Source organism: Megalobrama amblycephala, linkage group LG2 (assembly GCF_018812025.1).
Source record: "Megalobrama amblycephala isolate DHTTF-2021 linkage group LG2, ASM1881202v1, whole genome shotgun sequence".
Classification (NCBI taxonomy): domain Eukaryota; kingdom Metazoa; phylum Chordata; class Actinopteri; order Cypriniformes; family Xenocyprididae; genus Megalobrama; species Megalobrama amblycephala.
Window position 1 is genome coordinate 9,319,895 of NC_063045.1, and position 72,089 is coordinate 9,391,983.

The 72,089-nt window shown below is 36.1% G+C and overlaps 2 protein-coding genes and 1 long non-coding RNA gene across 6 annotated transcripts; 2 read left to right on the forward strand and 1 right to left on the reverse strand.

The window, feature by feature from the left end:
• Positions 1–4,640: 4,640 nt before the first annotated feature.
• On the forward strand, positions 4,641–20,427 carry LOC125263482. The gene is made up of 5 exons (XM_048182478.1): positions 4,641–4,987; positions 11,960–12,277; positions 15,646–16,008; positions 16,099–16,223; positions 18,580–20,427. The coding sequence occupies exons 1-5, from the start codon at positions 4,942–4,944 to the stop codon at positions 18,592–18,594; spliced, it is 867 nt and encodes a 288-aa protein (XP_048038435.1). The 5' UTR covers positions 4,641–4,941; the 3' UTR covers positions 18,595–20,427.
• A 4,490-nt stretch (positions 20,428–24,917) lies between these two features.
• LOC125263484 lies at positions 24,918–30,358 on the reverse strand. The gene is made up of 4 exons (XR_007183821.1): positions 30,301–30,358; positions 30,073–30,180; positions 29,899–29,960; positions 24,918–25,105 (listed from the first exon to the last, which is right to left on the reverse strand). It is a non-coding gene; the product is annotated as an uncharacterized LOC125263484 (long non-coding RNA).
• Positions 30,359–35,129: 4,771 nt separating this feature from the next.
• On the forward strand, positions 35,130–49,088 carry LOC125263476. Of its 4 annotated transcripts, XM_048182471.1 has the most exons (8): positions 35,130–35,217; positions 35,357–35,386; positions 35,671–36,649; positions 40,857–41,177; positions 41,602–41,937; positions 42,198–42,554; positions 42,957–43,085; positions 47,671–49,088. In XM_048182471.1, the coding sequence occupies exons 3-8, from the start codon at positions 36,544–36,546 to the stop codon at positions 47,739–47,741; spliced, it is 1,320 nt and encodes a 439-aa protein (XP_048038428.1). In that variant the 5' UTR covers positions 35,130–35,217; positions 35,357–35,386; positions 35,671–36,543; the 3' UTR covers positions 47,742–49,088. The 4 variants fall into 4 exon arrangements, with proteins under 4 accessions (XP_048038428.1, XP_048038429.1, XP_048038427.1 ...); XM_048182472.1 differs by lacking the exon at positions 35,357–35,386 and having other exon boundaries at positions 35,137–35,217; XM_048182470.1 differs by having other exon boundaries at positions 35,150–35,386.
• Positions 49,089–72,089: the final 23,001 nt, after the last annotated feature.

Sequence of the window (72,089 nt, forward strand, 5' to 3'; positions counted from 1 at the left end):
TGCAAATATTGGGGGCGTACATATTAATGATCCCGACTGTTACGTAACAGTCGGTGTTATGTTGAGATTCGCCTGTTCTTCGGAGGTCTTTTAAACAAATGAGATTTATATGAGGAAACAATGGAGTTTGAGACTCACTGTATGTCATTTCCATGTACTGAACTCTTGTTTATTCAACTATGCCGAGGTAAATTCAATTTTCAATTCGATGGCACCTTTAAAAGAAAGCCTGTAATACTCAAACTAGTTTGTTTGTGAACACGATCCTGAACACTAATTGTTTCTCTGATTTCCAACTCCCTCATTAATTTTCAATGGGTGATCATTTCTGACCAATATAAGCTCAGATCAATGAGGCCTATGATCAATCAGTTTAAAAAATAAACACAAAACCTGTCCTAATTTAAAGAAAACATTGAATCCGATATTTGATGATAAAATAGCATAGCACGAGATTTATAAGCTATTTTTTTTGTAGGCTTTTTTGACCGAGAACACCACAAGTGGGACTTTGTACAAAATAAAAGTGTTTCAAAACAAATTTCCTGGTTAAAGGTGCCCTAGAATTAAAAATTGAATTTATCTTGGCATAGTTAAATAACAAGAGTTCAGTACATGGAAATGACATACAGTGAGTCTCAAACACCATTGTTTCCTCCTTCTTATGTAAATCTCATTTGTTTAAAAGACCTCCAAAGAACAGGCGAATCTCAACATAACACCAACTGTTACGTAACATACAGTATGCATGACGAACACTTTGTAAAGTTCCATTTTGAGGGTTATATTAGCTGTGTAAAGCACGAGCTCCGTGGGCGGAGAGCACGGGATTTAAAGGGGCCGCAACCCTGAATCGGCGCATTTCTAATTATGCCCCAAAATACGCAGTTAAAAAAAATTAATAAAAAAAAAATCTATGCGGTATTTTGAGCTGAAACTTCACAGACACATTCAGGGGACACCTTAGACTTATATTACATCTTGTAAAAAAACGTTCGATGGCATTAAACATTAAAGCATGCTTGTGTGATAAACAGTGCAATTTTTTCATATTTTATGTAAAATTGACAAAATTATCCACAAAAAATGCTTTTTTCACTAAAAACTGAGGTACATACTGTAAGCTCAAATCAAAGAGGCCTATTATTGATGAGTTCCAAAAAGAAATACAAAACCTGTCTCAATTGAAAGAAAGCAAGTTGACAAAAAGAATCCAATATTTGGTGATAATGTAGAATAATGAGAGATTTATAAGCAATTTTTGTAGGCTGGTCATTTTTGAGCACGGGGATGAAATCATGTGCAACCCCAGCTGCAACAGACCAATCTTTCTTACGATTTGCATTTTTATTATAATTTTTTTTTGTTTAATTTGTTGTTATTAGGTACATAGATGAGATTGAAATGATTTTTTGCACATTTTAGCTATTTAAAAACGTTTGAAAGAAAAGTTATCTCTGGCCAGATAACACCCTGTGGGAAACCCCTCTCTTATCTATATGAAAACAGCAGCATTTATAGCGCACTCTATCGGGTAAAAGTACACTATTATTAGAGAGGGGTGATTTCTGCTTTGGACACTAGAGAGCGATGATGTACTTGTGTTTTATTTGCTGAAATATCCAATAGAGCTTATCGTGTGTGATGCTGTAAACACTATGCAATGCACTTAATATTCAATTACTTTTATTTCTCAAAAAGAACACAGCAAAAACCGTAAATGACAGACAGTGACACACTAAATGGTGTGATTAATATTTAACAATGAATGCAAGGTAAATTTCTATGATAAACTAAATGTATAACATTTTAGTTGAGTTTCTAGGTGCTACTGATGAACCACTAAATTTAAACAAAAATTCATACATCATAATAACACCAAAAGTTACGACACATAGAGTGATGATAAAGACATATACTCTCAAAGAATAAATGTGAACAAAACCAAAAGAGTGAGGTATTGTCCTGTATGAGCTCTAACATCAGTTCTAGTAAATTCAATATTTGATCACTGTTTGTTGGGGACGTTTTCATACACAGCATCCTTCTTTGACTTCTGCAAGAAAACACAAACTCAGTCAGGAACCTGCTGATGTGACATTTTTGAAATAATCAGTTTGCAGACCAACCTTTGCAATATTTTGTAAATTCTATATATATATATATATATATATATATATATATATATATATATATATATATATATAAAAAAAATTCAGCACTGGGATCTAAGTTTTAAAGGAGCAGTAAGTGATTTCAGATAAACACTGAACTAAAAATGAACATACATTACACAAGAGTATATGCAAGAGTTAGTTGTTAGTCACCAGCAGCACAGCATCTCCAGACAAACAATGACACTCAACTGTCTCCTCCCCCATCTTAAATGGACACGCATGACACCGCGGAGAGAAAATTACATTTTCACTTAGGGGTGTACTCACTTTTGTGGCCAGCGGTTTAGACATTAATGGCTGTGTGTTGAGTTATTTTGAGGGGACAGCAAATTTACACTGTTATAAAAGCATGAAGTTCAACATGGCACCTCATGGCAAAGAACTCTCTGAGGATCTGAAAAAAGAATTGTTGCTCTACATAAAGATGGTGTAGGCCAGTGGTTCCCAACCTGTGGGCCGCGGCCCACTAGGGGGCCTCAGTAATCCTCCAGGGTGGCCGCGAGATAACTTAAAATTATTTTTTAAATATATTAATAGAATTAATTAATTTTATTATTAATATGTTACATTAGAATATATAAATTAAACAAATTAAAAAATACATTTAAAACAAGGAACCACCTCTCTCGTACATTTTCTGTGATTGTTTCGGATAAGTCCAGGCTGTTTCTCATCGTGCTGCTGTGAAATACAGACTGAACAGTGGCTCAAAATGCAAACTAACTCTTTCAGTTGGAAAAAGAAAACCAGTGTCGCTAAAAAGGTTTTGATGGATGACAACTGTAATGAAGGTAAACACGATTACAGTGGCATACAGCAGTCTTACATTATGCGTGCACAAATCCGAAATTATTGATGCGCAAAAACAAACCGCACATTTGCGCTCTCGACTCACTTTAGATCGCTGAGTTTCCACGCATTTAGAAAGTTTATTTTTTCATTTGTATTTTGGTTTGTTTATTAATTTTGAGTGATTCTGCATTGTATTTAAGTTCAGTCCTTTGGTATCTCCCTGTGGTCTTGTTTGGTATGGCAGGTTGACTGAAGTTACTGTATTTAAGTTACTGTATAATTGAACAAAGTAGCTTTAAATTGGTATTTCAGCAAAGTATGTTTTAAAAAAAGAACACTTAGGGTTTAAATCTAACTTGATTTTCTTCTTTAAAATAATGCTGTTAAAATGTAATAACACTAGAATACAAATGTTTTTGTAAATTAAAAAAAAATGTGGGAGGGGGATGAGGGGTTGGTGGGCCTCGGAGTGTTGATTCAGAGAGGAGGTGGACCTTGGAGTAAAAAAGTCGTTGGGAACCAATGGTGTAGGCTATAAGAAGATTGCCAAGACCCTGAAACTGAGCTGCAGCATGGTGGCCAAGACCATCAGCGGTTTAACAGGACAGGTACGCCGCATGGTCACCAAAGAAGTGAATCACATTGGTTGTGTTAGGGAAATAGAGGTATGAGTGCTGCATGGCAGAGGTGAAGGGGTATCAGCCTCAGTGCCAGAACGCCGCACACTGAAGCCTCTTTTGAAGATGATGCACAAGAAAGCCTGCAAACAGATTGCTGAAGACAAGCAGACTAAGGACACGGATTACTGGAGCCATGTCCTGTGGTCTGATGAGACCAAGATAAAGCGTGTGTGGCGGCAACCAGGTGAGGAGTACAAAGACAAGTGTGTCTTGCCTACAGTCAAGCATGGTGGTGGGAATGTCATGGTCTGGGGCTGCATGAGTGCTGCCAGCATTGGGGAGCTACAGTTCATTGAGAGGACCATGAATAAAATACTTTGGTAACAGTGAATATTGTTAATACATTTTGTATACTGTATACAAAGTTGTATATCATAAACATAATGTCATTTCATCTCTGTATTTTTCCAATTAAAGCAACCGCACTCTCCCAATAATAATGCTAAAACAAGAAGACAAAGAAGGTCTGCAAAAAGGCAGTAACAGGAGATATCAACAAACGTTTTGGCTCTTCAGGCATCAATTTCATTCACTTTTGAAGGATCTATTCTGGTCCCTTGGAGATCGTTGTGTATCAGCATGGAGTTTCTTGTCATTGTGTACTCTTGCTATTTAATTGCATTATAGACCAGTTTGGACATTGTGTAATCATGGCACCTGTGGAAGAGCATTCATATAATCATTGAGAGTGAATGAAATTGTTACTGATTTTTGCATAAATTCAAAACATAAAAAGGCAGTAATATGAGGCATCAAGTTTGGACATCAGAATGGACATTGTGTAGGCACCAGCATTGTGTAGGCACAATTCACCTGAATAAATGCAGGCATGATACATAAACTATGAACAAGTTCAAGATTAATTAAATTCACAGAAAGAAAACTGGACTGTGAGAATCATTTTATTATGCTACATTGCAAGACATTTAAATGTAGCGCTAATACATTTGGCCTTCTTCGTTTTCCGTTCAACCAGCGGTGTTTCATGACGCATGCGCTGTCAGCAGGGGAAACCATAGACATCATGGGGGAAATACACAAACGGAACAGAATCAGCTGCTTCACCGGTCGTAGGCTACAACCTTAACCTCACTAAAGTTTTTTTGATAAAACACGAATAAATCTCTGGCTAATACTCGAATGTGAAATGTATTGTTTCTGGTATAAGCTATTAAGCTTATTCAAGTTATCTAAGTTATTTGGCGTCGAAACGAACTTTCACTTTCACTTGGGTGTGACGCCGACACGACAACAACTTCATCTGCCTTCATTTTTCAGTAAATAAGGAGAAAATGAAGGTCTTTATTTGGACCACATTGTGTGCATTCTTCGTGTTTGGTAAGACATTCATTTGTTACACTCAGTTATAGAGCAATATTCAGTTACGGTCAAAGCGCCACCTGTTGGCAGCAGGAAGTGTGGCTCTTTGAAATGACTGCCGTAATTCTCCTGTATTCATTCGCCTACATGCATGTCACCCACTGTTCACTGTTTTCCTAAGGCCAGCGGGTCGCGGTGAGCCCGGGTGCGAGGGCCCTTTCATCGCTGCTTGTAGCTTTAATTGCTTATGTTATTAGTGTTACCAATACAATCTTTTCAGAATTTAAAAAATAATTCCCACTAAGCAAAAGTTATGTCCGGCAGACGTCTTTTCACAAAAATAATACATTGAAAAGATGTCCGCTGAGGAGCCAGAATGAAAGTTTTTATGACGTCTTCTGAATGTCTAATGTAGACGTTCGTTAAACCCCATCTGTACAAAAGGATTAAACAAACAGCATTACCAGCTTCACTTATTACTAACCAGACTGAATTTCTGTCACACGTCTACAGAAGCTCTTATTGAGAATTAACAGAGGTTTAGATGTTGATGTTTGTTTCATTTGAAGTCACCATTATGGTGGTTAGAGTGTGTGACTTGGGTAAAGTTGGTTTTATATTCGCACATTCGGACTTCTGATAAATTCAGACTTTCCAATAAATGTGCAATAAATTAATGTTTGCGAATTTTAAGCAGCGACATGATATTGACAACCAACGATTGTCAACTTACAACATTTTTCACAGTCGATCAAAATAGGCAAGTATTGTTTTAATGGCATATTTACTTGTGAATGTCCACTGAATGTCCAATGTAGTGTGATTAACAAGGCTATTGAATACGATGTCCGATGTGCGAATATAAAACCAACTTTACCCAAGTGTTAGTGTGTGCTGGTCCTCGTTCTTCTTCTGTTCGATTTTCTTTGGCTGTTATAATGGTGTGTTTGTAAAACATGTTTGCTGTGGTAAAAAAGCCAAGATGAAGCAGGATCAGGGGCCTGTACCATGAAGTTGTATTATCTGGCTAGCCAGGTAAGTTTCAGATTAATTTTCACCAATCCTGGGTTTTAGGTACCATGAAAGTGACTTGGCTTTTAGCGGTGTTCATCACCATGGTAATTTACGCTCCACGGCTAACCTGCTCTGGGGCAGGTTATGTTCTGGGTCAGAGATCTCAAACCGAAATTGGGCCAATCAGATGTGAGCAAACTGACACTGACACATCCAACGTAATAAAGTCACACCCCCAGTTTCTCTTCCTCCAAATTAAAGGTCACTATATAGTAAAAACAAATATTTAACAATGAAATAGTCTGGCTTTAATGATAATTACTTGATTTTATGATTTATATATGATTTATATAATAATTCAATGATATTATTATTAATCCATTACACAAGCGATTTCAGTTTAACAGTTATTATTAAGCATTTAGTTTTAATGAATATTAATATATACAGATCATAATATAAATAAGCTGTAAATAAACTTTAAAAATGACCACATGTGACCTTACATGTCTCTGTATATATTATCAACTAAATAAACTAACTTCACAAGTTTCACTTGGACTTATAGAGCAAGATAATTTCTTTTATTTTTTTTTATCAGTGTAAATGAGTTTAAATTCTTAATTTTCTTCAATCTATTAACCTTCAGCAAAAGAGTTTTGAATCGCACTGGCTCTCTCGCGAGAAGTGAATAATTGTTTCTCTCTGTTGCAAGGCATGTGATTGGCTGTTCACCACTGATGTCACTCATTCATGTGCACGCGCTCCACAAACTCAGGATCAAAGCCTGAGTTGACAGAGAAAGTTGATGATCAGCATCATGGTACCAACAAAGCCGGATTGGAGTGGTTTGGTTTTGTCAACTCGAAACTAATCCTATAACCCTGAGTTTGTTCAACTATCATCATGGTACAGGCCCCTGGTGTTATCAGCTCCTTTGTTGTTGATAGCAAAATCGTCACAAAATGAGCATCTAACTTTCTGTTTTTAATTTATAAAAATGATTGAACAATAAAAAAAAAAAAAATCGATCACTTATCCTGAAGGTGGGTAAAAACGTGCACAAGATTTGATTGTGTTTATCATGAAGTCACACATAGACATCAATATTTTGGATATGATTCACAATACAAAACTCATCCTTGTTTTGATTGTCACTGTTGTTGTGAATCATAAAATCTTGAAAAATCTTGATGTCTGTGTGTGAACACTCTCCACCTGGGGCCTGTACCATGATGGTAGATGAACAAATTCAGGGTTATAGGATTAGTTTCGAGTTGACAAAACCAAACCACTCGAATCCGGCTGTGTTGGTACCATGATGCTGATCGTCAACTTTCTCTGTCAACTCAGGCTTTGATCCTGAGTCTGTGGAGCACGTGCACATGAATCCGTGACATCAGTGGTGAACAGCCAATCACATGCCTTGCAAAAGAGATAAACTGTGATTCACTTCCCGCGAGAGAGCCAGCGCGATTCAAAACTCCTTTGCTGAAAATGAAGAATTAAAACACATTTACACTAATGGAAAATACTTGTCTGTGAAAGAGGACAAATAAAAGAAATGATCTTTCTCTATCAGTGCAAGTGAAAGTTGTGAAGTTAGTTTATATAGTTGATAATATATAGCGATAGAGACTTAAACATACAAGATCACATGTAGTAATTTTTAAAGAGTATATTTACACCTTATTTAGGCCTATATTACATATGATCTATATATATTAATATTCATTGAAACTAAGTGCTTAATAACAACTGTTACACTAAACTTGCGTGTGTGTAATGGATTAATAAAAATATAGATACTTATACAAATCATATATAAATTATATTATCATTAAAACCAGACAATTTCATCGTTAAATATTTGTTTTTATTATATAATGACCTTTAATTTGGAGGAAGAGAAACTGGGGGAGTGACTTTATTGCGTTGGGTGTGTCAGTGTCACTTAGCTTAAGTCTGATTGGTCCAATTTCAGTTTGAGACCTCTAACCCAGAACATAACCTGCCCCGGAGCAGGTTAGCCGTGGAGTGTAAGTTACTATGGCAATGAACACCGCTAAAAGTCAAGTTACATTAATGGTACCTAAAACCCAGGACTGGCGCAAACTAATCTGAAACTTACCTGGCTAGCCAGCTAATCCGGCTTCATGGTACAGGCCCCTGGTGACTTCAAATGAAACGAACATTAACATCTAAACCTCTGTTAATTCTCAATAAGATCTTCTGTAGATGTGCGACAGAAATAAAGGTTAGTAATAAGTGAAGCTGGTAATGCTGTTTGTGGAGTTGTTTAATCAGATCTTCAGAGATTTAATGTCTTTTACTTGCAGTTGATTTTACCAAATGCTCAGTCATCAGTTATTTGATAAGTAATTATCTCAATAACTTTAACAGTGTTTCAGTGTTTCTTTTAACATTGTGTAGATTGGACTCATATAAACACAGATCAGTGTTCACTGAGGATTTACTGTGCATGTTGTACATTTCAGCATCTATCCAAACATAGTTTTGTACCTGTAAATGTTTTTAATTTTATTTTATTTTATATGCAAACATGAACAAAGTCTGCAATATATATCAGTTTAAATATATATATATATATATATATATATATATATATATATATATATATATATATATATATATATATGAGTATAATTTTTATTTTTTTTATTTTTTTTTAAGTAATTATTCTACAAGTATGTGTATTTTATGTCTGTGTCTAAGGACTTGGGTAAAGTTGGTTTTATATTCGCACATTCGGACATCCGTATTCAATAGCCTTGTTAATCACACTACATTGGACATTCAGTGGACATTCACAAGTAAATATGCCATTAAAACAATACTTGCCTATTTTGATCGACTGTGAAAAAATGTTGTAAGTTGACAATCGTTGGTTTTCAATATCATGTTGCTGCTTAAAATTCGCAAACATTAATTTATTGCACATTTATTGGAAAGTCTGAATTTATCAGAAGTCCGAATGTGCGAATATAAAACTAACTTTACCCAAGTTGTCTAAGGGCAGCACAAGTGTCTCAGTGGGAAGCACTGTCTCCTCACAACAAGGAGGTTTCTGGTTTCTGGTTCGAGTCTCAGATGAGCCAGAAAGTCTTTGTTCAGATCTGGTTTCTCTCACAATCCAAAAATGTGTGAATTACAGATGCTAAGTTGTCTAAAGGTGTGAACATGTGTTTTACTGTCTATGGATGGATCCATGGCTGTTTTTTTTTTTTTCTTGTACAGAGTTTCAACGAACATCTATGTTGGACATTCAGAAGATGTCAAAAAAAGATGTCTTAACTTTTATTCTGGCTCCTCAGTGGACGTCTTTTCAATGTACGAACTTTTGTGACAAAGACATTGAAAAGATATCTTCTGGACATAACTTTGCTTAAGCTCAAGTTAATTCAGTTCAGTTCAGTATCAGGATTGATGGAGCATGTAGATCATCAATCATGAAAGAAAATTTGAAAAAGCTATTATGCAACTTTACTGCTATCACTAAGCTAAATATAAGAATTTAGCTCCAGCCAAGCAAGCCCAATGTTACAGTGGCATTGAAAAATATGTTTTTATGTTGGTTTTACTGTCAAAAGTGATGCTGAAGACATGTTATTGAAATGCAACAACTGCGAAAAATCTCGCAAAGCCTCCTAAAGACTGAGCGTTATTACTGCCCCCTAGAGGAACATGAATGCAGTTGTCTTGACTGAGATTGACATTATAAATTTAAATTAATTTAAATTCATCAGTGTTTTTTGTCAACTTCACAGGTTGTGTCATGTTACTTGGACATAAAAGAACATTTTCAATGCAAGTTTTTCTCTCATTTGTAAATCAGGGTAAATTCTATTGAATTAAATTCAAATCTGATAATAAATTAATTTAAAATACTTACAGTTTTTCATCTTAACTTCAAAGGCTGTGTGTTGTCGCTGGCTCCTAGAAGAACATTTTAAGATTGGCTTTAATCACAGAATTGTAACATAAGGCAAGCTCTTGATATTCAAAGAAAGACATAAGCTCAACTCAACTTCTGTTCTAACTCAACTTTAAATGCTGTGTGTCTGTACTGGTTCCTAGAAGAACATTTTAAGGTTGGTTTCATCCAGGAAACAATTAGCATAACGCGTTATTGAAAGCAACAATTGAGAAAAATCTCACAAGGCTTCCTAAAGACTGAGCAGTATTACTGCCCCCTAGAGGAACATGATGCAGTTGTTCTGACTGAGTTTGATATTCAAACGTTTAATAAATTTATTTTAAAATCATACAGTGTTCAATATCAACATCACAGGTTGTGTCTTGTTACTTGGAGCTAAAAGAACATTTCCATTCTTATATTTATTTTATTTGTTATTCAGGTTAAATGCTATTGAAATAATTCAAGCCTGTTAATAAATTAAAATATAGTTTTGCATCTAAATTCGAAACGGTGTGTGTTGTTGCTAGCTCAACAAAAAGAGGAAAAAAAAGAAAAAAGGTTTTAGTCACAGAATTAGAATTAGAAAAGAAGTTGAGTTGAGCTTATGTCTTTCTTTGAATATCAATAGCTTGCCTTGTGCTACAGTTCTGTGAATGAAACCAAAATAAAAATGTTCTCCTAGGAGCCAGCAACAACACACAGCCTCTATATTAGAAAAAATGGTATTTTATACAAATTTATTATGACATCTGAATCTCAATAACATTGTTTTTGCATCACGTATGATAGTGAAACCAACTGAAAGCAGTTCTTTTAGGACATAGTAATAGATCACACTATTTGAATTTGGGAATGAATATTATGGTTTTTACTCAATGTAAAACTTCTTTTTCTTAATAACATTTACACTGTTTTTACCAGGTGAGACTGTGTGCATATGTTTCAAGTTTTGTGTGCAGTTTGATCGCCTTTTTTCAAGAGTAAAGCATATGGATGGAAAAATTTAGCGTTTTTCCTCTTCATTTGGTACTTTGTAGACGGTCCCTATCTGCTATTTTACATTACAAAATGAATAGGTGTCTAATACAGCAAAGCAGATTAAAGTGTTTTCGAAGCTGAATCTCTGACGAATGTCAAACGTCCAATGCCAAACCAACTTAATATCGGTATTCCAATCAACCAATCAGATTTGAGGGACAAGTTTACCATTTATGTCAAGTTTAGGCTTACAACCTGGGTTAGGTGCTTCGTCAACAGTGTTATTAATCTATCATTTCCCTCTGATTTTAGGGATAAGTTATGGGTAGGGTTAGGTTTAGGGGTTGGGAAAAGGTTAGGACTAAATTTTTGCATAGGAATGTTGTTCCAGGATTAACAAAATATGTTGATCCAGGAACATGACTTACAGCCCCGGCTCTTGTATGATATATGCAGACTACAGACACTAAAGCTAGATGAGTTAAAATGGCGTATGCTATTAATAGAGAATCTCGGTCACTGTTTTAGATGAACATATGAATGATCCTTCTGTTTGCTGTTTTAAATGAGCATTGACATTGATAACTTCCACAATTAAACCTGTATTTTGCAACAACAACCTGTAATTTGAAAATAAAAGCACTAAATCAAACTAAAACATGAAATGGCATTACTTGAGTCCATATGATGGAAAATACCATTAGGTTATTTGCCAGCTCCTTAAAGTGGTGAGTCTATGAAAGCATTTCACAACCAGGTTGTATGTTTGCCAACGTACAATAGATGAATCAGGATGTGGGTTTAGGGTGATCTAGAAGATGTTCAAGATCTTCTGAGAGACACATGAAGCCTATGTTTGATGAGTGAATATGTAAATCAGTGATGTTCTGCTGTTTGTTTGCATGTGTTATATAGCTACATTATTAATCCAGACATATTTTTCTGCTCACAGTCTTGAGGTTTTGTAAAAAATAAAAATCACAGCATCCTGTTGTTTTTTTGTTTTCTGCCAGTCTTCCAGATGTGATTTATAATTAACTTTTTCTTTTTTTCTCCAGGTGTGTTTGGTATTGATACAGATGAAGAGTCAGTGAAGGAGGGAGATTCAGTCACTCTAAACACTGGTGTTAAAGTAACCCAAAAACACAGAATTAGATGGTTTTTTAATGGCAATCGTATTGCTGAAATCATTGGAGGTCAGAGTAGGATCTGTACAGATGATCTGTGTAAAGAGAGATTCAGAGACAGACTGAAGCTGGATCATCAGACTGGATCTCTGACCATCATGAACATCAGAACCACTGACTCTGGAGAATATAAACTACAGATCATCATTGACAGCAGCAGTTTTAAAATCTTCATTGTTAATGTCACTGGTGAGTATACATGGTAGTCTTTGAAAAATTGAGATTTGACTATTTTAAAATATAACTGGCTAAATGCATGCAAAACTCAAGGTATTGGAAAATAGCAATAAATTAATTTTCAGCACTTCAATGTAGTGTTGTTACGATACTGGACTTTCCAACTTCGATACCATTTTCAATACCATGGGGAAAACTGCCATATATTACTGCCATACAGATATTTTTATTATTATCTATTAATTTTTGATAATTTGGGTCATTTTGTTGTAATAGCTTACACAGCACATGGACGGAGGCTTTATTTGAAGCTTTGAACTAAATTTACAAAAAAGAGAAGTAAACAGTCAGTAATAAAATATGAACAAATAAACAAATTGCAAATAGAATAAAGAGACAAATGAAATAAACACGGCTTTAAGTTTTTCAGGTGGGTCTAACAGTAGTATTTAGAGTAAAAAATAGGCCTACTACAGAAATTAGTCAAATGTAAAATAACACTGGATAGTCTTCATTGAAAAAATTAAATACATTAAAAACTTAAGCTACAAGCTACAAAAGTTGTCCAGTCAAGAGCAGCAAGTAATTTTCTCTTTGTCTTTTGTTCTTTGATCAACATGACAGAAAGAAGCAGGTTTATTCGGCTCACCAAGATGTGCATTTTGACATAATTGTGTATTTATTACTGTTTAAATGCAATAAGCCATGAGAAAGGAGTCAATATGGTACTCACAGGCTGTATGAGAGGCGGCTTTATGAAAGTGCCACTCAACATAGATCAGTGGTGTATGCTTTTGGCGTGAGCGCGAAACCTGCGGGAATGACTAAAATTATGCATAATACAAACACTATTTAAAGCTGCTGTCTAACTTTTTTGGTTACAAATGATCCAAAAATTTTTTTGCAAGTACATAACCAGCCTTTTCAAAACTATCTCCTTACCTTAAACAGTAAGCTTGTAATAATGTTTTATAATAAAATTGGTACTGGTAGATTTCTGAGGTAAATTCAGGCAGTTTGTCTTTGCATCATTACGTCGTCACATCTGTTAACATAAAGAACGAGTCCCAGCTAGTAGGCTGTGCATATAGGATGCTGCTGGTAGTGGATCATTTATAGCTTTTTCTCACAGCAGCTGCAATAATTAAACTAATCATTTTGATGGCAGAATTCTGTCATTAATTCCTCACCCTCATGTCGTTCCACACCAGTAAAACCTTTGTTCATCTTCAGAACACAAATTAAGATATTTTTGATTAAAATCTGATGGCTCAGTGAGGCCTGCTTTGACAAGTTAATTTACACTTTTAATTGCCCAGAAAGCTGCTAAAGACACATTTAAAATGTACTTCTTGTGTGCCAAAATAACGACTTTATTCAACAATATCTAGTGATGGGCAATTTCAAAACACTGCTTCATGAAGCTTCGAAGCTTTATGAATCTTTTGTTTTGAATCAGTGGTTCAGACTGGTAGTGTGTATCAAACTGCCAAAGTCACGTGATTTCAGTAAATGCAAAATTTTACTTTTACATGGTGTTTGAACATTAATGTGTGCACAGTGGGCCTCATTTATCGATCTAACATTGAAATGAGCACTGATCCCAGCACAGAAATCATCTTATGACAGGGTTCATGTGTGATTTATCAAACATTTGTATGCTGGCAATCCTATCGTATGAATGATCGTACATTGATAAATGTGGCGGCTGAAAACAATCTTCATTTTAATATCACGGCCCTAAAAATGCACGGTTTAGAAGCCTCGCCCCTAGAGTTTACGACACAGAGAAACATAACCCGGCTAAGAAGAGGAAGTAATCACGAAAGAGAAATTCATTTTACACTAAAAACACCAGTTAACCTCGTAATTGAAAACAGTTACATTCATTTATATGTATATTTAATACCGTTAAATGAAATGAAACGGATCCTTTAAGTGTAACGCTATACACAAGAATAAAAAAGAAGCTATAAAATTATATATTAAACTATAATATTAAACATAAATTAGATCGTCATAGTGGCATTCATTATAAACAAAAGTCAAGCCAAAACGATTTTTTTTTAGGTTAAAGTGAAACTGATTGGCTCACCTCTCTCAGCTGGCAAGAATCCAAATATGTTTCTATATATTACATGTAATATTTTGGCTGCTAAATTATTATTCATTATATAAACAATTAAAGCTTTGTACTTCACTCGTGTTCTAATATCCACGTAAAACAGCATCCTTCAAAAATCCACAAAAATGTGTTTGGTCGGGTACTGGGCACACTGATTTACAGCACACCATTTCATTTGAGCAGTGTAACATTTATGTTTGGTTGACTGCATTTAAATTTGATGATAAATTGCTGAAATATCAAGTTATAAATGCTAGAACTGATGTTGTGTGTGCATGTCTAAGGCACCTGAGCGATCACTTGGATTTTTGCAAAATTTAGAGATAAATGCATCACAAAAACGAGATCACACAGTTTTTTTTTTTCTTTTGTTAGTCTGTTATTTAAATGAAACGTATGTTGTGTAGTCCTATTTATTTTTATTTCTTACTTAATTTTATTCTATATTTCTCTTTTCACAGAAGCACTGCACGTGTGTAATGTGACGATGTGTGAATCCTCATCTTCTGTTGTTTATGTTGCTAGTTGTACATGCAAAGCCAAACCCCTGAAAATTTGTTTTTTTTTTATTTTTATGGGTCACAAACATGCATCTATTCTAATTTAATTTAATTTTAATTTGACATTCTTAACTTATGGGATCGACTAATGAGCTTCGGTTGTTTGTCAGGAAAATAATCTAATTATAGAAAATGCTCTCATTACAATTCTCCAGCAGATTTACTGCATCCAAGCTCAAGCTAACTCAGAAACTTGCGTACACAAGCTGAGACCTGACGTGACCCTAACCCCACAGCTCACGTCCATATTGATAAATGCCAAGTTTTGCATGGAAACAGCCTTACTCACCATTTTCTGTCATACGTTTGTTTCATAAATAAGGCCCAGTGTGTGTTACCAACCACCCTATAATTGTAAAAATCCACCCCCTCCTTTTTTTTTTTTTAATAATCTCCATAAATCAGAAGCAGTGTGTAAAAATGCACTGTTCCATTGTAGGGAAAAGCCCCACCCACTGAACTCGATTAAGCACTGAACTTACAACAGAATTTAGCTTCAGTGTGTACGTGGCCATTAGCAAAAAAAACAAAAAACAAAAACCTATTATTCAAATTGTGAATGGGTCATTTTATAGAAATTGAGGGGCATTATAGTCAGTGAAACTATCTACTCTGTATAATGAAGCCCTGATTTACTTTGTGTCCCAACATTGTTGGATATATTGAGAAGCTATAATTGTAATCATGTGTTTCAGGTGTTGCTGCTGCTCAACGAGATGAACTGAAGACAGTGAAAGAGGGAGAATCTGTCACTTTAGATCCTGGTGCAACGAAAAACCTAAATGATGTGATGACATGGTATTTTAATGATATTCTCATCGCTGAAATCACTGGAGATCAGAGTAAGATCTGTACAGATGTTCAGTGTGATGAGAGATTCAGAGACAGACTGAAGCTGGATCATCAGACTGGATCTCTGACCATCATGAAAACCAGAAACACTGACTCTGGAGAATATAAACTAGAGATCATCAGCAGTCGCATCAGCATCCAGCGTCGTCGTCGTCGCCGCAGCGTCAGCATCACCAGTGTAAAGAGCTTCAGGGTTTCTGTAATTGGTGAGTACCATCACACTTTCCCTTGAGGAATTTTAAAATGCAGTTCAGTGTTCCTAAATCCAGTAATAACGTCTGTCTGTCTGTCTTCAGCTGTTCCAGATTCAGATCTGTCTTCAGGTGCTGTAGCAGCAATAGTTGTTATTGTTCTGCTGGCTGCATCTGCTGCTGGTGTGATTTACTGTCGCCGCAGGATCCATAGAGCAGTACCACAGAATGTGAGTATTACATGCAGCTGATTGCGCAAAGTGAATATTTAAAAGAACTACACTGTAAAAAAAAAAAAAAAAAAAAAAAAAGTCAAACTTGTAAATAAAACAACAAAAGATTATTATATATTTTACATGGGAAAAACTGTTTCAGTCTTTGTACTTAAAATTTCACATTTAATTTCACATTGTTTCTTAGTGATTATTTGTGAAATTTGCTATAAATTTCCAAATTCTTTTCAGAGTATGAATACATTCATATATTATTTTAATGTAATTATATAATTAATAATATAAATCTATTTTTGTATGTAACATGGTGTTATAGCATGTAAATGTACACTGTAAAACATTTTTATTATTATTGTTTTTGTTTTTTTTAATCGTACAAACAAATTCACAGATGAGGCAGTGCCAAAAACAGTAAACAGGGTTCATATGGTCATGAAAAACCTGGAAAAACCTGCAAAAGTTTTGGAAAAATAAACCAGAAAGTACTGAAAAAGTCATGGAAATTTGTTTGTAAATATTTATGTAATAGGATATATGTTTGTGATTAATATTGGTTAAACAAACTTTGAAACTTTGGTTTGAACATACTTTGTTTATTCGATCCACCTGCCTGCGGCATATAACCAATCACAGGCGTTTCTGTCGAGCATGATGGCCAATCAGAAGCGTTCAGATTAGATATCACTGAAAGGAAGAGTTTGGTTCAGTGCGCGCTGTCTGAATTCTGACTGAAACTCGTGAATTTTCCCATAATAATCAACAAAGTGCAGATTGGATGTAAGAGATTCATGTCGCAGTGTCATCAGCTTCAGTGATCTTAGGAGTGTTTGTGAGAGCGCTTAAACTCACGCTACACTCAATTTATGGACAGCTTCACAATCGGTCTCGTCTCTGCTCCCTCTGTAAAAGTTTATTCCAGTTAATATAATTTATTCATCATGCTGGTAAGATCAAATGAAGTCTTCATTTTCTGATGCATAAAAAGCATTTAAATAATTCATAAATGGTTCTAAGATTTTTTATCTTTATAGCCAGAATATGACGTTCAGTTTCCTGAAACACAAAGACACTTTATGTATCTATTATTCGACATTAATCATTTTTATAATATAAAGAGCATTAATTGACAAAAATGACTCTGTAAAGAGTTCCTGTTAATTTGATAATTTGAATAACATTAAACAGTCTGTGTAAAGAAACATTTAGGCTATTTCAGGTGCAGCTTCTGTTCCACCTTTGCAGTGTAAAGATGCTTTTGTTAATGCTAAAATTGTATTTGTAACACACAGTCTATATAGTGTTCTGAGTAATTGGTTAAAGTTAAGTATTTGACAAACGACAACACAGATTTAATTAAAAAAAAAATTGCACTTATAAAATGCTCCTGGAAATCAATTGCAAGGGGCCCATATTAGATACGTTTATGTCTGACCCTGGCATGGGGTAATGTCTGGCAGTTGCAGTTCTTATAGGTGTAAATTGCAGAAAGGAATAAATAAACTCGACTGTTTTTGGGGGAATTTATTTAAATAGGGTTGTTATCTTGTTGATGATTGATGGTTTTACAATGAGATTAATGGTAAATAGGCCTAGGAGGCAAAGCTGTTTTTATCTTCTTAGTTACCAAATTTTATATTCCAAAAGTTTGTCTCTAGCCCCGCAACCTTGTAAAGTTACGGTTAGTGTTACTGCACACTTTAAGATCATTGCCTCCCATTGATGTCTGTTAATCTGTCGCTAGGATCAGACACAGTATTTTATCAGACCGTCTTACTGGTGTGTCAGCGTTTATTTTGTATTAATCTACATAGCTTGTCGTTAATTAAGATATGCTGTGATTTGACATTTGAACATGGATTTTTATTCTTATTTTACATGTATACACAGATGTTTCATGGAACATTAGGTCATGAATATTTGCCTAAAAGTCATGGAAATGTATTGGTAGAAATGTGTATGAACCCTGAATAAAACACAGTTTATACCCTGAATAAATTAAATTACCAATAATATGAAAACAAAAAGTGCAGTAGCTAGTAGGGACATCAGTAACCAATACTCTTATTAATACTTATTTTATCAATACAATATTTCAAGCATTGTAGGTGTGCAGATTGTTTGTAATTATATAGTGTGTGATATATTTAAGGACGAATCACTGTCTGACCATCTTGAGTTTTTAAAATGAAGATAAGGGTTCGGATCATGATTTTTGTTTTTTAAAGCAGATTTTTTTAAAGCGCTTTTGGGGAGTGTTTGAAAATGATGATGCGTGACATCTAGTATTTTGTGTATTCATGAAACATCAGTCCTCTTCATTTCTTTTACCTTCTGTGAATCTGTTTTCTTACAGGATGTTGGTTTGTAGAAGACTCGTCTCCTAAGCAGACTCAAACTATGGATGGACACTGCTAATGGGACGTCTCCTAAACGAACTGACAATAAAACCTCCAGCAACAAGCAGTGACAAGTGACTTTATTATATTTGGTTTCAAATTTATGAAGAGCCTGGCGAAACAAGTAATGGTGACATTGAGCAACAAGATGTTGGCGTGTCCAGTGACTCGGCAGAGTTGAGAACTTTTTTCAAGTGAGCCGTGAGTTTTGGGAGCTAATGCCAATACGAGTGAAGACGATGATGCAGACTTGATTCATCTCCTGTCAGATACATGATTAGTGACTTAGTGCTTGTTTTCACTCCAGCCTAATGTACCACTGGAAATTTACCTCATTGAAGCACAGCTCCTGCACCAGGCAGTGGTGTTCATACGGGATGTGAGTCCGAATGGATACGCCTGATAGCCTGATAGCCAGAGACTTGCTTATTATAGAGAGCCTAAATGCCAAAGATGGCCTTTATATTATACGTTTCATGCACTGATTCCATTTAAATATGATCTTTCTGTCATGCCGGGTTTGATTTTCTTCTTATTTCCTTTTGTTCCTCTGGAATAGTTATAGCAATAGTTTGACCTTAAAAATATCTTTTTCTTACAAACACGCAGCTTTTCACTTCAGAAGACATTGATTGAGACTGGAGCCGTGTTGTGGACTATTGTGATGTTTTTATGAGCTGTTGGACTCATTCTGACAACACACATTCACTGCAGAGGATACACTGCTGAGCCAGTGATGTGATGCACAATTTCTCCAAATTTGTTTCTGTGATGAAACAAACTCATTGTGTGTGAGAGTAAAATGTCAGCTGTATCCCTGCAGTAGAAGAAAGAGTGCTTGATGTTTTCAGCATAGAGAAGGTTTATTACAGCTGCTAAAGTGGACCAGACAGGAAAAGTAATATCTGTCTTTAATCATTATCGGCAGCGTTTACACAGCAAGAACTCATAACACACAGATTTTAACCAGGCTTCCCTTGGGTCAACCAGCATGAACATTTGTGTATTTTCAGCAGGAGTGTTTCTTTTAAAGTTTATGAAACTTCCCTGTCCACACAGATGCTTTGGGTTTTTGTTTGAAACTGTAACGAAAGCACTGAAACACCCAGTGGATAGAAGCAGCAACAAACTGCTGAATTAGCATTCTTGTAATGTTTTCCATACAGACAGGTACCAAATTATAGGAGAAACTACCATAAAGTGAATAAATATTTGTTTAAATGTTTGCTCATCATAAAAGTCCTAAAGGGATAGTTCTCCCAAAAATGAACATTTGATGTTTATCTGCTTACCCCCAGATCGGTTAGAAGAACAAGTGTATCATGGTGTCTGTTTGTGGAAATGTAATTTCCATGTCAGAGATGAAATACTAGTAGCCTAAAATAGTTTTGTGGTTAACTACCAGTTTTCAGTGTTCATTTATGTTTAAATTAATGTGATGTTAAAAAACTGCATGATTTGTGTAATCTTAGAACTGTCACATGGACATTACTTTAATGCATTCTCCTCTGATAACTAAAACTTACTCTTAAACAATAATAAATGTGAGTTGAATTAAAATACCATTTGGCCAAATTCCAACCAAAAAGCCTGTACCAGGAGCCTGTTGAAGAGAAAAAGTGACTTGTACTCCGAGAAGAATATTTTTTAGACTTTTTTTTTTTTTTCATGCATCTTTTTTATTTTTAACTTCATGTTGAGTCATGTAAACTTCTTTTCTAAAGATGATTTTTTTCATAATGGCTAAAATCAGAGGTTTGTCACAAGGATATTTGAGTTAATCAGAAATAAATTAACTAAGCTAACCTTTGTAGAGCGATCATTGTGCCTCTGCATTCTGGATGATTTCATGCACTTTAAACTTTATTTTAGGATTCAACATTTGATATTTACACTGAAAAAAAAATGGTGTAGAAACAAATTTCTTATTGGTAGTAATTACAAAGAAATGGCAAGTAACATGTTTGAATCAAATGTGAAGTTTTGAAGTAAAAAGACTAAAATGTTAGTATATTCCTGTAAAATACACTCCAATTTTGACTCACTTAGAAAATAATTTTTACAATGTACTCAAATTAACCAGCTCAACTTATAATCAGCTGTAATTTTAAAAGCTTTTTATTATATTGAAGGTAAAGGGAAAAACTTGAAAAGTTGAATTTCTGGTTAGGACACGAGATGGCGTTGTAGTATCTAGCATACTGCTTACACACACTTCATGAATAAATGAAATACCACAGGCAATGTATAACAAGGGCACTTTGTGGGATGCTGTCCTGAGAAAAATGGAAAGCAGCCAGTAAACAGTAACAGTTAGTGATGTAAAAGTAATGAAAAAAAAAAAAAAAAAAATGAAAAACTCTTACAATCTTTGATCCCATATTAAATTATGGTTTCGTAATACAAACATTAACTGTAGTAACTATTTTGAGAGACTGTTTTGGCAAAGCTATGGTTACCACATTAACCCCCGGTTTCACAGACAATGCCTCCCAGATTAAATGTGTGTTTGAGCTGTTTTAACTGAACGCAACTTGCACTGAATAAATCTTAAAATATATCAGTGCCATTGTTTTTTCTTAAGAATGGCACATTACATTTATAAAATACTTAATTAAATGCCTTAATTGAAACTAAGGCCTAAACCTGCATGGCTTAATCTAAACCCTGTATGTGAAACCAGGCCTACATTGCTTAATGGTGTATCAGTGCATCATTTTTTGAGTTTATTGACCACTTCAGACTCTGAGATTTCTACTTTTATGTTACTGCCAGTTATTTATTGTTTTATCTTCAACACTTATGGACACTTTTTACTGCCACTTTGGACAGTGATTGTACACATGACATTATTTATGACTCAGGAATCACTTATTTAACACTTATTTAACTTATTAACACTTTATTTTAGTGTCCTTGTTACAGGTTACATGTAGTTACTGTAGTAATAACTATAAATGATGCATTATTACACAACTAACCCCAAACCAATCCCCAATCCTAACTCTAACCCAGTAACAAACACTTAGTTTAGTAGTTAATTATTATTACACAGTTCTTAAATGCATAGTTACATTGTGACAAGTACAACGTAAAATAAAGTAAACTAACTTTACAATAAAGTCCCATTAGCTATAACTGTTAATCAGTTTAACCCATTAGTTAAGCATTAACTAACAATGAGCAAAAGGCTACAATTGTTACAGTATTTATTCATTTCTGTAAAACTGTTTGCTGTTATCATGTTGGCTCAGGTCCATTAAATTTAAGTTTAACATATACAACTTTTGGTATTTTTTGGTATTGGTAAAAGTTGAAATTATCATTAAAATGAATAAATAAAAAGTAGTTAGTTTAAGTTAACTAATGTTGTTAACTGATGTTAAGAAATGGATTGTTATTATTACCATTTTCACTCTCTGAATCTGAGCATAGTTTAGTCATACTCGTCTGTCACACTGAACTAAATTTGACTAAATGTGTAATCTTCTGTGTTTTAACATTGGAAAGGCAACAGTATATTCTGCTGAAAAATATATTTGGTAATGGTCGTTTAATCCCTCAAACTGATGAAAACTAAATTATTAACAGCCATCAAACACTCCCATGATACCATAAATATTACAACCATAAATGAAACATTTGCATTTATTCTTAAAATGACCTCCAGTCACTGACAGACAACAAGAGGACATCTTTATAAAGAAAATGTCTGACGTCAAGAATAATTCTTCTTAGAAATAACTCTTACTATGGAAATAACTTCTGAAACTAGCAGAGCTCATCAGCATAATCACAGTGAGGTCATGGATATATATATATATATATATATATATATATGTAACACAGTTCATAGATGTGGGAAGAAGGAGGCGGGAACCGGCGAACGTTCAACAAAAGTTTAATTCAAAATAAACAAAGAACAAAACGAAAGTAATGCCGGCAGATCCTCGCGGACGTCTGCCGGCCACACAAACATAATAAAACATAAAATAAAGTCCAGGCCTGGTCCTCTCTCGTCCTTCACTGTAGTCGCTCCTCCTTTTATGCTCCCGGAGCTCCTCCATGAGGGACTCAAGGCCGGTGCGCCTCCCAGGTGAAGCTCATTAACACTCGCGCCACCGGCCTCGCGCCGTTCCCTCACGGCTCTCGCCCGCCCTGGTCGCCACAATATATATATATATATATATATGTATATATATATATATATATATATATTGAAATGCAGATGTTCTTGAATATCAACCTCAATATTTCACATATTTCATCTCTTACATTCACACAGTAAGATCTCACAGTATCAACCCACTGAGCAAATTAGGTCCAGAAGACGTCTTTTTGAGGTCTTGTCTCAGGTTGAAAAGACGTCCGCTGAGGGGCCAGAATGAAAGTTTTTATGACGTCTTTTTTGGACGTCTTCTGGACATCCGATATAGACGAACACGCAGAATCACCAAAGGAGAAAAATCACAATTTTTAAGCCACCATCGTGGAGATGAGTGTTTGCTTTAGTTGGGCTCTTGAACCTTGCCTTATTAATATTAGAGTTTGTTTGGGCTGTTAACTGAGTCATAACAGCCAGACAAGTTAAGAGAAATGATCAGGTGGTGTTGGTTATGTTTTCACGTAATCAATATTTGACCTGAATCACTGAACTCATTTAGAGCCCAATCTGTGAGTTAGATTTACGTTATTGATTACAGCAGCACTGTGATTCTACAGCAGAGGATCTGCTTTTACAATATGATTCAAATGATTTCAGAAAAGGGGTGTTGAACAAAAAAAAGAGGTTTTATTTTAGGCACACACAGACATCAAGGATCATCCTGTGAATCTCAACAGTGGTGACCATCAAAAAGCATGTTGCAGTGCATTCTGGGAGCAACCAATCAAAATTCATCTATGGCTCCCATCATGCATTGCTGCATGAATAAATTATGAGCTTAATTGTCTTAGTAATTTCCTTTCCTTTGTCACCGTCATTGAGATTCACAGGCTGATTCTTGATGTCTGTGTGTGCCTAAGACAAAAGATTTTTTTATTGCTCAGAACACCTTATGTGAAATCCTTCAGATTATATTGACAAAGCTGATCTCGTGCTGTAGAATCACAGTTCTGCTGTAATCAATAACGTAAATCTAACTCACAGATTGGGCTCTAAATGAGTTCAGTGATTCAGGTCAAATATTGATTACGTGAAAACATAACCAACACCACCTGATCATTTCTCTTAACTTGTCTGGCTGTTATGACTCAGTTAACAGCCCAAACAAACTCTAATATTAATAAGGCAAGGTTCAAGAGCCCAACTAAAGCAAACACTCATCTCCACGATGGTGGCTTAAAAATTGTGATTTTTCTCCTTTGGTGATTCTGCGTGTTCGTCTATATCGGATGTCCAGAAGACGTCCAAAAAAGACGTCATAAAAACTTTCATTCTGGCCCCTCAGCGGACGTCTTTTCAACCTGAGACAAGACCTCAAAAAGACGTCTTCTGGACCTAATTTGCTCAGTGGGAATGTTTGATTTGTGAGAATCTTATATCTGTCAGATTCAGTATTTCACAGTAAAGCTGTGTTGTTTAGAGCAGAAGTCAGATTGATCAGGCCTCTGATCAATCAGTTTCAAAAATAAATACAAAACCTGTCCTAATTTAAAGAAAACAAGGTGACAAAAACATTGAATTCGATATTTGATGATAAAATAGCATAGCACGAGATTTCTAAGCTATTTTTTTGTAGGCTGGGCAGTTTTGACCATGAACACTACAAGTGTGACTTAATTTGTCTTAAAAAAAAAAGAAAAGCATATCAAAACAAATTTCCTGTTAGATTAAAACACACTACTGTGATAAACAGTGCAATTTTTTCATATTTTATGTAAAATTGACAAAATTATCCACAAATAACACTTTTTGATTTAGAACAGTAGCATTTATAGCGCACTCTATCGGGTAAAAGTAGCACTATTATGAGAGGGGGTGATTTCTGCTTTGGACACCAGAGAGCGATGATGTGCTTGTGATACATGTACTTTGGAAATATCCAGCAGAGCTTATCGTATGTGATGCAATGCACTTAATATTCAATTACTTTTTTTCCTCAAAAAGAATAAAACAAAAACAGTAAATGACAGACAATGACATGACAGCACACTAAATGGTATGATTAATATTTAACAATGAATGCAAGGTAAATTTCCGTATGATAAAAAAAAAAAAAATCAAAAAAAATTTTAAAAACATTTATTTGAGTTTCTGGGTGCTACTGATGGACCCTTAAATGCAAACAAAAATTCATACATCACAATAACACCAAAAGTTACAATACAAAGAGTGAAGACTAAACTGACATACTGTCATAGAATAAATGTGAACAAAACCAAAAGAGTGAGTTATTGTCCTCTAACATCAGTTCCAGTAGATTCAGTATTAGATCACTGTTTTTTGGGGACATTTTCATACACAGCGTCCGTCTTTGATTTCTGCAAGGAAACACAAACTCAATCAGAAACCTGCTGATGTGACAGTTTTAAAATAAAATTAAAATCAATGTTTGCAGACCAACCTTTGTATTATTCTGTAAACTCTTTTTCAGGACTGGGATCTTACTATTAAAGGTGCAGTAAGTGATTTCAGAGAAACACTGTTGATATTTGAAATCAACCAGAACAAACACGCCCCTCCCTTCATTGCTCCACCCCCACAATGCATGAGCATGCAATGCAAGATGGATAGGCTTGTTCGACTTGATGCAGCGCTGCACAGACCGATTGGCGGCTTACTTGAAGCAGTGCATGCCGGTAAGAAATTTTGTCTGACTTGAGACAGCGCAGATGCCATTTGACTCTGACGTATGACTTCAAAGTACCACGAGAGCGATTCGAGATCAGCTGCCCGAGTCAACCAGCGCAGTTTCTCAAGAGCTGCACGAACTCTGATGACGACAGCTGTTCCACGATTGCCAGGATTCACCACATGACAACAATCACGTGTTTATTCTGAAAACTTTAGTTCCACTATATGCTCACAAATCTGTATTTTTATAACAGTTAAAGCTCTGTCATGTTTGTCCAAATAAAACTGATAAAAAATGTAAACCCCTAATGGTATTTGAATAATATATGCTTATTTTGAACTTTATTATTGTAAAAACAGACGCTGTAAGCAGTACATAAAGTATTGAATGAAAATGTCTCTGAAACATCAGTGTATTAGTCAAATATTGCATTCATTTCACTCCAGCTGTGATAAAGTATGCAAATGCAGCGCGAGCGTCACTACGTGTCCAACTTCACATCTCCATTTTCAGCTCCTCCCCACCTGCATGTGACTACTATGGAGTCAAATTAATGCCTTAAAGTTTTGCACAAAAATAAAGTTTTGCAAAACAAAAAAAAAGAATTGAGCAATAAAAAAATGTTTTGCAAACAAAAAATAAAGAATTGCAAAGGAAAAATAAAGTATTGAGCAGAAAAAAATAAGTTTTGCAAATAAAAATAATAAATTGCTAACTAAAATAAAGTAGTGCAAAAATAAAAATATAATCAATTACAAAAATCAATGACAGCTGTAATCCTATTTTATCTTTGCCACATATTTTTCATGCTCAAACCTACTAAATCATTTGCAACGCTCATTTTATTCTGTGTTTCAGTCAAGTGTGCGCTCACGATACCGGTTTTCTTTTGCGCTGCACTTTTCTGTGCGGTTCTCTTTATGGCACTGGTTTGACGTGGGGGTGGAGTCAAGAAACGGGGGCACGCCCCCGCGAAACACGTCATCGGCAGGAGACACAGATCGCAACAGAACAGATCAAGCATAGAGACAGAGCGCATTTATTATAATCTGATTTATTATAATCAGGCTGCCTTCTTGTCTTTTCTGACTCATTACAAAAAACAGAACAATGCCTAAAAGGTGCTGTGTGTCAAGGTGTACAGCTAACAAGCTAAAAAACCCAGAAATAAGTTTTTATAAGCTGTCGACCCCAAAAAACGAATGTTTAAGGACACAAAAGTGGATACAGGCAGTGAGACAGAGCGCAACAGGTCATATTACTATAAGAAATGCATTGGAGGGGGTCGTAATCGGCGACAACATATGCTAAACAAACCAACAAAAACAAACCGTTCATTATTTTTAACCATGTCAAAGAATTATTTCACCTGCCGATTACGTTCCCCTCCAATGCATTTCACGGGGGTGTGCCCCCGTTTCTTGACTCCACCCCCACGTCAAACCAGTGCCATAAAGAGATCCGCACAGAAAAGTGCAGTGCAAAAGAAAACCGGTATCGTGAGCGCACGCTTGCCTGAAACGCAGAATAAAATGAGCGTTGCAAATGATTTAGTAGAAAATATGTGGCAAAGATAAAATAGGATTACAGCTGTCATTGATTTTTGTAATTGATTATATATTTATTTTTGCACTACTTTATTTTATTTTGCAATTTATTATTTTTGTTTGCAAAACTTATTTTTTTCCGCTCAATACTTTATTTTTCCTTTGCAATTCTTTATTTTTATTTGCAAAAATTTTTTTTATTGCTCAATTCTTTTTTGTGTTTTGCAAAACTTTATTTTTGTGCAAAACTTTAAGGCATTAATTTGACTCCATAGACTACTCTCGCCGATCAGCTGCAATCGGGCGCAGCCGATGTCAAACACACCTGATGTCTCTTTATCATAGCTGAACCAAAGCAAAATAATGCTTAGCAAAAAATAAAGCAAAGAATACGAACAAATGACAAGGAAGAACAAAAAATAAACATACATTAAGAATATGCAAGAGTTGGTTGCTAGTCACTAGCAACACAGAAGCTCCAGACAAACAATGACACTCAAAACTGTCCTGTGAAACAAAACAAAACTAACTTTCTTCAAATCTCTCTTCAAATCTCTCCCCTCCCCCACCCTGAGTGGAAACGCCCCTTACTGCCGAATGTCTAACTCTAGATGTGTTCGACATCGGCTGAGGCTGGATGTAACCAATCGGCAAGAGTAGCCGTGTGCAGGCAGGGAGGAGCTGAAAACGGAGACGTAGTGAGGACTAAATTTTTTTATCAGTTTTATTTTGATAAACATGACACAATATTACATCACAACTACATGAAAAGAGCTTTAACCATTATAAAAATACAGATTTGTGAGCATTAGTGGAACTGAAGGCGTGACAATAAACATGAAACACGTGATCGTTGTCATGCGGTGAATCCGGCCAATCATGAAACAGCTGTGTTGTCATCAGCGCTCATGCAGCTCCTCTTGAGAAACTGCACTGGCTGACTCAGGTGGCTGATCTCGATTCGCTCTCGCGGTACTTTGAAGCCATACATCACAGACACATGGCATCGGCACTGTCTCAAGTCCGACAAAATTTCTTACCGGCATCAAGTCAGCCGCCGATCGGACTGCCTTTACACTTCTCCCCCATCATGAGTGCACACGCCCCCTACTGCTGATTGGCTCACTCTCTCTCCTTCCCCATCATGAGTGGACACGCCCCCTACTGCTGATTGGCTCACTCTTCTCTTCCCTACACTGCAAAAAAATGCTGTTCAACAAGCAAAATAATCTGCCACTGGGGTAAGCAAAATAGCTAATCTTAATCTAAACTGAAAACAAGATTATATAACTTATTTTTGGTTTGATATAAGATTATTTTGCTTACCCCACTGGCAGATTATTTTGCTTGTTTTAAGGAAAAACTCACTTAATTTTGACTTATTTTTTCTGAAAACAAGAAAATAATTTTTATTTGTCAAGAAAATGCTTCTTGATTTAAGAACTTTAAGATATTTTAACTATACAAGACAAAAACTCTAAGTAAGAACAGCATTTTTTGCAGTGTATCGTGGACACGCCTCCTACTGCTGATTGGCTCACTCTTCTCTTCCCCATCATGAGTGGACATGCCCCTTACTGCTGATTGGCTACAACTGTGTTGCTCAGTCTGATCCACTTAACAGCGTTTCTCAGAAATCACTTAGCCTACTGCACCTTTAACTACAAACTAATACTAGCAACTTGGAACTGAACATATTTTACATATTTCATTGGTATTGCTCTCCATCATTTTTACTCCAAAATCTGATCTTGTATGCTATTTTTTTTTCTTCAGTACACAAAGATAATGACTTATTCTACTAAGTTGAGCAGACTTTTTTATAATTTAACTTTAATATTATGTCATACATTGGTAATGAAACAATCAGAATTAAATGTTTCACAATGAATAACATCAATGCAGAAGCACAGATGCTAACACCGAGCAGCTAGAGGAAATGACATCATACATCCAATTCATATACATCACAAGACTTTTTAAACAGATGAATGATCAAACAGATGCACAGTTGTGAGGGTTTGAAATAAGACAAAGCTTAATAGATTTCAAACTTTAGTACAGCAGAGAAACAGAAGTAAAATATTTCATACTAATATTTTCTGCTAATTCAGCAGCTGCAGTAATTATGTATTAAGATCTGAAGGTTTGTAACGACAGCCCACGCTTTGAGAATATTGACCATTTACACACCAAAGATATTTGTTGCACCACGTCTATAAAGCAACCAACATCCGCTTTAAAGCGATGAAGCTTCATGTCACTTCAGGACAGTCAAGGCCTGCAGACTTCAGCACAGGTAAAATGGACTTTTCAATGAAAATCTAATGGTATAAAACTGACTTTGTATGGGTTGTTTTAGAATAACAAACCAACTATTTATTGTTGGAACTGTTCACATATGGTGTAATGGTTTTTACATGTATAATGAATATAATTCATAACAATTAATTCATGCATGTATGTTTTCAGGCAGCCAGCAGCATGTCAAAAATAGAATGGTCCACTGTTCATCAACTAAAAACAAATCTTACTTACAGACCATTCTGTCCACTTAAGAGTAAAAGTCCTGCCTTCTAAATAAAAGAGCCAATCACTATCCCTTTAAAGTATAATTTTGCAATTTCACTGTCATTTAAAAAAAAAAGCAATACTTTTATGCACTAATAGATTTTATTTTATGCTAATTAACTTTTTTAGGTCTGCAGAATGAAAATAGGCCCTACTGTATGTTAGAATTTACACTGAGGTCCAAACAGTACATACACTACAATAAATAGGTTAAAATTAGTTTATAAAGTATATTTTTTTTTGAGGCTCTACCTACAGAAGGTAATAATGATAAAATAATGATGTCTTCACTGACCGTCTGCTGCTGCAAACTTCAATCACACTCACTAACTGACTGCAACAACTTCCTGCAACTTCTTACCTTTTTTCGTGTTGTTGGTTTATACAATGTTGAATCAGTTCTGTCTTCATCCTGGTTCTGAACTGCATTGACAGTAATCACAGATGTGTTAAAACAACAGAGCTTGCTGTCTTGAAATCTATATATATTCAAATGCATTAATTAATATTTGTAGGTAATAACTGAATTCCTGACCTGTTTTTCTACATTTCTTGCAGATGCAGCAAATCACAACTACAGCAACAATCAGTAAAGATCCAGCAGGAGTAGAGATCAGCACTATGTAAAAATGTAGACGCTGATCTGTAATGGACAAAATGAGTCTGACCTCAAACAAGACTAAGCTCTCAAAAACAGTTTATTTAAAAAAGTCAAAAACAAAGATCAGGTAAGTAAATGATCACTAATATCACCATATCGTACCTGGATGTATCTGACAGAGGTGAGTGATGTCCAGATGTTGAGTCTGGTTGCTGATGGGATTGTTCAGCACACAGCTGTAGGTGTTTTTATCCTGATATTCCACCTCCAGAGGTAGAGAGAGACTGATGCTGAGATCAGACACACTGATGCTGGACAATAAACTGTTTCCTTTGTACCAGGAGAGAGTCACATGACTCACATTCACAGCTGAACACACCAATGAACAATTTGATGATGATGATGATGATGAAATATTCTCTGAATCATCTCTGGCAATGTTAGGAGTGGGCAGAGGAGCTGGAAAACATGAGAAAATTAACACACACACACACACACACACACACACACATATACATATATGTATGTATGTATATACATATACACTGTATACTGTAAAACTGTATGCATAATGATTACGTATTTCAGTATGTAAATAATAAAGGAACATTCATAGTTACTTCAGTACTGCTCAATCTAAAGCAATTATCACAAAAATTATAAAACTTACTACACAGCAAAATCCCCAGAGTTAAATCAACTCTGCACAGAGTACATTTGGTCCCTCTCTATATAGTGTTAAAGTAACATTGAAGCTGAGTTAAAGTTAATGAGATGATTGAGCAGTAGTGATGAACACCTACTGTTAACAAGCAGGGATCACTGAATGAAAGAGAAACACAAGAACTACAGCTGACTTTAGTCACAGCTTTAGATAAAATCAACTGAAGATAAAAGACATTTAATCTCTGAAGATCTGATTAAACAACTCCACATACAGCATTACCCAGGCATGAAAATCCCTCACCTTTCGGCAAAATTCGCCGTTTTGACACCAAAATAGGTGACCTACGTGAATCGTGTAGATTCGATGAGAAATTTTTTTTTTTTGGGGGGGGGGGTGTATTCATATTCAGTGAGCTGCGAACAGGTGCGCGTGCCAGAAGGGAGCGCGAGATTCGGTGAACTGCGAACAGGTGCACGTGCCAGAAGGGAGCGCGAGTGCATGGAAATATTAACGCAAAGGGCCTTGCATCACCAGTGCAGACCACCATCAGAAGCTGAAAGCACGCCTGGCCTCGGCAATTTACCTAACTGAATTTGGTGAGTGATGGCAGGGCTCGACAATAAGGACTGCCTGACGGCCCGGGGCCAGTGTGAACGACGCTCGGGACAGCACCGGTCACTTGCCCGATTGGGCCAGTGCTGTAAGGTGTGCGTGATATATATTGTCTATAATATCGTAATTGTTGATTTAACGATCTCAAATTATCGAGTATGTCCCTCACTTTACAAAAACCAAACAAAAACACACCCATTAAGTGCACGCATGCACTACTTGACATAGTCGCTAGGTTCTTCCCCCAAATATACTGTAAATGTTAGACCCAGTGACAGGCTGGCATGAAATGGCTTGCATAATACTTAGTAAGGAGGCCATAATAATTTTTGACTCATGGCTGAAGTTAAGTTTCTCCAGCTCTCCCCAGGTTGGCAAAAAAAGCATCTCAAAATGCATCAGATTGATGCTTTAAATATGGAATATTTAAATTTTTCTTACGGGGGAGCATGCCCCCCGACCCCCCTAGAGGGGTAATATCCTTCTCACCGTTTTCATCCCTGACCCGTTTTCATGCCTGATTACCAGCTTCACATATTACTAACCAGACTGACTTTATTTCTGTCACATGTCTACAGAACTTCTTATTGAGAATTAACAGAGGTTTAGATGTTGATGTCTTTTTGGTCAAGGAAAAAAAGAAAAAAGAAAAGAAAAATCACCATAATGGGGATGAGTGTTTGCTTTAGTTGGGCTCTTGACCCATACTTCCTATGTGTGATTTTTCCCTACAACAATGTGTAAGTTGTTGTAAAACCATGAGGTCAGTTCTTCAGAGAGCTGATATTAGCTGCTTTTGTATGATGAGTCATTGTGAGCCTAACCCAATAACATATACATTATATATATATATATATATTTTATTTTTTTTAAACCAGGGACCAGTCTTTTTTTTTTGTGGTAATCAACCTTATTCAACAAATGCCATTGATTAAGCTTGTACAGAATGCAAAATATTCCTTCAGTAAACAATATGCAAACATTTTGACAAATGATCTTTACTCACCATAGACAGAAACACTGAATGTTTTTGATGACAACCATTTTGCTCCGATTATCTTTACTTCATAAACTCCAGCATGTTCAGTTGTGATGTTTGTGATGGTCAGAGATCCAGTTTGATCGTCCAGCTTCAGTCTGTCTCTGAATCTCCCATCAGTATTATTAGATGTGGAGAAGATTTGTTTCTCTCTATTGACGTTAGATATGAGAGACATTTCATATTCAAATTTCCACAGTATGTCGTCGTCTTTATGTATTTCAGTAACATCAGTGCGTAAAGTGACTGAATCTCCCTCCATCACTGACACTGAATTACCAAACACACCTGCAAAATAAACAGAGTTTACACAGATTAGGATTCCTGATGGAAACTTAATGTAAATTGCATTTTGACTAATGAATTTATATTACTTTTTTTGTCATTAATGATCCCTTTTAAGAGATGGGCAGGGTTTCCATTTGTCCGGTAACAATATTCAAAATTAATATTTTTTTAAACATATAATAAAAATAAATAAATAAATGAAAAACCTTTGGATGATTCACTTTCTGAGCCTGACGTTTTTTTGTTTGTTTGTTTTTTTTTAATATAGAATAATTCAAATGATTCTCCATGACTTTTAACATTTTATTACATTTTCATGACTTTTCCAGGGCTGAAATGCCAATAAAAATTCCCTGACAGAGAACTGAATAATACATTTCACAATAATATCTTAGATAATATCTTGGTTTGATTGGATGTGAGACAACAGCAAGTGTAATGGTCTAATCTAAACAGTAGCAGTATTTTGTCACTTTTTTGGGGGAACAGATATTAGGTTTTATAACTTACCCATCAGGCTCCAGCAGCTCAAACAGAACAAAACAAACATGTGAAACATTTTCTTCAGCGGTTCAGTGTCTGAACTAATACAATTGTCGGCTGAAAACACTCAACCTCTGTGAATCCTCCCTCGACAGAGTTTGACCCTTCTAGTGCCACACACACACGTCTGATTCACTACCGATGTAGGGACTCTCCATAAACTGTATATTCTACCCCCTACACTAACCCTACCCCTAAACCTACCCAATCACACAAAACGTTCAGCATTTTTACATTTTCAAAAAAAAACATCATTTAGTATGTTTATTAATCCATTTCCCCCATGGGGACTGCTGCCTGGTCCCCACAATATAGGTTATTTCAGGTTTTACTATATATAATGTACTATAAACCTGTACACACACACACACACACACACACACACACACACACACACACACACAGACACACGCACATGATATGGCTACATATAAATGTTCTTCTGTCACTTATTAAGACTTTAACTGCTCTTAATAGTGGAAAACAATTTTTATAATTTAACACTGATAATGTTTGAAAGGTATAGACTATATTCAATATTTCAATAGATATATATCAATCTCTCTTTGAATTACATGGCAATGTAGAGCTTACTCTTTTAAAAATGGTTTTATAAGTCAACTGAATAATTGTGTTATGTGGAGAAAAAAAAGAAAAAAGAAAACTGTGTACCATCGTACACTACCAGTCTTATTGAGGTGTGATTCTAGCAGCTCATATATTGAGTCATACTGAAACCTGCTGCGGTTGGTTTTCTTCAGAAAGTTGATCTGTTAGATGGACAGACATCTTGTGCAGGAAAGTGGCCATTTGTTTCATCTGTGTTTAGTTTGTAGATGAAGAGCTTCTTCCTGCTGTTATGAACCTCACAGTCTGACTTCCTCTCTAGATAAACCTGCTTTATGGTGAAATAATGTACTGAATCAATCCATCATCAAAACTGATGTTTGAAAAAAGTCACAGGTCAGAGGTCAAACTGAATTCTTACCCATCAATAAGCACTGATGATTGTAAACTACTCAGTTAAACACAACATTAAATAATACACCAGGCATAACATCAATGAACAAAGATGCTTAGTGCACCCAGTCAACAATTTGAACTCAAAGTAATCTTACCATGCAGTCACAATGTGAGCAAGGGAGGTCACAGTGAGCTAAACGTGTATTAACTGTGTGCATATACTAGGTCACCCCAGCTAGAAATGTTATTGTTCTAAGTATATTCTGAGAACATTATTTTATGTTCTTGTAATGTTTTCAGCAGCAAGTTTTATTTTTTGTTACCAGAATGTTCTCACAAAAGGTTGGATAACATTCTTTAAAAACATTCTAAACATGTTTAGTGATAACATTGATAGAACATTATCTCTTAACATTCTTATAAAGATTTAGCAGATGTCAAATTTTGTTTGAAAGTGAAAATCGGGTTAAAGTCAAGCTCCATCGCCAAGAAACAACTTCAAAAACAGCATTAGCAGCTTCAGTTATTACAATCATGACTGACTTTATTGTCATAGGTTTAAAGAAGTTCCTATTGAGATTAAAAGGGTTTAGATGTTAAAGTTTGTTTGAAAGTAATACTTTGGTTTGGTCATCATTATGGAGGTTAGCTTTAGTTATGCTCTTTGGCCTTGACTTTTTAAGGTTTTTCTCTTTCTGCTGTAACTGTTTGTTGAGCAAGAACAGCAAGGAAAATGTGATCAAGTATGTTGTGCTCGAGGTATGTTTGTTGTTAAAGTTTGGTTATTATTATTATAATGGGGCATAATGTACATAAATAATTCTAGTAGGAACTGTTTATGCAGAATATTTTATGGGGCACATATTGGTGACGCACATACTCGATGTGAACAGCGCCATTTTAAGAAACACGTTTTCTGCTGATGGGGTCGGTTGTGCTTTCTCTCGCTCTTCAAATGAGAGTGCTGGTAAGGACATTTCTGTGTAAAAAGTGTAAACAATATCAATAAATAAATATTTAAGTGTAATGTATGACTGTGATGTCATGAAATGTAATGCAATTAATTGCATTTTGAATGTTTTACCGAGATTGGTTTTGCTTACTAGCTTTCTCCATGCTGTATGCAAGGAACTTGGGTAAAGTTGGTTTTATATTCGCACATTCAGACATCTGTATTCAATATCCTTGTTAATCACACTACATTGGAACTGAAGGGAAGAGACGTGTTTAATTTATTTGACTTATCTTATGTTTTGTAACTGTTAATTGAGTAAATTAAGATATTGAGAAGCACATTTGCTGCTGACGGGGTCGTGCTCTCGCTCTTCAAACGATAAAGCTGCTTTTTCCATGCTGTATGGACGAACTGAAGTGGAGAGACGTGTATCCCAACAAAATTAATTGTGCTCTATTTCTGCAGACCTGCTGCTTCAGAATAAAACATCCTGAGACCTCCTCCATCCGCATTGTCTTCATCATTAACAAGAACAAAACATAACCGGAGTAAAACTGCTACATCTACAATACAATTTAGAGTGATCTGCTTTCAGCGTTGACGGTTTCCAAGTTATGCATTTCAGAAATGTATGTGTACAAATGACTAGTCACAACAATGTGTTCATTGGAGTAATACAACAAGCTGTAGCAGAGTGACCTCTTCTGTTCAAAGTTAGGTATTGCATTTAATATTGTTTAAGGCCTTATCTGATGACATCATAAATGTGAGCCTAGTTTCAGTTTCAGCAGAGACAAGAGCATGAGGTCATGGCTATTATTGCTCCTTGAGTTAAGTTGATTTAAAGGCACTTTAGGTATGTAGATATATTGCATAATTTTGTTTAAGTTATTATCTTAATATTCCAAATATTTTCTGTATTTCGTGAATTGCACAGTCTGTTCAATTACAATTGATGCTGCTAATATGTGATAAAGAGCTTTTGTTGTGCTTGTGTAAACATAATATTGACACTTGGAACACTTTATTTTGTATGTATTACTATATAGATTGTCTTGTTTGTGTCTCTGAAAGCTTAATAGGTAAATATTTAAATTCATCCAGTTCTTAACAGTAGCCTTCAACTTTAAAATAATATCCACACTGAGTTGCGAACAAGTAATGCAATATACATTCTAACACCATAAAATAACTTTTATACCGAATTTTACAATTGATCGCGTCTTATTGGCTTTCACTACCTCAATGGGTGCGGTGTCTTCTCTCCCATTGGTTAAGCAAAGGTTACTTTCAGTTTGTTTTGTTTTGTTTTAGTAGGGTCGACGACAGAACACTTTAATGGATTATAATCTACGTTTAAAAAACAACTACATTTTATTTTTAGGGAAGGCAATGGAAATAATTATTATTTTGCCCTCATTGCTTTGGTGTTTACGTGACTGTGGTAAGACTTTTAGACCTGTATGTTTCTCTTCCAGCTCTCATGATAAAGCGGAAGTGCCCTGAGTTTTGTGCTCTTCTCGCTTTATGCTCGACAGAAGTGTGTTTACAGATTGTGTTGGCTGCGTTTATTTGGCATTAACATGCGATTCCCGTGATCTAACCAGGCTGATCGGAGGGCTGTTTCATAAAAGATGCTAAGAAAAGCGAGGATTAAACTCCAAAACCTACTTGAATTAACCTAACAAATGAGTTTGGGCTAAAACGGTTTCATAAAAGGTAATTGAAGTTCACGCAGTCCCGCTAATTCGATCCAGGTTCACCTTGTCAAGATAATTTCGCGTGCACGCTTTTTTTAAGCAGCCCTAGAGGTCGATCATGGATCAAATCGATCCACCATAGGAAACGGCATACATTTTGTGCTATTATATGCGTTTGAGAGATGGTGTTTTCCTCAGTGCATAACTTACTTTTCACAAGTTTATTCTCCATCTGTAAATGTTAGAAAGTAATGCAAATATTTCCATTTTGCGGCTAAACTTCACAGTGAACGAGCGCTGCTGCGCGCATGCGCACTAAACAAACGGGACGCAATAGAAGCGCAATAATTATAAAATATACATTTCGCTAAAATATTTGATGTTGGACATTAAATGTGCCTTATGTACAAGTTTAAACCTACAAGTAAGTGTATTTTTATGATAGTAACTGTAAATGGACTATTGTAATGGAGTTAATGAATATACTTTGGGACAATTACTGAGTTTAGATTCATCTTACCAATTAAAATTTAGTCTGTGCATATTTATATTTATTTCAATTTTTAATTTTGTGATTTTAATTTCTGCTCTTCTAATAACCATAAAGAGTACTACAGCTGCCAAACAAAACCAGAGAGATATGTATTCATATATTTTAAAACAATTAAATATTGGGCACAAAACAATTAGCAGTAAGAAAGGAAAACCTGTAGGTTTTACACACACACACACATACATATATATAATTCAGGTTGATTAGGATTCCCAGTCATTTCAATAGCAATAAGTGTCCCAATCAACATGAATTCACAATATATATATATATAGAGAGAGAGAGACCAGAGTATAGATTAAATATGGGCCTTGGAAAAGGCTAGCAGACTTTATTGTGCTTTGACTACAGTGGGTAGTTTCAGTGTGGACAACAACCATACATGTCACTTCTGCAGGCTGCATCTTACTCTGTCACTCTTTTCATAGCTTTGCTGGCTCTGAAACACTCACTTGGTATTTCTCCTGCTTTTTGTCTAGCAAAAAAATCACTCATCACTTAATGAAAGATTAAAAATTAATGCCTTATTGTTTCAGGGGCCTTGTCACAGGTCTATTGATTTTGAATTTCTGTGTTGCTTTTGCTATATTTTCACACTTAAAACAATGATTTGGTAATCCTCTTGTCCTCTTTTGTGCTAAGAAATAAGTCTCCTGACAGTTCTCTCCCAAGTGCTTCCACTGTTGTCTGCATTAAGTCTGAGAATGATTCAGTGCCTATATAACACTTAATTTTTAAGAAATTACTTCTCTTTAAATGTTTTGGTTCATCATACTTACCTTTTAATAAAAACATATTTAAAAAAATGCCTTAAACTTACACCAATATTTGTTTTTTATTTAGCACTATTTAGTAAATGTGTGCATATTATATATATATATATATATATATACACACACACACATATATATATATATATATATGTTATTAAAGTCAAATAATTGTATGTGAGAGAGTCAGCTGTAATATCATTGCGTTCCTATTGGTCAGTGTTAGAGGAGCTCAGCTTAGCCTGACAGTTAGCCTGCTCCAGACCAGGCTAGTTTCCCAGCATAAGTTGCCAGAGTAACTGAGTTTGAACTCATTTGAGTTTGTTTTATGAAACAGAATTCGCTGACAACAAGTCTGACTAAGTAAAATAAGCCTGGCTTGTTTTCTAATCTTGTTTTATGAAACAGCCCTCGGATCATTAGCCAATCCTCGGCTGTTTACAAACCAATGTTTACCAGGCCTTTATCACGTAAGGAAGACGCTTCAAATAGCGAAAAACAGGGGCACTTAACATATTCACATGGGACTGTGGTGACTTATTTATGTAACGTTACAAAAGGAGACAAATAGGCTACTTAAAGCTGCAGTCGTCATTTTTGGCACAATAGCGGTTAATAAATGGAACTGCAATGCGTTTTGCGGAAGAAAAACTTGGAGAAGGAAGCAACATAATTTCTTAATTATCTTCACCTATCATGTTCCCATATAAACGCAGCACGGTGTCCATCAGCTAATTAGCTGTTCTTACGACAGAAATGTCTTATTATTGCTGTTAACATGGCAAATAAAGATATATTTATTTAAAGATGTTTATGTGTGTGTGAGTGCATTTCTCTGTTCTCAACTATAAAAAAACCTAACCTATTAAACTTATTTAAACATAACCTGACACAAATGTGTGAATTACCCTATAGCCTATGACAGATAAATCAACTTGAATTGCTATGTTTGTTAACTTGAACTCTTCTGCCATCTAGCTTTAAAATGAAAGCATCACAAGTATTTGCTGGGTCACATGACCATAAATTATGAAATTGATTTCTCGAAGTGGCAAATGGCGTCCCCTTCTCGAAGTGAAGATGTGGAGTGCTCTAAAATAAATAAAACTCTGCATTAAAACACGCTATTAGAACAGTGCTATTCTATGATGTTAGTGATATAATTCACATGAACAACTTTCATGAAATCATGAGAAACAGGTGAGTAAAGACTGAGAGTAAATGTGCAATGTTCAGAAATTATTTCTTCAAGAAATGTAATGTGGTTCATCTGTTTATCTCCTGTTCTGGGATGCTGTTATAAATGGCAAAAGTTATTTTATTTGAAAAAGTAACTTGGATATTTTGTGAATAAATTTAAAAGTAATGCCTTACTTTACTAGTTACTTGAAAAAAAGTAATTTGATTATGCATCTCAAGTTACTTGTAATGCGTTACCCCCAACACTGGACATGTTGTGATGTAACAACGTGCCCCACAGATGTTACAGTGTGACCCACCAATGGGGCATGTTGTCACATTTCAGTTCCATTCTTCAGGGTAAATAAAGAAAAAGGTTTACGTTATAATTATGAAGAACACATATTTGTACTAGGCATGTGTAATTAATGTGAAAAAATTATCCTCTGATCCCCATGTGGAAACAGAAGGTCAAAAAGTGACTTGTGGTTGTGCCCCTCTCTCACCCATAATGTTCATTAAAGGGTTAGTTCACCCCAAAATTAAAATTCTGTCATTAGTTACTCACCCTAAGTTATATTTAAAACAGTTCATGTGACTACAGTGGTTCAACCTTAATTATGAAGTGATGAGAATACTTTTTGTGCACCAAAAATAAATAAATAAATAGCAACTTTATTCAACAATATAGTGATGGGCGATTTCAAAACACTACTTCATGAAGCTTAGGAGCTTTACGAATCTTTAGTTTTGAATCAGTGGTTCAGAGCGCCAAAATCATGTGATTTCAGTAAATGAGGCTTTGTTACGTCATAATGTTTTGAAATTTCAGTAGTTTCTGTGACTTTGGCAGCTTGATTCACGCTCAGAACTACTGATTCAAAACAAAAGATTCTTAAAGCTTCAAAGCTTCATGAATCAGTGTTTTGAAATCGGCCATCACTAGATATTGTTGAGAAGCCGTTATTTTTATTTTTATTTTTTTGCCGCACAAAAAGTATTCTCGTCGCTTTATAATATTAAGGTTGAATCACTGTAGTCACATCAACTGATTTAAATATAGATTTCTGGACATTGAAAAAGGAAATGATCTTTCTGCAGGCCTCACTGAGCCATCGGATTTTATCAAAAATATCTTAATTTGTGTTCCGTAGAAAAAAGGTCTTACGTGTGTAGAACGACATGAGGATGAGTAATTTAGGACAGAATTTTCATTTTTGGGTGAACTAACCCTTTAAGTTGTTCAATATCGTCTTATGAATGTTTGTCTGATGAGTGAATGTGTGAATCAATGATGTTCTTGTACTGTTTGTTTACATGTGCTACATTATGAATCCAGACAGATTTCTTTACCCACAGTCTGTATGATCTGTAGAAAAAACATTTTCACAGCACTTTCCCATTGTTTAGTTTAGTTTGACTTTAAATAACTGTTAATTTCTTTTCCAGGTGTGTCTGGTGTTGATACAGAGAGATTGTCTGTGGATGACGGAGAATCAATTACTCTAAAAACTGGTGTTGAAACAAACCAACATGAAAATATAAGGTGGTATTTGACATTGGAGAATGACATTCTCATCGCTGAAACCACTGGAGATCAGAGTAAGATCTGCACAGATCAACAGTGTAAAGAGAGATTCAGAAACAGACTGCAGCATCAGACTGGATCTCTGACCATCAAAGACACCAGACCCACAGACTCTGGAGTTTATAAGATAAAGATCAACAGCAGCAGAATCAGCACAAAGATCTTCATTGTTACTGTTCACAGTGAGTCATTGTGTAATCACGTCACATCTTTAATGTGTTTACTCATGTTTTTAAGTGACAAGGTGTTTTCCTCTTCACCTGCATTCTAATTCACATTCAGTACATAAATATAGAATTCAAAAATGTTGCTGCAAATTTGTTATTTGGCAGCTATTCTGCTCAACTTTCCTGAAGAACTATGTTGCTTTGCAAAGGCATTATTTGTAATTGTTAGAAATTCATTATTAGCATTTTCTTGTTTTATGAAAACTTGCCAGGTAACCATTTTATAAAAGTTATAAGCCCTGTAAAGTTTTAGGCACTTTGTTGTGCTCAACAATGACATGTAAACCATGGCCTAACTGGCTTATTGCTTTAAATTAGTATAGTATGATTTAAAGCTGATTTGTTTGGGCTTATATTTATCTGTTAATTTCTTCTCCAGGTTTTTTCAGCATTAATACAGATGAAGAGTCAGCTTTTGTGATGGAAGGAGATTCAGTCACTCTAAACACTCATGTTGAAACAAACCAACAAGAAAAGATTAGATGGTATTTTAATGCCACTCGCATAGCTGAAATCACTGGAGATCTCAGTAAGATCTGTACAGATGTTCAGTGTAATGAAGGTACTGAGAGATTCAGAGACAGACTGAAGCTGGACAATCAGACTGGATCTCTGACCATCATGGGCATCAGAAACACAGACTCTGGAGTTTATGAACTGAAGATCATCACCAGCAGCACCATCCGTACAAATAACTTCATCATTGCTGTATACGGTGAGTCATTATGTTTAAGAGCACGTCACGTACCGATTTGACCTGATGAAGATGATGGTTTAGCATTTTAAATCCATTTATTTTATCATACATGGTATTTTCTAGTTCATCAACAGGAATCCAAAGTGCAGTGGATTTGATGAAGATATTAGCTCCAAATGTGGATAAATGTTGCTTTTTGAAAGATTGTTCCACAGTAATTTCATGATATGTAGTGTTTCCCACTAAAAAAAGTGGTTTGTGTTTGGTTTGTGTTTCAGATTTTCCTGTTGATGAAGTTGATGAAATAAAGAGAAAGTCAGTGAAGGAAGGAGGATATGTCACTTTAGATACTTATGTAATAAAAAATCCAAATGATTCATTGACATGGTATTTTAATGACACCATCATTGCTGAAATCACCAGAGATCACAATAAGATCTGCACAGTTAATCAGTGTGATGAGAGATTCAGAGACAGACTGAAGCTGGATCATCAGACTGGATCTCTGAACATCACAAACACCAGAAACACTGACACTGGAGAATATAAACTGAAGATCATCAGCAGCAGAATCAGCATCATTAGGAGCTTCAGTGTTAATGTCAGCATGAAGAGTTTCAGTGTTAATGTCACTGGTAAGTATCATTTAGTCATTCAGTGTACTTTCCTTTGGAGTTTTAGAAAAGTTTCAATTATATAGCCTAAATCAACCCTGTACATGTAGGCTACATTGGTGGCTGTTAGAAAAACTGAGATTTGACTAAATATTAAAATATAACTGAGAACATCTCTATTATCTTATCATGTTACTTTGAGTTTAGTTTATTTTCAAGTCTATTTTATATAAGAAAAATACATCGTTTTCTTGCGAACGCAACTGTTTCTTGAAAAATCCGCAAGATGGCGCCATTTATGAAATGAATCAATATCATGACCAAAGTAGACAGGTGTTAATATCAGTCAGAAGTATTGTTAAAGTTGATTATTAGTCATGCTCTGGTAATAATGTCCTGTCTGTCCTGACTGTCTGTCTTTAGCTGTTCCAGATTCAAGTGTGAGAGGAAAATATGCTGCTGTTGGTGTTGTTGTTCTGCTGGTGGCTGCAGCTCTAACTGCTGGTGTGATTTACCATCACAAAAAGAAATCTACACAAGCAGGACAATATGGCAAGTATTACATACTGCTGATTTGACAAGATAAAAAAAGAGCAGATTTATTGTGCAAAAAGATTTTTTTTTAAAACGTGTTTTTATTCGAATGAACCAAAGTAATCTGTTTCATTGGGTTTGTTTAAAAGGGCATTTTGAGGCAGAACAATCATGAAGAGGCAATCATGATATGTGCACTGAATCCGTCTGTCTAAAAAACAAAAAAACTGAATTTACAACAGATTTGATTTGTGAGATCTGCAAGTGTAAGGCTATGTTCACACTTAGTTCAAATCTGATTATTTTCCGATTGGAATCTGATCCAAATTATTTACTGTCCACACTGGGTATCACAACTGTTCTGATCTGATTTGTATGTCCATGCCACTGTTTTGTTTTCTGGAATATCTGTGTGATGAGTATAGTATGGTAATGACGTTGCGTTAATAACCGCAACATAGAGGGGTTTGCAATATAGATACAGCAGCGGCTACATATTGTTATGCTGTAAATAATACTGTTTATATGTGTATCCGTCATGCTTGACTACTGCATCTTGTGAGGCAGTAGTAGAACCATAGGAGGCTGGCATGAGCGGCTTTATTCTGTGCTGTCGTCTGCACTGGTTTCAAAACCTGTCTCTGTTATATTATTATTTTCTGCATGTCCGGAAGTTTGCAACAACACAACCTTGTTTCTGCAGTGACTTAGCATGTTTTCTAAAACAACGTCTAATGTTTACATTTTACGTGTTGTGAGAAAGTGAGACAAACCATGCGAAATCTGATCAGAGCGGTCAGACTGAAATGGATTTCCAGAAATGTAATTTGAATAGGATTTCAGCCTGTCAGTCCAAATCTGATTTTTGTGCATAACTGATTAGGCACCTATTATACAATATCCACTTTTACATGGTGCTTGGATATAAATGTGTGTTGGCAGTGTGTGAACAACACAACCACCCTACAATGATAAAAATCGACCCACTCCTTTTATTTTTAATCCCCATTAAACCAAAGCATTTGTAAAGAACAGTGTAAAATGTGATTGTCTTGAAAAACTATGTTTTCTGTAAAGACAAGACATTAACCCTTAAATGCATGACTGTTTCGCCAATCATTATTACATATTCGGGTCTTTATCGACCCGGATCTATATCTAACACGGAAGGATCTCTACCTGTCGCGATAATATAAAACTCCTCTGATACTAGAGTAACAATTACAGAAGAATAAAATAAATCATATTTTGTTACCTTTTGGAGCTTGAAAGGGCTCTGTTTGAGCAGATGTTTATTGCCATCATCACTGTCCTCGTCAGAGCTCATTTCCCAGTAAATTCAGCAAATAATAGGCTAGTTTTATGTTTGAGTTCGCAAATATGAGCCTATTCTCGATCTCAAACATATTCTCAGAACTATATAATTTTCAACATCTTCAAAATCAATATTTCGATCAGCTTCACCAGATCCATCCAGTGACAGTTACAGTCATATTTGATTGCGTTCAGTACTTGCTCTGCAGTAAATCGCTGAGCCATTTCATGTTTTTCTTCTTATTTCGTTTTCTGTCTGAAAGAGTCGTCACTTCTGCATTGTGTATCAGACACTACCTTGGTGTCTTATCCACCTTGTGGAATAAAGGTGAATTGCACTTATTCCGTCATCTAAGATTCTGAACAACATCTAAACGACAGACGTTGTTAAAGGAAACATGCTGAAAGTCGCTGCAGAAACAAGGTTGTGTTGTTGCAAAGTGCCATTTTTTGAGACCAGCAGAGACGACAGCGTGGAATAAAGCCACTCGTACAAGCCTCCTACAGTTCTGCCATTGCCTCAGAAGATGCAGTAGTCCAGCGTGGTGGCTACACATCTCACAGCAGACACACCCCTTAAAGGATTAGTTCACTTTAAAATGAAAATTAGCCCAATCTTTACTCGCCCTCAAGCCATCCTTTTTGATGAACATAATCACAGAAATATTAATAAATATCCTGATGCATCCTAGCTTTATAATGGCTGTAAGAAATTGCAGTCTGCCTCGACCCAGATTCCACTCCAAAGTATATTTTGGAATGAGTTCATCCCCAAAATGGCTTAATTATCATAGAGAAGAAGAAAGTCAACTGGTATATTGTTTATGTACCATTTGGTTGATCAAATCCTGAGCAAATGGTCATCAATTGTAGAATGGGAATGGGTGTGAGCTGGTAAAACAGCTGGTAAAACATGAGAAACTACATTTACATGAAGAGTGGTAAACTGTAACAGGATAAAAGGTTTGATATTTGGATGTTCTGGGTTCATTCCGACTCCAAGGTGCTACATGCACTTTGTCACTGCTGCGCTGCAATAAACTTCTTAATCGAGATCTTCAACGTCCTCATCATTTTTCTTACATGGCAGTGATAGTTTTCAATGAGAATGAGCTGAAGAAAGTGTCTCCATCCACATCCATCCATCATAAAAGTACTCCACATGGCTCCGGGGGATTAATAAAGGCCTTCTTAAGCAAAGCGATGCATTTGTGTAAAAAAAAAAAAATCATAACTTGTTAAATATTCTGCATGAGCCTCCTTCCATATTGGACAGAAAGTGTAAAACTCTAGCAGTTCACAAAGCTTACGCTCTGTCCAACACTTTCCCTATTCAACTTACGTGAAAAGTGTAAATGATCAGTTTACACTTTCTACGTAACTTGAATACGGAAGGCGGTCTGGCGGAAGCTGGATATTTTACTTCATAACTTGTTAAATATGGATATTTCTCTCACACAAACGCATCTCTTCACTTCAGAAGGCCTTCTATTAACACCCCGGAGCCATGTGGAGTACGTTTATGATGGATGAATGTGTATGGAAGCACTTTGTTCAGCTTCATACTCATTGAACCCCATCACTGCCATTATAAAGCTATAGGATGCATCAGGATATTTATTAATATTTCTGCAATTATGTTCAAATTGAAAAAGAAAGTTATATACACCTAGGGTGGCTTGAGGGTGAGTAAAGCTTGGGGTAATTTTCATTTCAAAGTGAACTAATCCTTTAAAACAGAGCTTTCAAATCAGAGGCTAAAATCAGGGTAGGAAAAATGCCATTTATTTCTAAATTAGGATAATTTTTGATGTAAAAAGCATACTAACATTATAAGTGCACCGCAAAAAAACATTATAAAACTATAAAACAGCGCAGTTCATGACCCATTTAGGTGTTCTGTATGTGTTTCTTTTTTTAAACTGATTGGTCAACCCTGAGGTCCTGTTTACACCTGGTATTAAGATGTGTTTTGGTCGATTTGATCACAAGTAGAAGAGGGAGAAACCTTTCCTTTTACACCTGGTATTTTAATCTGTCTCTTTTGTCCACTTTCAACCACTTCTGTCCTGATTTCTTCAAGGAGAGGGTTTCAGATCTAATGGACAAAATAAGAGTGCACAATTTACATATGAATGCGCCTGAGACAATGAAAAACATACAGAGAGCATCAGCTTTCGTTTCTACTCTGACAGCAGCAAGATCACGCTGAACGCTGAGAGTGTGTGTTAAAAATAGAGCTTGCGTAGACTAGTTGAGTAGTCGAGAGATTGATTACTTCAACCACTATGGCGATGACTTGTTAGTCTATAAACTTTCAAGCCAGTTAAAGTAAGATTATTTTCGTTCTTGTTTTTACTGTTGAAAACTTATATTAAAGTTATTAAATATTAATATTATTATTATTATTAAGGTTATTATTAAATTACTGTATGCATGCACATATAGTTTGCATATACGACGCAAATGTTAAGATTAAAATGTTGCGTGCAGCTATTTATTTGGCTTTACTCTGTAACATATAATATTTAATGTCATAATTATGCTTTGAGAGTTTACTTATATAATTGTTGCATTCGGTTATGAATAAATAAACATTTATTGATAAGAACTATTTCATGTCTTTTCATTTACAATAGCATGAACCATGAGTAGTCGAGTAACTCGAGTATTGTTTTGATAAGAAATTGACTAGCAGAAATCAGTAGTCGTGCAACCCCTAGTTAAAAATCGGGAATGGTGAGAGAACATTGTGATTGGTACATTTTTTTATCTTCAAGCCAAACTTGGCTCTTCAGCCGACAAAGTTAAAAACCTGTATGGCTAGTGTGCTTCCCATAATGTTTATGTATTCGGTGAGTAGGCAGTCTTTTGTGGCTGTTTGAACGCATTCGACCACATTAGCCTTTACACTAAAAAAACAATCCAGTCGAGTGTGTTTTCGACTACCTCTGGAAGTGTTTAGAAATGGACAAGCTTCAAGCATTTTAGACCCCGTTTACACCTGTATTTAGTGTCGTCCACTTATGGTCAGATCGACCAAAATGCATCTGGTGTTTTCAACAGGAATCCATGAAAAATATCCACACTGATGCTTTGGGTTTTGTTTGTTTGTTTGGGGTGTCATAGCTTTGTGGTTTTTCACATTTTATAAATGTGTTTACTGTTAAAACAAGAATATTACTTTTTAAAAAGAGAGATGTTTACTGTACTTAATGTCTTCACTGTTGAACTGTGCAAAAATTTATTGTTTTTCTTTTCATTTTATTTTAACATATGTATTGTAAAGAGCTGGCTGTCTTGTCACAACAACCTGGAGCTGAACACGTTCAAAGCAATGGAGATAATCATATACTTTAGAAGAAACCCCCAGCACTTCCCCCACTTAGCATTATGAACAGCACTGTGACTGCAGTGGAGTCATTGAGGTTCCTGGGCACCACCATCTCTCAGGACCTGAAGTGGGACAATCACATTGATTCTATTGTGAAAAAGGCCCAGTAGAGACTGTACTTCCTTCACCAGCTGAGGAAGTTCAACCTGCCACAGGTTCTGATGACACAATTTTACTCAGCTGTTATTGAGTTGGTTCTGTGCACTTTATATAACTGTTTGGTTTGGGTCAGCCTGCAAATCAGATAAAAGATGACTGCAACAGAGGACAGCTGAAAGGATAATTGGTGTGCACCTGCAAACCTTCAGGACTTGTACTGAGTGAAGAAAAGGGCGGTAACATCATCACAGACCCCTCCCACCCCGGACACAATCTGTTTGCACTTCTGCCATCAGGCAGACATTACAAGGTTACCTAAACCTATTCCAGTGATCTCATGTGTGTTCATTGTTTGGATTTAAAGATTGTTTTTGTTTTGCTGTTTTTTACAACCCATTATGACAACTACTGTATAGGAAAAGACTTCTAATTTATACAAATATACATTTTATATTTATATATATATATATATATATTAAATATATTTTCTTACAATGGAAATTAGAAGGATATTTGTTTCCAATTATTTTTGCTATCAGAAATAACTATGCAAACACTGAATCATACATTATGAGACCATACATTTTAGTGATCATTGCGTTTCTCTATACATTCTAGAATGTAGGCTTGTTGCGATTGTCAGTGATGCCAGTGCAGTGCAACCAGGGCCGTAGCTATTAAATTCTAGGCCCCTTGAAAATACATGGATGTGGCCCCCACTGCGACTCACTTCATATACAGTACTCACTTCATATACAGTACTCACTTCATATACAGTACTCACTTCATATACAGTATAAGACATAGACAAGGAGGCCCACATCTGGTGCATGCATGTAAAATAATAGGGATTAACAATATAAATGAAAACAATATAAATGTTCCCTAAAAGTTCTCTAAAGGTGATGAAAATTCTGAACCTTTACAGAACATTAGGGATGTTCCCAAAATGTCCTCTTTTGGTAATGAAAATGCTGCAGTTCAAGATTCCTTATACGACTTTAGGGGGACGTTCCATTTTGGTTATTCTATGGTCACATAAGAATGTTACAAAGAGGACATTAACAGAATGTTTCCATGGTTCCCCGTTAGTTAGATGGAGATGTTTCATTCAGCACAGCACTGCATCTTCCTGACCCATTTGAAATGTCACCTATAGGTGAAATGGAAGGTTCTCATAAAAATAATAATTAAAAATAAATTACAATCACTTAGTAAATCCTTGCTATCTGTCATTTCTCTATATTTGCAGACCAGTGGATACCTGGCATTTCTTTAAACCACTCACAAAGGTTCTGGGTGGCGTATACAGCTCAATGGACTGCACGGTCACTTCCACATTTTTCCTCAGGCAGTCTATTTACATCCAGTGCTGCGCCATGAGCCATTGTTCCTTACGCAGAGCTTTCAAAATGACAGATTAAGGATCTGCAGACCAAGAACCAGTGTGAAAGAAGTGCTGCAGTAACATTCTAGTTTGGTCCCCTAAAGGTTCCTGAGATGTTGCTAAAGGTTCTGAAAACATTCAGTAAACATGACAGAAGGGCCTAACAAAAAATAACATTCTATGTTGGTCCCCTAAAGGTCCTGCAAACATTATAGGAATGTAGTGTAGAGACATAGAGAGGACATCCTATAGAAATAGTCCCCTAAAGGTCCACCAAAATAATGTCCCCCAACCCTTAAAAGAACTCCACATCGTGACCGTCTCTGAACGTACTGGGTGACGTCCTTGATACCATGTCCTTGTCAAACAATCCTAAAGGATTCTAATTAGAATTTCTATCATATTTTGGAACCAATTTCAAAGATTCCTATACGACTTGTCTTATAGACATAAATATAATTTCTGGGAAGGTGTACAAAGGATTTGGTTCTTTGTTCATTTTCTTTGCAGCATCTTGTTTACTGAGACAATGTTCACTAAAAAAATAAACTAAAAAATGGGTGAAATGCATGGCATTAAAAATAATAATAATAATAATAATAATAATAAAAAAATGACCAGTGACTAGTCAAAAACAGCTACCAAAACTGTAAAATAAAAAGTAAAATATATCCTAATTTATATTCCTTTAATATCTAATATATAATTTATAATTTATATCTATCACACCTGATTTAACTCATGAGCTCATTAGTAAAGACTGGATGTGTCAGATATAGAGAGACATACTAAATGTTCAGGGCTGCTGCTCCTCCAGGACAGGTTTGAGAACGTACTTGGTTACGAATGTAACCTCGGTTCCCTGAGATACGGGAACGAGTACTGTGGATGGGAAAAAAATCCCTTTTTCTCTGATTCACCAAAGTCTTTTTCAATAACGCAGTGTAACTGCACGGCCATTGGTTTGAGCAGTGTATCTTTTTGAACCAATGACGGTGCGACGGAGCTGCACGAGGCTGTGGCGGTTCAGTGCACCAGAGCCTGCCATAATGCCATAATTTAATTCATTCCTATGGAAGTCGTTCTTCATGCTTCAAGCTTCATGCACGTGAGGTGCATTGTGGAGTTGTGAAGCTCGACGTCCATAGGAATGAATTGAAAACGCTCACTCTGCTCAATATGACTTTTTTTTCTTTCATACAAAACTTCCTCATGAGAATTAACTGTTTAGAACGTTGCAGCAAAATGTATACAGCAGAATTGAAATTGAAATTCTGATCAGATGAATCGGTTTATTTAATGATGGTGATTCAGTCATCATGGAGTGTCCTGATTCTCTCCGGAGTCTAAACTCTGAGCGTGTGAATTATTTATTAGTTATGTCTTTTTTATGACAGTCAAATGTTTTAACTTTAAAATTACATACGGAGTTTTGAGCAGTCTTTTAGACTCACACAGACATCATGAATCAGCGTATGAACCTCAACAATGGTGATTTTTTTTTGTGCCTTTAGTAGCTAATTTTGTGATGCTCAGAGTTGATTTGTTTATCTGAAAATTGTCACCATTGTTGAGGATCATACACAGAATCTTGATGTTTGTATGTGTCTATGTGCTCCTGTATAATTGTTTTTGCATGAATCAAAAATGTTCAAAATATTAAAATAGAATAAAATTTCATGCAGTGATATTTTAGAGTTCATATAACATGAAATTATTAAATCTAAATAATGTTCTCAGAGATCTTGGTGAAATCGCTGAATAAGGCCACTACAACTTTTGCTACAGCAAATGTGCTTCAGAAACACAGTTACAACAGCCAGAGAAACATTGAAGTTAAGAAGTAAAGCTGATGCACAATGCACATACACAGATGAAGCTTTTGCATTATTTTGTTATGTATCTTTATGAAACATAAACCATAGTAAATCACACATCATTATTTAGAGCAGGGTTTTTTTTTTTATTATTGCAGAAACAAGTAAAATAAGGCAATACAGAATCTTAAGAAAATCCAATAGAAAAGAGCACAAAAAATAATAGTAAAATGAGAAGGGGGTGGGTAGAGAAATTACACAGTGGGGTCTTCATGTTTAAATTTCCTCAATAAGCTAAATAGTCTTTTTCCTGTTATGCATTTTAACATCCTTAAAGTTTTACAGTACAACCAAAATAAATTATAAAAACTGAAAACAATTGCTTTGCTTTAAGGCACTTACATTTGTAAATTAAAAATGTTCCCAAAATAAAAAAACATTATTCAGTAAAAATTGAATATGTATCTTCCATTATAATACCAAAAATTATATCATTTTTAGAAAATTGAGAATTCACATTAATAGAAACTGTAAGCCACTCATACACATCAGACCATTCAGCTCTACTGAATATACAGTCAAAGAAAATATTTACAGTCATTTTAATGTCAGAATCACAGAAAGTACAATTATTGTGGTCAATATTAAATCTATGTCTAAGAAATTCTGAAGAAGGGTAGATATCATTACATTTTTTAAAGTGTAGCCTACACTTCCTTGGCTTTGGGAGGTATGGGAAAGGAGAGATACAATTTATTAATGGATCTCTTGGGAAAAAACTTGAGTCACGTTATTTCGACTGGCTTGATTTGGAAATTTATCTTGGGTTTTATTTAGAGCAGGTTGTCTCGATTCAAACGAGCCCAAACCCTACATAATATGACAAGTAGATATTGAGAAAATCCTTACAGAGTAATAAGACATGCTTTACTTCCTCAATCCGACGCATCACGATCATGACACAGCGTCATTTTAAAGTTCAGACAATGGAAACTGGATCCCAGGTGAGGTGGGTGGGACTATGCTAAGCTATGCTAAAAGTGGTACCGCCAGACCCGAAGATCGGCTGAATGTATTCAAAAATGGTAAAATGTTTAACTCTGGGGAAGTTGGCAAATGAGCCTATTTTCAAAAAAAGTGGAGTGTTCCTTTAAAAAAAATTGCACACATGGTCTTTTTAAAAACATAAAAATGCTCCAATGTGCCATATGATTTAAATAATTTGTTAAAAGTCCTCATATTACAAGACACATTCTTTTGAAGTTTTTAGGAGATCATTTCCCACACTTTGATCCTACTGCATTTCCTGATGCCGCTTCAACCAAAACACAACCAGACTTTGAACCTGAGGTTGTCGCAGGAGGTTCCTGGTCTTGTGCTTAGAGAAGAGTTTGATCATCTTCTCATGGCAATAGGCGCATACTCAACATGATCTTCCTCTTTAACGTTCTGTAAAAAACATCACACAGGAGATGATAATACTCAAAAAACACAAATCAGTGTGATTTTTGAAAAAAAAAAAAAAAAAAAAAAGTGTGACCCTATAAGAGCAGACAGATTTGGTTGTGACACAGCATCTGTCTTTCTGACTTCAGTGATTCACAAATGTATTGAAGTAATTTCATATGTGTTTATGTGTGTAACAAGATCCAATCTGCCAGAAGTCAGAAAAAAAGATGGACAAAATGCAGCCATGGTGTTATAAAGTAAGTTTGGCTGATTTAAAAAAAACACACATTTGCTCATGAACTGTCATGCAAACAAGCAGAAATATGTGCATCATTTCCTGAAGGCTTCAGTTTCCTGTCAGACTGTTTAACATAGCGAGTTTCTGCTAAGACAAACAAGCACAATATTCAGTCCACTTAAATTTGTAAAATGCAACTTAATCGTTTTGTTTGAGACTAAATCTGTATAATTCTGGAAATGGTAAATTACGAATAAAAAAAAAAGTTTTTAAGATGAAAACCGAAGTCTGTAGTGTTGATGGTGACGTTTGGAGATCCTGTGCTCTTTCAATGCTTGTCAGTTGCTTTAAAAAAAAAAAAAAGAAAAAAAAAGAAATGGAACTACATTCCCAAGCAGAGCAGATTTTTGTGTTTTTCTGGCACTGAATGATGATTATAAATATCAGATGCTGCTGTTGTGTGTGATCGATCATTATACAAAAACACAGTCACACACATCTAAATCCATCTCACTGCTCAATCTCTCCAAGAACACAGAACATAAATTAGGAATAAATTCTCTTACCGATTTATGTACTTTGCTTTTGAGGAATGTAGGGTCAGCATATGTTATCTCTTCTTCACTAGGCTGAACTGTTTTAGCAACAACAAAAACAGATGCATTAAAACAACAAAACTCAATCTTAACTAGAACGGTTTCTTTGTGACTTATGTGATATTAGGTCAACTGAGAAGCCGTGATTCTCATGATTTCATTCACTGTGACCCTGTCCAAAGACTGTCCTCTCGGACCCAACTTTGACAGACCTAATATCACATAAGTCACAAAGAAACCGTTCTATTCTCTATTATAGTGTGTGCAAAACCAAAATAAAGATACAGAGCTAAAACCGTCTGGTATCTCACAGTACAAGTTGCAGTGAGGTTCATCTTCTGAGTCAAACTGAAAGCAGCTGTGGTCTATTTTCAGAGATGTGGTTTGATCTGTTGGGTGGACACATCTTGTAGGTGAGAGTGTGTATTCACAGCAGGTGTGTTTAGCTTGTAGGTGAAAAGTTTTTTCCTGGATTTTTTTTAAGACTCTTAAAAACAAACAACAACAAAACATGATGAGAAATGTTTCTGAAATGGAGGGAAAGAAATGACATCTTTCATCTGTTGTAAGTAAGGGAATGTGTGAAGTTTCCACTCACTGTGCAAAAAAAAAAATAAAAACCTTAGTGACCTTTAACCCTTTCATTTACTGTTTTTATGCTATAGAAATCTTCTAATGGGTTTAGTAGGTTACCAGTGCAAATGTATTAGAGAAGAAGGGTATATTTGAATCAGGACAAGATCACTCATGAGACATTGGTTATATAACAAATAATACAAAAAAAAAATCTCGATCACTTTTACATGCAGTGACACAGGTGAAATTTGCGGGTGGGTGGGATATAACCAGCAATCTCTAGTATTAATAACAGTCTGTCTTTATCTTTATCAGTTTCAGGTCCTATAGGAATATTCACAGTAAATTCCTCTGTTAAAGGGTTAGTTCACCCAAAAATGAAAATTCTGTCATTAATTACTCACCCTCAAGCTGTTTCACACCCGTAAGACCTTCGTTCATCTTCGGAACACAAATTAATATATTTTAGTTGAAATCCGATGGCTCGGTGAGGCCTCCATAGGGAGCAATGACATTTCCTCTCTCAAGATCCATTAATGTACTAAAAACATATTTAAATCAGTTCATGTGAGTACAGTGGTTCAATATTAATATTATAAAGCGACGAGAATATTTTTGGTGCGCCAAAAAACAAAATAACAACTTATTTAGTGATGGCCAATTTCAAAACACTGCTTCAGGAAGCTTCGGAGCATTATGAATCAGTGTGTCAAATCTGCAGTTTGGAGCACCAAAGTCACGTGATTTCAGCCGTTTGGCGTGTTTGACCCGCGATCCGATTCATGATTCGATACACTGATTCATTTATGCTCTGATGCTTTCTGAAGCAGTGTTTTGAAATCGGCCATCACTAAATAAGTCGTTAGTTGCATCCCAAATGACGCACTCTACACTATGGACTTGGGACGCACCTGTTATTTTGGGTTTTTTTGGTGCACCAAAAATATTCTCATCACTTTGTAATATTAATATTGAACCACTGTACTCATGTAAACATGAACTGATTTAGATGTGTTTTTAGTACCTTTATGGATCTTGACAGAAGAAATAACGAAACGTTTTTCCTACTATGGGAAATTACATAGGGATTTTGTATTGAACATAACTCTGGATCACATAGAGACAAGGGGGTGGGCTCATTTTACTCAGACAACCAATCAGTCTCTCAGGATCATTGTGAAGCTATCAAGCCACACCCTAGCAACCATATAGAGCACCTTAGCAACAAGTTCCATAGACTTCCATTGAAAAAGATCAAAGGAATATCTTTGGATAGAAGTGTCATAGAAACATGAGGGTGGGCTCATTTGACTCGAGGCAGCAAACAGCCAATCACAAATCACCTTCAAGACTTCATAGCCACGCCCTAGCAACCATTTAGAACACCCTAGCAACCCGTAGCATAGAGGGATACCTTCAAATCTGAATACAACAGAGGAATAGGGATTGGTCATTCATACTGGCAAGCAGCCTTTGGAGTATCATCATTGGCAGCTGCCAAGCCACTCCCTAGCAACCAAACCTATATCTCTGCATCAGAACATCGTAGAGACATGGCGGTTGGCTCTTTTGACTCATGCTAGCAAACTGGATATCCAACATGCTACACATGCTATTAGTGAATAGCTACATGCTAATAGTGATTAGCTAAATGCTTAAGTGGGATAAGAACATGCTAAGAACTCTATAGAAGCTCCATAGTAACTATCTGTGACAACTACCATCAACCTAGTAACACCATAGCAACCACCCATGTTACCATAGCAACCACCTAGCAACCGGCCAGAACACCCTAGCAACTGCCCCAAATACCTTAGCAACTGCCTAGCAACACCCTAACAACCACCCATGTTACCACAACATCCGCATAGCAACCGCCTAGCAACACCTTAGCAACCACCCCAAGTACCTTAGCAACTACCTAGCAACCACCCATGTTACCATAGCAACTGCCTAACAACCACCCAGAACACCCTAGCAACCGCCTAGCAACACCTTAGCAACCACCCCAAGTACCTTAGCAACTACCTAGCAACACCCTAGCAACCACCCAGGTTACCATAGCAACTGCCTAGCAACAACCCAGAACTCCTTAGCAACTGCTTAGCAACCACCCCAAGTACCTTAGCAACTGCCTAGCAACCACCCAGAACACCTTAGCAATTGCCTAGAAACACCCTAGCAACCGAGTGTCGAGTTTTGCCACTGCAAGCATCATTCACATTTTCTTCAGAAAATGTACATTCTAGTTATTATTATTATTTTAAGGAATTATTAATACTCTCCAGAAAGACACAATCTTCTGTGGTGGATGTCGTATTGTGGTTGTTTGGCTGGTGTGCATAAACTGCTTTCTGGATCTACTTAACTGCCAATAGCTAATCAAAACTTTATTTTATCAAAACTAAATATATTAATAAAATATTGAAAATAAATTTTGTATTAGCAATTAGCAAGTTATTTTGAAACAGTCAATTTCATTCAACATGTTAATTTATTGTATTACCTTGTGAATGCTGATTGGATGCTTGAGAGGTACTCCAGATGTATATGACTTTTCTTCTACAAATGAACACATGTTCATGTTTGTTTGGACCACACTTTGCCATACTGAAGAACTCCAGGTTAGCAGGTTCAGCAATAATAGGATTCATTAATGCTCCTTAGATGCCAGCTTAGGGATTCACACTTATTTTCTGTCATCATGGAGCCCCTGAAGTATAGCTTGCTGCCCACCTCATGTTTCGACACTGACACTCGTGTCAATGTTACGGCATATTTTACAATAAAGATAATAATAATAAAAACCACACATTTTTATAAAATAATTGTGGCTAAATACTTTGCATTTAATGTGAGCTGTTGACTAAATTTCTAAATAAAATAAATAAATGATCCAACTACAACCTTTGGAATGTGAAAATGTTGTTTATGGTTTTTACTACCTTGATACAGAAGTATCAATTTCTTTTAAAAACAAAACAATGACATTTTCATTAGAAATTATGTTTCTGTTTTTCTCAGTTTCTCATCTTGGTTTAATGTTTCCTTAGATTAAAGAGTCATAAAAAGCTGTTCATAAAAGCAAGAAGAAACCTTCACCTACAACTAACCTTCACCTACAAACTAAGCACACATGCTCTCTAAATAACCATCCTCTCTCAGAAACAAGTTTGTCCACCCAAGAGATCAAATCACACGTCTGAAGGAAACCGACCGCAGTGGCTTTCAGTTTTACTCAGAAGCTAAACTTCGGTGAAACAGGTTCAGTGAACAAGTTCAACTTTTTACTTTGGTTTTTCCATACACAAATACTGAGAACTGAATAAATATATACAACTATATTAAAATCACTGTATAGTGTTAGGCTCTATTTTACCATGAAATAGTTGATCCAACATTCACACAATATTATTACATATTTAACACAGTCAACTACTTTTTAAAAACTATAAATGTTAAATATGAAGCATGAAGAAAAGTTGAAGAAATGAATGAAAAATTAAGAAAGTTCACTAGAGTTAAAGAACAGTTAAAGCTTTAAGTGCCAGAAGAGCATCTATATGTAACTACATTACGTGCGTTCTGTGTGTGTGGGCTGATGTTGTTAGATTGGGGGAGGAGGATCCACACACCAGATCAACATGCTTCTTTGCTTGCTTCTAGGTCAGACTTTTCACGAAACTATTGAAGAAAATGTTTTATGCGCTTGTTTTGTTCGGTTTGTGCTGCTGGAGTCTGATCGGTAAGTTGTAAAAACATTTCTACAACTTAATTTTTTTTTTCTGTTTCAGGGTAATAAAGCTGCTGTTACTGTTGGAATAAGCCTATTTTCATATGCTGTTATCAATCATTATTGTGAGATCTACTTATTCAGGTCTCTGTTTGTGACCAGAATCAGAAATGTGAAATTTGATGTCTAGGTCTGCAATAGTCATGAAAATTATCTTCATGTTCTCCAGGTGTGTTTGGTGATTCAGTGTCAGTGATGGAGGGAGATTCTGTCACTTTATACACTGATCTTACTGAAATACCTGAAGACGACATACTGTGGACATTTGGAGCTGAAAGGTCTGTGATAGCTAAAATCAAAAGAAGGAAACTAAGCTTCTCCACATCTAATGGTCCTGATGGGAGATTCAGAGACAGACTGAAGCTGGACGATCAAACTGGATCTCTGACCATCACAAACATCACAACTGAACATGCTGGAGATTATCAACTAGATATAAGTGGAGAGAAATCTTCATCAAAAACATTCAGTGTTTCTGTCTATGGTGAGTAGAGATAGCATTTTTGCTCAATTTTTATTATAACATTATTAAACATTTAAATACTTGAGATGACAGACACTCACTACTTGTCATTATCACACTGTACTTACTCAACACACTAAATCAAAAATAAGATTGTTGATTAGATTTATTCCCATTTCTCTTTATTCTCTGATGTTTTTCAGCTCGTCTGCCTGTTCCTGTCATCAGCAGTAACTCTTCACAATGTTCTTCATCATCATCATCATCATCATCAAATTGTTCATTGGTGTGTTCAGCTGTGAATGTGAGTCATGTGACTCTCTCCTGGTACAAAGGAAACAGTTTATTGTCCAGCATCAGTGTGTCTGATCTCAGCATCAGTCTCTCTCTACCTCTGGAGGTGGAATATCAGGATAAAAACACCTACAGCTGTGTGCTGAACAATCCCATCAGCAACCAGACTCAACATCTGGACATCACTCACCTCTGTCACACATGTGCAGGTACAGCAGCGCTGATATTGTGTTTATTTACTGAGCTGATCTCTGTCTTCTGTTGTAGATCAGACTAATACATTCACTTCTTTCTTAATCATTACAGCACTGGACACAAACTCTCCAGTCTCTCTGATAGTGTTGATCTCTGTTGGATCTCTGTTGATTGTTGCTACAGTCGGGATCTTCTGCATCTGCAGGAAACACAGAAAAACTAATCAAGAAGGCAGGTGTTACATACTAATCTTATACACTAAATATTTTAATTGATAGTCTTTAAGGATTAGTTCACTTTAAAATGAAAATTAACACAGGCTTACTCCCCCTCAAGCCATCATAGGTATATATGACTCTCTTCTTTCTGATGAACACAATCAGAGATACACCAATCAGGCATAACATTATAATCACTGACAGGTGAAGTGAATCACACTGATTATCTCTTCATCACGGCACCTGTTAGTGGGTGGATATATTAGGCAGCAAGTGAACACTTTATCCTCAAAGTTGATGTGTTAGAAGCAGGAAAAATGGGCAAGTGTAAGGATTTGAGCGAGTTTGACAAGGGCCAGATTGTGACGGCTAGAAGACTGGGTCAGAGCATCTCCAAAACTGCAGCTCTTGTGGGGTGTTCCCGGTCTGCAGTGGTCAGTATCTATCAAAAGTGGTCCAAGGAAGGAACAGTGGTGAACCGGCGACAGGGTCATGGGCGGCCAAGGCTCATTGATGCATATGGGGAGCGAAGGCTGGCCCGTGTGGTTCGATCCAACAGACGAGCTACTGTAGCTCATATTGCTCAAGAAGTTAATGCTGGTTCTGATAGAAAGGTGTCAGAATACACAGTGCATCACAGTTTGTTGTGTATGGAGCTGCATAGCCGCAGTCAGGGTGCCCATGCTGACCCCTGTCCACCACTGAAAGAGCCAAAAGTGGACACCTGAGCATCAGAACTGGACCACGGAGCAATGGAAGAAGGTGACCTGGTCTCATGTGGATGGCCAGGTGGGTGTGCGTTGCTTACCTGGGGAACACATGGCATCAGGATGCATATGGGAAAAAGGCAAGACGGCAGATGCATTATGGGAAGCTTTTGGGCAATGTTCTGCTGGAAACCTTGGGTCCTGCCATCCACGTGGATGTTACTTTGACACGTACCATTGTTGCAGACCATGTACACCCTTTCATGGAAACAGTATTCCCCAAAAATGGTTCAGGAATGGTTTGAGGAGCACAACAACGAGTTTGAGGTGTTGTCTTGACCTCCAAATTCTCCAGATCTCTATCCAATCGAGCATCTGTGGGATGTGCTGAACAAACAAGTCTGATCCATGGAGGCTCCACCTTGCAACTTACAGGACTTAAAGGATCTGCTGCTAACATCTTGGTGTCAGATACCACAGCACACCTTCAGGGGTCTAGAGGAGTCCATGCCTCGACGGGTCAGGGCTGTTTCGGCAGCAAAAGGGGGACCAACACAATATTAGGAAGGTGGTCATAATGTTATGCCTGATCGGTGTATATAAATATATATTTACCCTATACTATTTATTATATTAATAAATATAACTTGTTAAATATGGATATTTTTCTTACACAAACACATCGCTTCATTACAGAAGGCCTTTATTAACCCTCTGGGGCCATGTGGAGTACGTTTATGACGGATGCACTTTCACAGCTCATAATCGTTGGTCTTGTTCCCTGCCAATGTAAAGCTTAGATGCATCAGGATTTTGAAGTAATATATCTCCGATTGTGTTCATCAGAAAGAAGAAAGTCATATACACCTATTGTATGATGACAGTTGAGCATTGAGGGTTATTATAACTTGGGGTAATTTTCATTTAAAAGTGAAATAATCCTTTAATGATCATTAATGACAGTTATTCTCAGATTTTTTTTGTAGTTAACAGTCTCTAGTTCCATTACCAAACTAATATGCGTAGTTATTGTGTTTGCCAACTACTGTAGAGTATACCCATATCAGAATATACGCATGTAATGACACTGGTTAACATGGAGCCCCTAAAGGGACATGGTGATGGAGAAAAAAATGAGATGAGAGGAAATAATGTTTCAATGCTTTTGCGTTAATTCACAAATGTTTTGCATTCCCTTTCAAAACATTTGTGTTCTCGTCTATAGTTATGTGGTTCTGATTCTTCTGAGTTTTTTGAAGTAAAGATTAAATATATTAAATATATTAAAGACTGTCATCATAGTATTTCTATTGTTATGCGCTACATTGAATCAGTCACCTACCGTGACTTAATTCAAATATGTTTGCATTAATTCAATAATAAAACAACTTTCTCCAATTTATGAACATAATCTTACCTACTATGTAAAAAGGCAGTGTTCAGATGAGTTTCTCTATGAAGTTTCACTGGTGGGTGACGTTTTTAACGTGCTTCTATTAAAATTGTGTAAAGAATGTCTAAAATAATTATTGCATACTCTGCTAAAGAATTTTTGTGTACATAAAACAGTTATAATGTCAAATAATAATAATAATAATAATAATAAACATTAATGCTGTTTAACAAATTGTGTTTAATAACATTTTAATTGTGTGTGCTAAAGAGTTAGTTCACATTAATTAAGACCTTAGTTCATCTTCGGAGCACAAATTAAGATATTTTTGATGAAATTCAAGAGGTTTTTTATCCTCAATAGAAAGCAACGAAATTTACCACATTCAAGGTCCAGAAAAGTACTGAAAACATTATTAAAATAGATACAGTGGTTCAGTCTTAAAGGAACACTCCACTTTTTTTGAAAATAGGCTCATTTTCAAATCCATTCAGCTGATCTCCGGGTCTGGCGATACCACTTTTAGCATAGTTCATTGAATCTGATTAGACCGTTAGCATCTCACTCAAAAATGACCAAAGAGTTTCAATATTTTTCCTATTTAAAACTTGACTCTCCTGTAGTTACATCGTGTACTAAGACTGACGGAAAATGAAAAGTTGCGATTTTCTAGGCTGATATGGCTAGGAACTATACTCTGATTCCGGCGTAATAATCAAGGAACTTTTCTGCCGTACCATGGGTGCAGCAGGAGCAATGATATTATGCAGTGGCTGTGACCCCCTGTTTGCACAGGGAGCGTACCTTGCAACCATGGGGACATTTGTGAGAGACGCTGCGTAATATCATTGCGTGTGCTGCACCCATGGTACGGCAGAAAAGTTCCTTGATTATTACGCCGGAATGGGAGTATTAAATAGAAACGTTTTAAATAGGAAAAATATCGAAACTCTTTGGTCATTTTTTTTTTTGAGCGAGATGCTGTTGGTCTCATCAGATTCAATGAACTATGCTAAGCTATGCTAAAAGTGGCACTGCCAGACCCGGAGATCGGCTGAAGGGATTCAAAACTGGTTAAACTCAACTGTTTATTTCTAGCGGAGTTGGAAAATGAGCCTATTTTCAAAAAAGTGGAGTGTTCCTTTAATGTTATGAAGTGACAAGAATACATTTGTGCACAAAAACAAGACAAAACAAAAAACGACTTCATTCAACAAATTCGTCTTTCCCCTGTCATTCTCCTAAGCTATTTTCATTGCAGCACTTTCAGGTTCTACGTCAGAATCGTGGCTCAGTATTGGCCGAGGCTGTTCACATGAGCAGCACGACGCATGCATGTGATGCTGATGCAGGAGCTGGCCAATAATGAGTCGCTATTCTGAACTGCATTCACTGCGTCAACTGCGTAGGAGACTGACAGGGTAGGGAAGAAATTGTTGAATAAAGTCTTAATTTTTGTTTTGTTTTTGTGCACAAAAAGTATTCTCGTTGCTTCATAACATTAAGGTTGAACCACTGCAGTCACACTGACTATTTTTAAGATGTGTTTAATACCTTTCTGGACCTTGAATAGCAGTAATTACATAGCAAAGTTTCATCAAAAATATCTTAATTTGTGTTCTTAAGATAAACAAAGGTCTTATGGTTGTAGAATGACATGAGGGTCACATGAGTAATTAATGACAGAAATGTAATTTTTGGGTGAACTAACTCATTAGCGCTTAAATTTGACCCTTGATAATAATAATAATAATATGTCACTCACAATAATTTTGTGAAGAAAAAGAATTGGTTCATTTTGAGTTTTGTTGTTTAATGCATCTGTCATTGTATTGTTAAAACAGTTCAGACTCGTGCAGAAGAGATCACTTACTCTGAGCCAGTGTTTAACAAAAGAAACACACATAAATGGGTAAGATCATTTATTCTCTGTCTCATTTCAGCATCAAGTAAGACTTAGATGCATCTGTGCTTGTGTCTATCAGATATTTATAATTATCATTGAATATGAAAACATAACTAAATAACTGTTTCTTCTCAGTATTCATTAACACCACTGAGAAACACAGAAAGATTGCACGATCACTAAAATTCATTTTAAACTCACCGGCCACTTTATTAGGTACACCTTGCTAGTACCGGGTTGAACCCCTTTTGCCTTTGAGGCATAGATTCAACAAGATGCTGAAAACATTCCTCAGAGATTTTGGTCCATATTGACATGATAATAATATCACGCATTTACTGCAGTTTTGTCAGCTGCACATCCTCCATCATGTGAATCTCCCATTCCAGCACATCTAAAGCTGCTCTATTGGATTGAGATTTGGTGACTGTGGAGACAATTTGAGTATAGTGAACTCACAGTCATGTTCATGAGTCTGTGTGAATTTTAGCCTCAGTTTGCTGTTCTCAGCTGACAGGAGTCTCACTAGTGTGTCTTCTGCTGCTGTAGCTCATCTGCTTCAAGGTTGGACGTGTTGTGCGTTCAGAGATGCTTTTCTGTAGACCTTGGTTGTAATGAGTGTTTATTTGAGTTACTGTTGCTTTTCTATCAGCTAAACCAGTCTGGTCATTCTCCTCTGACCTCTGGCATCAACAAGGCATTTTCTCCCACAGAACTGCTGCTCACTGGATATTTTCTCTTTTTCTAACCATTCTCTATAAAACCCTAGAGATGGTTGTGTATGAAAATCCCAGTAGATCAACAGTTTCTGAAATACTCAGACCAGCCCATCTGGCACCAACAACCTTGTCTCGTGAATACATTGAGTTGCTGCCATGTGATTGGTTGATTAGTTATTTGCATTAATGAGCAGTCGAACAGGTGTACCTAATAAGGTGGCCAGTGAGCGTATATAAACACTATAAAGATCACTTACAAGTAACTGTAAAAACTTAGTAAGCATAATATACACTCAAAGGTAATCTGTACAGTGAACTTAATAAAACTGAGGAAAACATTTTCGCACAGTCCAAATTCATGTTTTAGCTAACTACTACCTATAGCATATGTTTGCATACTATATATAATTTCATTCATTATAAGCAAGTATGATGAAAATAGTCTCAATATTTGTGTTGGCACAGTCAACATTCATTAAATTAACACACCATAGACATCATGTTGCTGTACACATGCTGGGTACACACTACAAGATAATCAGGCTGATTTTGGGACAATTTCTCTCCTTCTGACAATCCTAGGTATATGTCCCGATTATCTAGATCAGGGGTGTCCAAACTCGGTCCTGGAGGGCCACTGTCCTGCAGAGTTTAGCTCCAACTTACCACAACACACTTGCCTGGAAGTTTCCTGTATGCCTAAAAACCTTGATTAGCTGGTTCATGTGTGTGTAATTGGGGTTGGAGCTAAACTCTGCAGGACAGTGGGCCTCCAGGAGCAGGATTGGATACCTCTGATCTAGATGGTTATACAGATTATCTTATCAGATTTTCCTGTGGTGTGAGGTGTGTTAAGAGTGACTGAATCTGCTCGGAAGAACGTCGGAGGCGATCTGTTTGTGAAAACATGTTGAATATTTACAATCGGAAATCCTGAAGTTTGGGGGGGAACCCCGAGGACAAACACGTGCACACTATGGAGATTATGACGTGAAACAAAACAATATCCAATTAGAAAGCGAGCTGACAGAAGATAGAAGCATAACAAATGCAGTCATGGAGCAGCACAAAGTTAAAAGGATTTGGACAGCAGAGATGGAGGATCAGCTTGACGATTTGTGGCAACAGCACTAGTGGTTATGTATCGGAGGCCAGCTAGTAGTTGCTGTGTGAGTAAACCTCATTCCTCTGATCCTCGTTAGAGAGTCCGACTCCCATGCTGGAGACCCGGATTCGAGGCCCACGCAGAGCGCGGCAAGTAGGACCAGGGTGAGGGGTTACATTGGTGCCGTGACCCAGATGGGAGTGAGGTTTGGGGGATGAGTGTAACGGAGGCCAGCTAGTAGTTGCTGTGCGTGTAAACCTCACTCCTCTGCTCTCAAGAAATGCTCTAGTGACTGACAGTAGAGGTTGCAGCCTTTAGCCTCCTTGTTAGAGCGTCCGACTCCCACGCCAGAGAACCAGGTTTGAAGCCCGCGCAGAGCGGGGCGAGTAGGACCTAGGTGAGGGGTTACATTTATACAACGTGTCCTGTAAAACATACCAAAATCATTCCAAACACTGTCAACGCAATTTCTTCCTGCATATCGTCCGTCATGTTTATTCTGAAGTCTTGAGAGATTTTGGGAGATTTCTCGTGTTCATAGTCAGAACTCTAGTTGAAAATCTGTTTGTGTGTCGTGTGTTTCTCACATCATGGCAAACTACACACTATAGGAGCGAAACTGATAAATCTAGGATTTTTTGTCCTCGTGTGTGGTCTTTCACACTTTGAAAATCGTATTCGTTTTCAAAAATCTTTTAGTGTGTACTCAGCTGCACAAGCTCCACTCATCAGCACAATAACCACACAAAAACACACACAATTTTTTTTAACAAACTGAACTTAACTGAGTATTAAACACTAACAAAAAACATAAAACAACATTTCATTTCAACATTTAATCTCCTAATGCAGTCCCATGCAAAGCATGCTGGAAACTGCAATCACTGCCCAGTTAGTTATATCAGAAAATAAGATTAATGTAGTCGATTCTGCTTTATAACAAGGCTAGGCTACATGTACACGGACATCTGGCAGATTGGATCATGTTACAACAAAAACATGTCAGATTTTTAGCATCAACTTTGGTATTTAGTATATGTTGTTAAATCAGAAAAGATGTCAACACATTTTGCAGCAAGGAACTGGTGCCACGTAATGTTGACCACAGAACTTGCACAAAGCAGCAAGATCTCTTGCAACCCCCCCAAACACACACACACACACACACACATCCACACGCACACAAAAATAGGTCACAGGTCTGATAATATTACTACATTTCAATATTTTATTTTAAAGTAATGTATTTCTTTTGGAAGATTAACAATTTTGCTACTATGTTGGGTCAGCACATGATGTGCAATGTAACATTTGAGTCCTGAAGCAGAACTACTGATATACAGTAAATGAAGTAAATGTTTGATAGTGTTTCCTCATGCTGCCTCACACTGCACCTCAGTCAGTCTTCAAAAATTAATAAGACTTATTTTAATACTTCATTTATTTTGTGTAATGCATTTTTTTTTAACAGAAAGTTAAAGAGGATCAAGTGGAATATGCACCTATCTCCTTGAGATGATCAAACTTCAGTCTTTTTCTGAGTAGAAGATCCAGCTGTATTTCACTAGGAACATCCTGAGACAACTTAAGTCTGAGTGGAGTTCTTTGAGAGAATCACTACTAATTGTCCAATAAATATAGCACAAATTCTTAACAAAAAAATAAAGTTAAAACATTTTTATTTTCAGCAGGATATTTTTTAGTTTTGCTCTAGTTTCACCCTGAGTATGATCAAGAAATCCCAGCAGACATTCTGATGGGTTTGAAGTGTGATATTCAGAGATGGGCTAATAAATTAGTCTCCTAAAGAATTAGCTTTTTAATACATGTCTTTTAACAAATTATCTAAATATTGTGACTCATTTGAGCATTTTCATGTTTTACTGTTAAAGGGACAGTTCACCAAAATGGAAATTAAGTCATCATCTACTCACCCTCGTGTTGTTCTAATGCTGTATGCCATTATTTCTTTTATGGACAACAAAAGGAGAAAAAAAAAATGTCCTGCTCACACTCATCCATTTAATGGCATTGATAGTGACCAGCATCAAGCTTTTTAAAAAAGACACAAAGGTATCACAGAATGATCCCATGTGACACATGCTGTATATCCCAACTGTTCTTGGGGTATATGATATGTTTTGGTAAAAACAAACCAACATTTAATGTATTATTTGATGAAATTCTTGAACTTGACCATTGTTCTTCTGTGCACGATGTGCACTTTCATGAGACTGCACTGTTCACTCCATCTCGCCCAGAAAAATCACACATGTTGTGAAATCAAGATTAACAAAAATGAGCCATTCTCAGAGATGAATATATCCCTTTTGTTTGTCGTAATAAGTTGTCACGTTCACATCTGTTAACTATCTGTCAAAGACAAATGGATTTCTGGTCCAGTGATATTTGAGTCAGTGAAGAAAGTACACGGGTATTCTTGTGGGATTTCTAGAAGTTTCATGTCGTGTTTTTGTTAATCTTGATCTCTCACAACTTGTGTGCTTTTTCTGGGTGAGACGGTGTGAACTGCAGCACTAAAAAAGTCTCACAAATGGGCACGTCACGCAGCCCTGCATAAGATGGCCAAGATCAAGAATTTCATGAAATAATACATTAAATTTTAGTTAGCTTTTCACCCTGTCGTATATCCCAAGAATCTGTAATACTTTTGTGTTCTTTTAAAGCTTGCTGCTGGTCATTATTCACCCATTATATGGATGCAACCATTTTTAATAAATTTTCCATTTGTGGTCCATAAAAGAAAGAAGAGCATATGGCATTAGAACAACACCAGTGTGAGTACATGATGACTTCATTTTCATTTTAGGGTGAACTATTGCTTTAAAGTCTAAACAAATTGAGACTATGTTTAAATCTCCAATTAAATGCAATTAAAGGGTGTCAAAGTGCATGAGCATATAGATGTTTGTCTGTTTATATGTCTGCAGTGCGTGTTTATGTGAATAGCATGTGGTTGAAGGTTTTTTTTTCCATTTCTGCTCATATGAAGCTGACAGTTTAACCTCTGCTCCACATGCAGCTTTATTGCAAAAAAAACTGCTGACAGATAAAAGATTCTCTCAGATCAAACAGTGAAAATATCATATACTATGTGTCTTAGCATAAGATTTATATTCAAAGACATATACATCTTACTGTATATATATTGTATGTCCATCACCTTATATACACATGCTGTGACCCTGCAGAGAAGCTCTGCTAGTTTCAGTAGTTATTTCTATCATAGTTAGCAGGTTATTTCTGAGAAGAACTATTCTTGATCTCACCTTTTTTTGTAAATATGTCTTGTTTTGTCTGTCAGTGTCCGAGAGTTATTTTAAAGTTCCCCTAGTCAATCATTTTATCCCACATCTTTGATCACCAAAGTTACCATTAATTCCCACCACAGGGGGACTTTAAGAATAAATGCAATGTGTGGTTTAATGTTGTATTATTTATGATTTCATGCAAATGTCTTAAAGTTAATAATTTCTTTAGTGTTCATCAGTTTTGGGGAGTAACTCAGTAGCTAATGAACTATGTCTTCAGTAGCATAACAGTGCTGCCGTCCAAAGGCAAAATGCAGTAACTATTTCCTCAAAAGTTAGTTACTTGAGGCTATGATCTGTAAATTCAAAACAATCAGAATCCAATAAAAACTCAATTTTAAGCAACTTTAAAGGGTCATATGATGCATTTTAATGTTTTCTGTTTCCTTGACTGTGAAATGAATCTGTGTGTACATATCTGCTGAATAATTTAATAATGATTCGGCTGCATAATTTATTCATTCTGCAGTGCATGCTGGGAGCCATGAATGTGTTTTGTATGCTGGCATTAAGAATGTCACCATTGTTGTGTTTCATATGACGAATGTTGATGTCTGTGAGCGTACAAATAACACAAAATACATTTCAAACAGAAAGTTAACAATGACAGTGTTAATTATACACTCACAGACATCAACATATAGCACTTGAAACGCAACATGTGTTACATTATTTACACATTGGTTGAGTTTTATACTTTTCAATAACACTTCAATTTCTTAAGTCAACAAAAAAAAAAAAAGTTGTTTAAACCACTTTACTGCAATAATTTGTCTGTTTTTTAAAAGTCATGTTGATCAACTTTATCAGTGCAGAAATGTTTTCTGAAAACAGTTGCAATTGCTGAGGAAGAAGCAACTCAACGGGTGAGAAGGAGGTCTCTGCGGAACAAAAAGGGGCGGTTCCCAACTTTGGGGTGTTGTCACACGGGAATAGGTGTTTTTCAACCTCTTTACCTGATTTGCTCAAATCGAGTGGGAGATTTCCGGAAAAACAATAAGAGATATGTATTGTATATGAATGTAAGTGTATTGTTTAAGTTGTTTAGCGTTTCTTTTGTGTGAATATGCTTGCTAGCTCATTGTAAAAAGCTCCAAGCAATCTTCCACTCACTTCTAGCGATAACTATTATTAGCTAACATTCGCTATTCTATTTGATGAATCTGTTAGTCACTTGATTTGTTTTAGTTTTGCCATTAGGTTGTGGCTACAGTGTCTGTGGTCAATAAAATGATTATAAAGTTTAAAGTTTTCAGAGTCATCATTTCAGGTTAACACATTTTTTTAAAAGCTTAGACAAGGTCAGTAAGTAGTCTCATTAATGCATATAAAGCTTATACTTATACAATATGCGCTGAGGCAGTCATGTGTTTCTGTGTGGTTGATAGCCTATAAAAAAACAATTACACTTACACTTAAAATTAAAGTTAATTATATCACAAGCACTGTCTAGCCTACGTATTCTCTCTGCTTGTCTGTTGATATAGTGCAGTGGTTATGTCACTTTAATATTATATATAATATATATAATACTTTTATGACGAAGGTTTACACTATGCACGTGAAATTTAGCATGCGAGAGATTAAATAAAATAGGCTGTTGATCGCGTGCCATTGGTTGTGTTCTTCTGCGTTATTCATATTGAAGAGCATCAATTATTAAACAAGACTTGTAGCGCAAGAAGGCGATTTAGCCTTAAGAAACTATTTGAGGTGAAAAAGGTGAAGAGGTGAAAAAATACTACCGTAGTAATTTATAGTAAATACTATAGTGTTTTTGAACCATACTTGAATTAATTTGTTGTGGTAATTCTATAGGCTATTGCTGTGGTAATATAACAACTATAGTAATATAAACAAATTACGTAACCCAATACTGTACTAAGTTTTCTTTAAACTATATTATACTACAATACACGCAGTTTACTGTAGTAAAAACTGAAGTACTACAGCCTATGCTGTAGCATTCATTAACAAAGTGTTGTGAATACTATAATATACAGTATACTACAATTTACTGGTTCAAAAACACTATTTACTATCAATTACTATAGTATTTTTTCACCTCATGTCCAACCAAATGACGCCGATTGGATAAGTTCAGACAAATGACTATTTGTCTATGTAAAATATATAGCCATATTGTGACAAAATTACATCCTGTGTCATTATAATTCGTAGGCTAGTTTATGCAAAATAATAATAATTAAAGCTGCAAGCAGCGATGAAAGGGCCCTCGCACCCAGGCTCACCGCCACCCGTTGGCCTTAGGAAAACATTTAACAGTGGTCGACATGCATGTAAGCGAATGAACACAGGAGAATTATGCCAAAGTCATTTCGAAATGCCACACTTCCTGCTGCCAACAGGTGGTGCTTTGACCATAACCAAATATTGCGATATAGATGTGTTCAGGCCAGGACTGTTATCAAACACGTGAAGTTTGGAGCAGATCGGACATCATATGCCTGAGTTACAACAACTTCCTGTTTCATGGCGTTAATCGCATACATTAGCACTTAGCCAAGTGTTGCATGATTTAACGTGTTTCTAGTATGTTTGGTACTTTGTGGCATATTGAAATGTGGTTCTGGGAGGGAATTACAGTGTAAAGCATGCCATTTCCTGTTGCCAGCAGGTGGTGCTATGACTAACTGAATATTGGCCTATAGATATGTTCAGGCCAGGACTCTTATCACACATGTGAAGTTTGGAGCAGATCGGACATTGTATGCCTGAGTAACAACGAGTTCCTTTTTAATGGCGAAACAACAGACTTTGTCATGCCGCCACGCCCTTCAGCGAAAACTCTAGATCTTCGCAATTTAACGTCACAAAGGCCTTTAGATTAGATTGACCAAAAATGACATTGATCTGATTAAATCTCTATGAGGAGTTAATCACAGTGTAAAACATTTAATTTCCTGTTGCCTACAGGTGGCGCTATGACTGTAACCGAATATTGTTATGAAGATGTCTTCAGGCCAGGGGCCTGTACCATGAAGCCGGATTAGCTGGCTAGCCAGGTAAGTTTCAGATTAGTTTGCGCCAATCCTGGGTTTTAGGTACCATGAAAGTGGCTTGGCTTTTAGCGGTGTTCATCACCATGGTAACTTACACTCCGCGGCTAACCTGCTCCGGGGCAGGTTATGTTCTGGGTTAGAGATCTCAAACAGAAATTCGACCAATCAGATGTGAGCAAACTGACACTGACACACCCAACACAATAAAGTCACTCCCCCAGTTTCTCTTCCTCCAAATTAAAGGTCGTATAGTAAAAACAAATATTTAACGATGAAATTTTCTGGTTTTAATGACAATTACTTAGAATGATTGTATGATTTATGTATGATTTATATAATAATTCAATGATATATATTATTATTAATCCATTACACAAGCGATTTTAGTTTAACAGTTATTATTTAGTTTCAATGAATATTAATATATATAGATCATATGTAATATAAATAAGGTGTAAATAAACTTTAAGCATGACTACATGTGACCTTACATGTTTGAGTCTCTATCACTATATATTATCAACTAAATAAACTAACTTCACAAGTTTCACTTGCACTGATAGAACAACATTATTTCTTTTATTTTCTTTAGTGTAAATGAGTTCATATTCTTCATTTTATTCAATCTCTTAACCTTCAGCAAAGGAGTTTTGAATCACGCTGGCTCTCTCGCGAGAAGTAAATCAGAGTTTCTCTCTGTTGCAAGGCATGTGATTGGCTGTTCACCACTGATGTCACGCATTCATGTGCACGCGCTCCACAAACTCAGGATCAAAGCCTGAGTTGACAAAGAAAGTTGATGATCAGCATCATGGTACCAACAAAGCCGGATTGGAGTGGTTTGGTTTTGTCAACTCAAAACTAATCCTATAACCCTGAGTTTGTTCAACTACCATCATGGTACAGGCCCCAGGTCTCTAATAAAACATGTGAAGTTTGGGGCAGATCGGACATTGTTTGTCAGAGTTACAACAACTTCCTGTTTCTTGGCGAAAACATCAAAC

Coding starts and splice junctions, on each gene's coding strand:
- LOC125263482 (XM_048182478.1), top strand. CDS start 4,942: ATGAAGGTCTTTATTTGGACCACATTGTGTGCATTCTTCGTGTTTG. Junction 12,278..15,645: donor CTTCATTGTTAATGTCACTG/GTGAGTATACAT, acceptor CATGTGTTTCAG/GTGTTGCTGCTGCTCAACGA. Junction 16,009..16,098: donor CTTCAGGGTTTCTGTAATTG/GTGAGTACCATC, acceptor GTCTGTCTTCAG/CTGTTCCAGATTCAGATCTG.
- LOC125263476 (XM_048182471.1), top strand. CDS start 36,544: ATGGATTATAATCTACGTTTAAAAAACAACTACATTTTATTTTTAGGG. Junction 41,178..41,601: donor CTTCATTGTTACTGTTCACA/GTGAGTCATTGT, acceptor TTTCTTCTCCAG/GTTTTTTCAGCATTAATACA. Junction 43,086..47,670: donor TACACAAGCAGGACAATATG/GCAAGTATTACA, acceptor TGTATTGTAAAG/AGCTGGCTGTCTTGTCACAA.